We start from the raw sequence: 72,089 nt of genomic DNA, 5'->3' as shown, positions 1-72,089 counted from the left end.
AGGGAAGTCTGTTAGCTGGAAAAAAAAAAAGACAGGAGAGAGAGGCCTGGAGGAGTGCACAGAATTGAAGTGTACTAGTGAGGGTAACATAAAGGATAAAAAGAGAAAGAATATATAGATATGACAAATAAAATCCAAAAGATAAAGTGGTATATTCAAGAAATGCCTTTACAGTAATAACTTTGAATGTTAATGGACTAAACTTACCAATTAAAAGATACAGATTGGCAGAATGGATTAAAATACATAATCCAGCTATATGCTGCTTACAAGAGATTCATCCTAGACCCATGGATACAAACAGATTGAAGTCAAAGAATAGAAAAAGATGTTCACACAAGCTGTACCCAAAAGAAAGCAGGAGTAGCTATACCAATATCAAACAAAACATACTTTAAATGTACAGACATAATAAGAGACAAAGAGCGACACTATATATTAATAAAAGGAACAATTCACCAAGAAGAAATAAACAATCATAAATGTTTATGCTCCTAATGAAGGCACTCCAAAGTACATGAGACATTGGCAAAACTGAATGGAAAGATAGATGCTTCAACAATAATATTAGGAGACCTCAATACATCACTCTTCTCTATAGATAGAACAATCAGATTGAGGGATCAACAAGGGTATAGAGAACTTAACAATTTGATTAATGAATTAGACCTAACAGACATATATATAGGTCATTACACACCAAAACACCAGTATATATATTCTCCTCTAGTGCTCATAGAGTATTCTCCAGGATAGATCATATGCTGGGGCACAAAACAGGTCTTTAAAAATTTTTAAACATTGAGATTATTCAAGGCACTTTCTTTCTCTGACCACAATGAAATGAAGCTGGAAATCAATTACTACCAAAGAACAAGAACTTTCACAAATATATGGAGATTAAATAACAAACTCTTAAACAACTAGTAAGTCAAAGAAGAAATTGCTAGATAAATCAATAGCTATCTGGAAATGAATGAAAATGAGAATGTAGTTTATCAGAACTTATAGGAAGCAGCAAAGGCAGTGTTGAGAGGGGAATTTATTGCCCTAAGCGCTTATACTAAAAAATAAGAAAGAGCAAAAATCAAGGACTTAACTGTTCACTTGGAGGAACTAGAGAAAGAAAAGCAAACAGAAGGAGAGAAATAACAAAGATTAAAACAGAGTTAAATGAGTGGGAGAACAATAGAAAGAATCAATAAAACTAAAAGTTGGTTCTTTGAGAAAATCAATGGACCACTAGCAAAGCTGATGAAGGAAAAAAGAAAGAGGAGGCAAATAAATAAACTCAGAAATGAGAAGGGGTCATTACCATGGACCCTGAAGAAATCAAAAAACCATAAGTGGATACTATAAACAACTATATGCTAACAGCTAGACAACTTAGACAAAATGGACAAATTTCTGGAAACACACAAACAAGCTACACTGACTCAAGAAGAAACGGAAGACCTCAACAAACCAATCACAGGCAAAAATATCCAATCAGTCATCAAAAATCTTCCTGCAAAGACAGGGGAATTTCATAAAACATTCCAAAAAGAACTAATACCAATCCTACTCAAACTTTTCCCAAAAATTGAAGAAAAATGAACACTACCTAACTCATTTTATGAAGCTAACATCACTTTAATACTAAAACTAAGTAAAGATGCTATAAGAAAAGAAAATGACAGGCCAATCTCTCTAATGAACATGGATGTAAAAATTCTCATCAAAATATTAGCAAACTGAATCCAATAACACATTAAAAGAATTATACACCAAGACCAAGTAGAGTTTACACCAGGAATGCAAAGATGACTCATATAAGAAAATCGCTTAATGTAATACAGCACATTAAGAAATTGAAAGGGAAAAATCACATGATTATCTCAATTGATGCTGAAAAAGCATTTGACAAAATGCAACATTCTCTTCTGATAAAAACACTACAAAAGGTAGGAATCAAAGGTAACTTCCTCAATATGATAAAGGGCACATATGAAAAACCCATTGCAAGCATCATACTCAATGGTGAGAGATTGAAAGCTTTCTCCCTAAAATCAGGAATGAGGCAAGGAAGCTCTCTATTATCACTATTATTCAACATTGTATTAGAAATTTTAACTAGAACAATCAGGCAAGAAAAAGAAATAAAAGGCATCCAAATTAGAAAGAAGTAAAACTTTCATTGTTTGCAGATGACATGGTACAATATTTGGAAAATCCTTAGAAATCTACAGCAAAGTTACTTGAGCTAATAAACTCAGCAAGGTGGCAGGATACAAGATTAATGTGCAAAAATCAGTAATATTTCTATACACAAGCAATGACCTAACTAAGGAGTCAATTAAGGGAAAAAAATCCATTCAAAATAGCAACTGAAAGAATCAACTATCTAGGAAAGAACTTAACTAGGGACGTAATGACCTGTACAAAGAAAACCACATAACACTGCTAAAAGAAACCAAAGAAGATCTAAATAGGTGGAAAGACATTCCCTGCTTCTTGGATAAGAAGGTTAAATGTAGTTAAGATGTCAATTCTACCCACCTTGATCTACAGATTCAATGCAGTACCAATCAAATTCCAACAATGTACTTTGAAGACTTGGAAAAGCTATTTACCAAATTTATCTGAAAGGGAAAGAGATCCTGAATAGCTAAAAGCATCCTTTAAAAGAAGAATGAAGTAAGAGGATAAACACTATCAATTTTAAAGCTTACTATAAAGCCACAGTGGTCAAAACAGCATGGTACTAGCACAAAGACAGAAGTATTTATCAATGGAATTGAATCAAGAGTGCAGAAATAGACCACCAAATCTATGGTCAACTGATCTTCGACAAGGCCCCCAAACCCACTGAATGGGGACGAAGTAGTCTTTTCAATAAATGGGCATGGGAAAACTGGATATCAGTAGCCTAAAGAATGAAAAGGTATATACTTATACCCTATACAAAAATTAACTCAAAGTGGATCAAACAACTAAATATAAGAACCGGTATCATAAAACTCCTAGAAGAAAATGTAGGGAAGCATCTTCAAGACCTAATAATAGGAGATAGCTTCCTAAAGTTTATGCCTAAAGCACAAGCCACAAAAGAAAAAAATAGATACATGGGAACTTCTCAAAATCAAATGCTTTTGTACCTCAAAAGGCTTTGCCAAAAAGGTGAAGAGGCAGCCAACTCAATGGGAGAAGATATTTGGAAATCACATATCAAATAAAGGTTTGATATCCTGTATACAGAAATAAATCATAACTGAACGATAAAAGAACAAACAAACCAATTATAAAATGGGCTGAAGATATGAAAAGGCATTTTGCTAAAGAGCAAATACAGATGGCTAAAAAAGCACATGAAGAGATGGTCATTTTCATTAACTATAAGGGAAATGCAGGACAAGACTACAATGAGATATCTATAAGAATGGCTGCTATTAAACAAACAGGAAACTACAAATGTTGGCAAGAATATGGAGAAATTGGGACACTTACACACTGCTGGTGGGAATGTATAATGGTACAGCCACTCTGGAAGACAATCTGGCAGTTCCTCAGAAACCTAAATATCGAATTGCCCTATGACCCAGCAATACCACTACTCAAGATTTACCTAGAAGAGCTGAAAGCAGTAACACAAACAGATATTTGCACACTGTTGTTCATAGCAGCATTATTCACAATTGCCAAAAGATGGAAACAAACCAAATGCCCAGACAAATAGATTAACAAAATGTGGTATATACCTATGATGGAATATTATGCAGCAGTAAGATTAAATGATGTCCTGAAGCACATAACAAGATGGATGAGCCTTGAGAACATAATGTTGAGTGAAATAAGCCAGATACAAAAGGATAGATACTGTATGGTTCCACTTTTATGACAATGGTAAAGGTAAAGTCAAGGTTTATAGTACAGACTATAGGGGACCTAAAGATACACAGAAGCTAGACATGGGGGAATAGTTTGCTAATGAGGTTGAACTTAAATGTAAGGGAATAGATAGAAGTGAAGGTAGTTCACTAGTGCATCTATAAGTAATATAATCATATTGAAGGTGAACATGATTGAAAGGGGTTATATAGATCCATATGTCCTACTGATTCATACTACAAATATAAATAAGTTTTGCATGAACTACTGCAAAGGTATAAATCCTGTACAAAGAGTGTATAATTTGGGGGTATAGGAGGAAAACTATTATTGCATACTATGGCTATGTTTAACGGGAAAACATCGATAGTTCCACAGCAATACCAAGGATACATGATGGGGGGAGGAACGAGAGTTTAAGGGAGGTTTGGATTTTCTATTTGGGGTGTGTTTGTTGGTTATTTTTCTCTTGGGAACAATGAAATTATCTAAAATTGAGAATGTTTGTGGACTGTTGACTTTGAACATTATATTGGATGCCCAATGGATGGAAGCGGCTGAAGGATGCAGTGATTGAGAAGTAGATTGGTGAGCGATGGTGTATACATATGATCGAATGTTGTATAGCTACAAAAAGGAAAGAAGTTATGGGGCATGCAACCCTGTGAATGAACTTGTGGGACATTTGGTGAAGCAAGATAAACCAGAAACAAAAGAGCAAATATTGTATGGTCTCATTTAGAGAATTTTTATAAGAAAATTGGGACCTAGAGTTAAGCTCTTATAGCAGTCACATTTAGTCTGGAGCAGCAAATGTTATTTCTGGATTTTGAGAGACTGTTTTATATATTTATAGCCTGGTATTTAGAAATAAGAATGAAGCTGGTCAGGTTGGGATGAAGGTAATTCAGAATACAGGGTTAAGGAAGAAATTGTATTTTTGAACTTCACCTACTCTATGAAACCAAAGGAAAAAAGGTTTATTTTGCCCAGAACCTAAATTTTCTGTAACACACATAATCTTACTTAACCTGTCATCATAGCTCATTAAACAATCCAAGCACAGGGAGCCCAGAATAAGAATGAGAGGCTTTAATCCTGTATAGTTTAATGTAATGCCTGGATACACCCCAGAGTATATTAAGCAGATAATCAAAAAGTATTGGCAAAGTCCCTTGAGGAATGGGAGGAAAAAATATGGAATTATTCAACCTCACCATGGAAATCCCTCATACTGTGTCAAACATTAGGGACACCCAAATCAATAGGCCAAGCCATTGATTTTGAGGCTTGCTCTTGTGGAGCTTATTTATGTAGCAGAGAGACTTAGCCTTCCTATAGGATGCCTGAGAGTTACTTCCAGAGGCCCTCTTCCGTTGCTCAGATGCGGCCTCTCTATATATATAAACCCAACTCTGCAAGTGAAATCATTTCCCCCCCCCCACTACGTAAGACATGACATCTAGGGGTGAAAGTCTCCCTGGTGGTGTGGGACATGACTCCCAGGGACGAGCCTGGCTCTGGCACCATGGGATCGACAATGACATTTGACCAAAAGGGAGAAAAGAAATGTAGTAAATGAGGCATCAGTGGCTGAAAGAGTTCAAATAGAGTCGAGAGGCTACTCTGGAGGATACTCTTATGCAGGCTTCAGCTAGACATTGCTACCTATCATAGTTTGCCAAACCCCAACCAAAACCATTACTGCCAATACCAAAGAACACCTAGCGAATTATATGAGATTCTGCAAAGATTCTATGCACTAAGGTTACTTTTCAGAAGGCTACAACCTCCCGATAGTTTCCTAGGCCAGATAAGTCCTGAAACACAGAGGGGAGAGCCTCTTCAGAACATCAATTAGTTCCAACCCTCTATCCCATATTTCTGACAGCCCCTTCCAACAAGAAAAAGTTAGAATGGGCATAGCCCAAATACCCCTAAAGAGTGGGGAAAAGATCAAAAGTGATGGTGGAGTTATATCAAGAAGGTAGGGTTTAACAAATGAGTATGACTGCTGAATCATTATATTGATATTTCTTTTAGTCTCCAGTGTCTTGGAGCAGCTAGTAGTAAAAACCTAAAATTAGGGAGCTGTAACCCATACCAAACTCTGAAATCTGATCTACAACTAATTGCTGCAGCGTGCTTTGAAATTTATTGTTTTTTTGCATATATGTTATTTTTCACAAAAAGGAAAAGTCAATTGTGATAAATGTACAGCTATATGGTGATATTGTGAACCACTGATGGTACACTTTAGGTAATTACATGGTATGTGAATATATCATATATGTATATCAATTTTAAAATGCTAAGAAAAAACAATAGTACTGGCATAGCCTTAACCTAGCTAGGAATATTGTCTCTAAAAAAGGAAGATGCAGTAGAGTGGATCACTCTATCTGGCCTTTTCCATTATATTGAAGTCTTTTCCCTGCATCTCACTGAAAAGGCTCAGAAAAACTTGGCTAAATGAGGCAAACAAAACTCACTTGGCTGCTTTGCTGGTGAATGGAATTCTGAGAGTCTGCTGGGACCACAGAGGTATGTGGGCAGGTCCCTATCACCTCTTCCTCTCTTGGACCAGCTTGCAACAGAGACACAGCACTGAATTTTCAATCCTCTTGGGCACTGGATGCCTCTCAGAATTAATTACCTTCAATTTAATAGGTCTTGACAATGTTCCAACTTGCAGCTAAAAATAGCAGAACCCTCATTCCAAGGGTGCTGATGAAATTACAAGAACACATTTCTCATGAGTTCTGATGAGGCAGGGAAGCGGCAGATGTTAGCAGCAAGTTTTGAAGTAAGTAGAAAAGGGATGAGATGTGGTTGTTACTGGGCTCCATCTGGTGTTCTGTTCATTCAGCTTCCAAGGATACCAAACACTGGCATGATTCAGGTCCTGATCTGGAGCGCTTGTTCCCTTATTCTCAAGGTGGGCAAAATAAGGGGCTTCTCTTACACGGTGAGACCACAGGAGAAATTGGAACAGATGTAGCAACAACAATCATCATCCTTCCACGCATCCAAAGCATGAAGCAATTTTCCTTTTGGTACCTTTAACAGAAGTTCTCGACACCTTCTGACCATTCCCAGTTGGGAACGATGCATGTGAAACAGACAGGGAACTGCAAGTGACAGCTTCAGCTATTGGCAAGAAGAGTCAGGTAAGAACCAGGAAAGGGAGACACAAGCCTCCTTTTCACGTTTTACTTTTCCTGCCTATTCCAGCCTATGGTCAGTTGGGAGCTCATAACTCACACAGCCTTTCTGAAAACATTCTGTAGCAGCGATGATGATTCTGTGCTGCTTTGTGGTCAAAAGGGGGAAGAGACCCAAGTCCTTAGGATCAGACAGACAGTGAGAGACGTTCTGATAGAAAGAGAACCAAGCACAGGAACCAAGAGTGACTCCTCTCCAGATAATTCCATTATCTTCCCTGACATATAACCTAGCTACTGCAGGAGACACACACTCAGACACATACACAAACACATGGCCACACACAGCATTAAGGCTTTAAGAGGATGTGGCCAAACTAGCGCCTCTGCTACATATGGAATCTCTATTTAAAAAGAGGCTGCATTATCAGTGACAAAATTCTCACTTGCCATGCCAGAGACCTGGGTTTGATTGCCCAAAAAAAAAAAAAAAACAAGGCTGCATTATACTATACTGTCTCACATTTATACATGCTGTGAACCCATGGTTTGGTGGGTAAGGTTTCCTTAATTAATATTTAAAATAAGTACTGCATTCACATGGTTCAAACTTCAAAATATACCAAAGTTAGGCAGGACAATCTCTCCTATTCCTGTCTCTCATAACTCCAATTCCCGTTACTCTAACAAGTATCGGTTCCCTGGTCACTCTCCCAGAGATTTTTAATGAAAGTACTCATCAGTATAAATGCATGGTATTGGGGGGGATAATATATGGGGATAGGGGTTTGAAACACATCCTCATCACTCAAGTCCCATCCACCACGTTATTCTCTCTGCCTTTTAGCTTTACAACCTTCACATATTTCCTTCACAGATGCTACTCTCCATGTCAATGGATGACGCTCTAAATTTCATTTCAGTTTTCAAACCTGACAATGAGTCCAGATTTAATTTCACCAAATATTTCAAATCAACCACAGGAAATTGAGATCTGCTAGGAGAGCACTTAGCTATATTTTTTCAAGTTGTAGGCATTAGACTTCATGACATGTCTGGGCAATGCCCACTGACCCCATGTGAGAAGGAAGAAGGACAATATATTGAAAGTATTTTATATTTGGATGAGGTGCTGGGTGTTCTTGGGGCAAGAGATGAACAAGTAACTGAAGAAAAAATGAAGGAAGGACCCCTGGTCTGTGACTGGGGGAGTTAAGAGGGGAAATGTGGGAACTAAGGCTGAAGTTTCTGACCAGTGAGAGTTGGGCAAGAGACAAGAGCAAGGAAGGCTTCCGTGGGTGCAATTAGGGTTGATGCAGTCACAGGGCATGCTGAACTTTGGAAGAAAAAAATAGATCTAGTACCAAGGAAAACTGATTCTATGGGTGAATTCCTAAGCCAAAATGCTATTCCCTTAACAGAATTTTGTCTAGAAAGAGTTCATTTGTTTTGGCATTTTTATGTCTCTGTAACCATAATATTTCCTACATATTCCATTAGCTCAAAACTACACATGAAATAACTAACAAAAAAGCTCATGCTGTTCCCTCTGGCTAATATTGCTTTTATCCAATCTTCCCATCCACTCACATGGCAGATACTCACTGAGCACCTGAGTTGCACCACCTCGGTGCTAATGCAAGATTTCAAAGGTACTCAAGATAGCTGCCAATGCTCATGGGGGCCTACAGCACAATAGAGATGAGTACACAGGCAGTTACAATCCCGTGTGACATATGCTAGGGGTGGGGGCAAAGGACGGAGGGCAAGAGCATTGGGACATCCAAGGGAGGCTTGAACCTGGGTGTGTTGTGAGGGGGTCGCTAAGGGAAGGTTTTCTAGAAGTGACATCTACAGTGAGATTTGAAGATTGGTGTAAACTAATGAATGGGAAAGAGAAAACAATTCCAGGCAGAGAAAATGGTACAAGAAATTCGGGCAGTGAGAGAAAATCTGGATCTTTTACATAATTGAAAGTGGTTCAGCTGAATTGGAACAATGGGACCTTTGGGCCACATGGAGAAGTTTAAAGTTTATCCTGAAAGTAATGGGGAGCCTTGGAGGCTTTTTCAAGTGGAAATACAAAGTCAGATTTGATTTGGGGGAAGCTCATTCTTGCTGCTGGAAGGATACTAGAGAGCGGGTGAGCATGCCTGACAGCAGGCGAGCCATTGCCAAAATCTAAGTGAGAAATCATTATACCCTGAATGATGATACTGGCAGCTGGAATAGAGAGAAGCAGGGAAATTGGAGCTATATTGAAAAAGTAAATTTGCCAGAATTTGGATGTCATTTGGGTGCAGTTATTGGGTGGAAAGGAGGAAGAAAAAGAGATCAATTATGATGCTCAGATTTCTGGCAAGACCAACTGTATACATGGTGATGATAATATTTCAGTGTTAAATATGCTTTTTACCAATTCCTAAACCCCTTTTCCAGGAGCCTTGGTCTTTTGACGTATTGGAAAACTATGTTAAAGATGTATTCGATCTGTGAAATCTTAGCTTTTATAAATATCATAATTTTCCATGCAAAAGCCACCAAAGCTAGGACAGCAAATGCCTCCAAGCTAGCCCCAAAACATGAGTACTGGATAAAAACTTACTATTATAAGTGAAAACTTTCACTTATCTTCGCAAACAAATCTTTGATTTCCCAAGCGCAGGCCTTTGCAAATATTCAGTTGAGCCAGATGAAACTGTCATTTTTGTAGGTCCAAAACAGACATATATTGGAAATGTCATATGATTCAACCTACAAACAGATCTACAAAGGGCACTGCCTGATTCTCAGATGCACAAGCCAGGGCTCAGCAACTTCACTCAGTTAACCCAACTCTCTTCTTCCAGACAAATGGGATGGGAAAACATCTCCAGTGCCTCAGAATTTTTCCTCCTGGGGTTCTCCGAGCAGCCAGATCAGCAGGAGGTCCTCTTTGGGCTGTTCCTCACCATGTACCTGGTCACAGTGGTGGGCAACCTCCTCATCATTCTGGCCATCATCTCTGATGCGCAACTCCATACCCCCATGTACTTCTTCCTGGCCAACCTCTCCCTCACTGATGCCTGCTTTGTATCCACCACAGTCCCCAAGATGCTGGCAAACATATGGATCCAGAATCAGGTCATCTCTTATGCAGGGTGTCTGTCACAACTCTATTTTTTCATGTGGTTTGTGATGCTGGAAGCATTCCTCCTGGCTGTCATGGCTTATGACCGCTATGTGGCCATATGCCACCCACTCCATTACGTCATGGTCATGAGCCCTGGGCTCTGCGTCCTCCTCGTGTCCATCTCCTGGGTCACGAATGCCCTCCACTCCCTCCTACACACACTCCTGATGAACAGCCTGTCTTTCTGTGCAGACCACGAGATTCCACACTTCTTCTGTGACATCAACCCCCTCCTGAGTCTGTCCTGCTCAGACCCCTTCATCAATGAGCTCATGATCTTCATCGTCGGGGGGCTCGCAGGCCTGGTTTGCGTGCTCAGTCTGATCATCTCTTACACACGCATTCTCTCAACCATCCTGAAGATCCCGTCAGCTCAGGGAAAGCGGAAAGCCTTTTCCACCTGCAGTTCTCATCTCTCTGTAGTGTTTCTTTTCTTTGGTACTTCCTTTTGCATTTATTTCAGCCCTCCCTCAATCCGCTCAGCACAGAAGGGTCCAGTTGCATCCGTGATGTACACAGTGGTAGCCCCAATGCTGAACCCCTTTATCTATAGTTTGAGGAACCGAGATATCAAGTCTTCCTTGAAAAAGTTATTTTGAGTTAGGAACATACTTTCCCCTGAGTGGAAGTGACATGACACACAATGTGGGGGTTCCCACCTTCCGCATTCACCACCCTAAGCACAGAAGAATGGAAGAGCCAGAGAGATGGAAGACCTCACTTTCTGTCCCCATGATATGAAGTTGGAATATCTCATGTCTAAGCTACAGAACTGAATCAGAAAAAAAACCATCATCAGGTTAATGTCATTAGCTTAAATTCTTATCATCGAAATTTCTAAAGACATAGCCATCTAGATTTACAATATGATAAAGAATGTGCTTGAATACATTTGAAACAACATGGGCTAGTTGGTGATCAAAATAAAGGGCCGGGATGTTTAGAGGCTGAGAATAAACTCTGAGGAAAGACAACCTCCTTCCACCATACCCATGACCTTGTCAACCTCTATTCCTACCAGTAGTGTTTCTGCCACCATGAAGCCCCCATGCTGAATGACTTAAGAACTATGGCTTGAAAATTTGGTAAATATAGGGTCTTCAGGTAGATACACTGCAGCATTTTATCAGGCATTCCAGACCCAAAGTCTTCCTACCATCTTACATTTTACAAGGAAACTCACTTTTCTCCTTGGAGCATCTTTTTCCAAGTCTTTCTCATCTTTGTGGCCCCCTTGATTACCACCTGGCACAAGAGCTGGCACCAGTTAATGTGTGCTGAACCCACTGGATGGTGTAAAGTTAGGGCCAGGAAAGAACAGTACTTATGGATGCCTCATTATCTCTTTCCTGAATGATTGCGCCCCTCTTTATTGGTCTTGGGTCCCCAGTTTCTCCTCATTCCATCCATCTGGAACAGGACAATCAGATTACTCTTCCTAGAATATGGGGATGTCGCCATCACCACCACCACATCTGTACTCTCAGTGGCATCATACTGCCTACAGAATGAAGTTCAAACCATTTATCCATGCACTAAGACCCCCAATAGCCAATTCACACCTTCTATGGTCCAGAATACACACTATTCTGTATTTCCCCAAGATCAACTCATGTCAGTATTTTCATAATACATTGACTATCATTAATAGGTACAAAGAAGGACTAAGAAAGCTATTATCAGCAACCATTCTGGCAAAAATCTGTAGAAGGTATAGTCATAACCAGTAACTTTCTATAAGAAAATAAAATGCTACTATTGCATGCCATTTTTCATTCTTAATGTCTTTACTTCCTGTTAAGAATCTGACAAGACTGTGATTGAGGCAGATAATACCTTGTTCAGTGGAGGTCCATTGTGGATAGCCAGTTCACTACACCCTACCCCACCCCAAATTTGCTTTATATATGGAAAATCCACACCTAAATTCTACAATATAAGACAGCATAGCAAAGTGATAGGCAGCATGGGATCTAGAGTTACCTTATGTAAGTCCAAATCTTGCTTTTGCCACTTGTAAACTGTGTAACCTTGGGAAAATACTTAATATTTCAAAGCAAGTATAACCTACCTCATTGTACTATTGTGGAATTTGTTTATGATCACGTGTACAAAGAATTGATTGTGATCATTAAATGAGATATGCATGTCTGCATGTAAAAATTTAGTTCCCAATATATAACATAATTTCAATAAATGTTAGCTGTTGGGGTGGTTATCTTTGTTAAAATGAAAGCTGAGCAGCAGCTGTTAATGGGAATTTAGTCTCAGGAACTTTTGGTAAAGAATTGCCTATGGCTTACACTACAAAACTTAGTTAGAAGGAACACTAAGCTTAAAATTGCTGATTTGGAGAACATTGTAAGGTTTCACATGGGGATTGCACACTTACTACTGATAGTTATATGAAGAGAAAATTTCAGTCTACTTTTGAAACCACACTTACTGACGAACATGCATCTTTCATTGTTTAAATTAATGTGCACCAATATTTTTAGTTCTACTTGTAAACTTAAATAATCTTTTACTCTTTCATGTATATATTTTATATGTGAATTTCCATGTTACTGCCCAAGTTATATGTTTACCTTATGGTAGTTTGGGGGGATGCTCATATTACTTCACACCATAGTTTGCTCAAAAATCTCTCTCCTGTTCTATTTGGATATTAATTCAAATACTTGAATATTAAAAATATCATCTCCATAATAACGTTTTCATGTGATTTTTTTCTCCTAGCCTACATTCTTAAACATTAATATATCCACCTATCATTATGGATAGTTTAAAGTTCATATTTTATATTGCCAAACTGCTATCAAATTTAGTTGTTTCTAAGTAGCCCCATCAATAGTGACTTTCACTATATTTAGTTTGTTTAATAGATATATAAAACCATAATTTAATTATTGATAAGGATGACAATTTTTCAGTAACTATTGAAAACTGAAAGTTCTTCCTATCATCCAGGTTTCCAAAAAATTTTCAATTTTGCTACCCTCCAATATGATCATTTAAAAATAGAGAAATGTGTAAAAGGAGTACCACAGTGTCCTCATCACTATTTATTTCCATTGTTTAAGAATGAGAAAGCATTGTTAAACAATAGAAATAGATAAGTTGCTTCCTACAAGATAAACATGACCCCTATAACCACTATAATCTAATATTGTACTGAAGATATTAAACCAGACAATTAGAAGAGATAAATAAATTAAATGTATCAAAATGTCTAGTCATGAGGAAGTAACAGGGTCTGGACTTACACTGCCAAAGTAAATAATGAGAAGATTGGACACAATATAGGAAATATCTATTTTGAATTATCGGGCAGTAGACAACAAGGATTGTGATACCAAGAAGAAGAGAAACAAATGAGTGGAGCCTAATCATTGCACACATTTTCTACGGGAAGCAATTTCCAGACTGTGGCACCAAGAAGGGGAATCCAAACAGAGCCCAGCAATTTATTTGAGATGAAAAGACAGATATCAATGTTCAGGAAGTTTAGGATGGCAGGAATTTGCAGGGCAGAGTTATGGAGAGACGGGAACTATGCATAAAAAGAATAACATTTATCTGCATAGGGATCCCTTTGAGGTTTTGGTTGAATACCAATCTGTAAATACATCAATTGAAAACCCCATGAAAAAAGAGCAAACTGTAAAGGAGAGAAAATGCTAGAGACCTTAGGACAAAAATTTTCTGCATTTACACTCAAACAGGAATTGTTTGAGTTCTCACCAGCCAAAGTGGAGAGATCTGGAATAAACAAGTCATTTAACAGAGCCTGCAATCAGACCAGGTGCCAGGTTTAATGGCTAGTCCTAAATTGCCCTAAAATGAAGGTGATTCTAAACAAGACCTAAACGAATTTTACAAACAGCTTCAAAAAGAACAAACTAATTCACTTATAACTTAACTGTCAGCAACGAAAGCCCAGCATTTCTTAAATAATTACAAAGAAAACCCAACACTCACCTATGTAAAACTCACAATATCTGGCATACAATGGAATATTTTTAGACATATGAAAAGGCAGAAATGTTTAACCCATAGTTAGAAAAAATGTCAGTTGAAGAACAGATCCAGAAAGTATACAGATGATGGAACTATCAGAAAAGGGCATAAATAAGGATGCCCTTATTTTTATGGATGCATTTTATGGATATGCATTTTAAGGATGCACAGCAGCAACCACAGCACAGAACTATCCAGCCCAAAATGTCAATCAAGCCAGGATGGAGTATGGTGGCCAAGGACAGGGACATTGTTATACCTGTTATAGCTGTTATAAATATGTTCAACAGGAGAAGAATGTAAATAAAAACAAGAAATGAGCAGAGAAATGGAGAAAGAAAAGTATGGGAGTTCTAGAGATTAAAAAAAATAAAGGAAACAAACATTTTACTGGATGGGATTAACAGATTGGACACTGTGAGATAAATGATCAATGAACTTGAAAACATTACAATAAATCCATCCAAAAAGAAGCACAGAAAGGAAAAGGTGAGAAGGGAATGGACAAACCCTCAGTGATTTGTCTAACAAATATGAACTGAAGTCTCTGAGAGAGAAGGGGTGGGGGCTATAAAAATGTTTCTTAAAATGGCCCCAATTTTTCCAAATCAAATTTGTAGGAAAGCTATAAAACCATAGACAATAGAAGTTCAACAATTTTCAAGCAATTTAAACATCCAAGTTAAGGAAACATACAAAAGTACAGAATATTCAAGTTGCTGAAAATGAGTAATAAACTCTTAAACGTATCCAGATATAAAAGAGCAATTACATGCAGAGCAACAGAGACGAAAATGACAGCAGACTTCCCATGAGAAACTATGCAAACCAGAAACACTTGGATCACTGGTAAGTGATGAAAGAAACAACTGTTTGGCAGGCCACGGTGACTCAGCAGGTAAGGGTGCTTACCTGCCATGCCCAAGGACCCGGGTTCAATTCCCGGTGCCTGCCCATGTAAAAAAAAAAAAGAAACAACTGTTGTTGTAAAATTTCATATCCAACAAATACGCTCCCCAGGCATCCATCTTACCTGCCCAGCAAATCTCCAATTCTTGAGTACCCACACAGACCTCTTTTCTCTGTATCTACATTCAGGCAAATAAGGACCATTAGAGGAAATTCCATATTTAAGGAGAAGAATATGTGCCATGACAAATTCATCGTCTCCCACTTCACCAAGCCTCCCCAGAAATGCTCAAGATTAATTCTATTCATCCCTTGACCAGTTACCCCTTCCATTTTCAACTTCAACCTTTGCACGCTTTCATCTCACAACTTAGGACACCCTACATCTCTCCAAAGACAGGTGACTACATCATCTCATACTTTACATGTTGTCCAGTTTTTCTACATTTGGACATGTTTTTTTTTTCTTTAGTCAATTTTGGGCACTTAGGATTTTATATGATTGAAGTTTGGCAAAATAACAGAGACTGGAATTTAATTACTTTGCATGTATTGATGCTCTGATGATGGGCCAGCAATGTTAAGATAATTAATAATATGTACATACACATAATTCATAAATTATATACATATTTACTCCATAAATTTTATTTTCCTAGTTTTCACTTTTATTTCAGAAAATTTCTATGTTGTTATAGTCTAGAATTTTACATAATTATGTGTTTACATGATTTAAATTATTTTCTAATGATGGTGAGCTAAATGATTAAAAATCAAAATCTTATTGTATTCAAATCTGTAATTTCATCAAAATGTAAATTAAACTAAATGGAAAACATTGATAAATTATAAATATTTCTCATGTTTTCAAAATTTGTTTCTTCTAAACTGTTGAATTTATGTACTAAAGAAATGCAAACTATAAATATCAAATATTGCTTAACTGGTTAAATAAAGTTGACATTTTTAATTTCTTAAAATTTTTAATTAAATTTTATTAAATATTGTTAAAAACAAAACTAGTCTCAGTTCTATCACTCAAGGCTCATCTTTTTGTTAGTGTAAATGATCAGAATTCCATACATGTTATGGAATGATCATATTCCATACATGTTACATTGCTCTACATGTATCAAAATGTAAAGTAATGCAAATTATTTAATATTTCAAGCTGTCTGTCAGTGGCCATGGGAACTTTTAAGGATAGTGAACTGAGAGAAAAAAGGATGCTTATCACTTTGAGAGACAACTATTCATTTATGCGGAATATATTGTACATGTGCTATCTGAATGAGGAGGGGAATTCACAAGTTGTTTAATTTGTCTTCTAACTAAGAGCATCCAGTGCTCAAACTCCCCACACTTTGAAGAAGCCTTCATCACCAACATCTCGAGATGTTCAGAGCATTTAGATAGAGTTGCCTTTTGTTTCAAAGACCTTGGGCAAGAGAAGAGACATCTCCTCCTGGAGCCTGAACAATGGAAGTTACCAGAATGGTGCTTCACTTCATGGATCACATGGTATGCATGTACCTGTGATCATTGGATCCCACGGTATGCGTGTGCTTGTGATCATTGGAGCTCTCTGAAACAATGGTCCTCACCTGGGGTGACTTTTCACTGTCACCCCCTCCACAACAGCAGAGGACATCTGGAAATGTCAGGAGAAATTTCTGTTTGTCACAATTGGTGTGCAGGTATGGGGGTGTGCTATTGGCAGCCAGTGGATGGAAACCTGAAAATCCCAGAATGCTCAGGACAGCAATCACAGCACAGAACTATCCAGCCCAAAATGTCAATCAAGCCAGGATGGAGCATGGTGGCCAAGGACAGGGATATTTCTGGCCCAGGTGCAAATGCAGTCTGGTCAAAGGCTGCATCCAGACCTGCTTTATTTGACCTGAACAGAATTAAGTTTTACTTCTGTTAGTCATCCATATTCTGAAATTGACAGTCTCCTTAACAGACATGAGTAAAGGTCAGTAACTATTGCATAGAAAGAGAGGCACCACTGTGAGGTGCAGGAAGCAGTTCACACCTAGGACATGATGAGAAGAATGGACTGACAACAATAAGGCCTCCAGTGGAAAATGCCACCAGCCCATTAACTGTTGAGTCAGGGCAGGACATCTCCAACAAAGTAGATGTGTTGTAGAAAAAAGTGTGTGATCACGCTGTCAGCACAGAAGGACAACGTGGCCATAAGCGGGATATACATCAGGGCATGGACAGTGGTCAGCACCTAGGACAGCACCAACAAAGGCAGACAGAGCTGGAGGATCAAGATGGTGGTCTAGCACAGGGAAAAGAAGATGGTCATGTAGTGCTCATGGGCCATAGACCCAAAGTGGAAACTCTCTAGAGGAAAAAAAAATTTTAAACATATCTTGGCCAGACAAACTGCATAGGACACAGGAGATACATGGGACCTGGCTCTGCAGGTTCTGCAGCCATTCGGGCATGTGACACAGGAAGCAAAGGTCAGACAAGGACAAGTTGTTGAGAAATACATCCATGGTTATGTGGAGATGGAAATCACAGTGAATGATGATGATGATGAAGAGGTTCCCTAAGAACCATAGTAAGATTCATGACTAGGAACAAGGCATAAAAGAGGTTCAATTGCTTAATGGCAGGTCCAGGAGGAGGAACTCTGAGATGACAGTTTGGTTCCTCTTGGTCATGCTGTGGTTCTATTACCTTTATGAAGAATGAATGAAGAATGAATGCATGTTAAATATGTCTCTCTGGCATGTAGCCTTTTGTTAAATGTGGATAAGTGAGAATTAGACACAGCTGGCAGACCAGCTCTTGCACCCACCACTCTATCAACACTGCCTGACCAAAGTCATCAGTGACATCCATGTCTCTAAACCCAATAGCATTAAGGATCACTTCCTCCTTCATGAAACTGTCCTTTCTCTTGGCCATGGTGACAATTCACTTTCCTAGTTTTCTTCCCTCACAATGCCTTCACACTTTCCTTAGAGAGATCCCCTTGCTCCATCATGCTCTGATATCAGTGCTTCTCAAACATGCAGGTGAACCACAGATGCATTCTTTCAGCCCAGACCACTCCTCTGAGCTACAGACCTGGATGCTCCCTGATGACTATCTTATTTGCATGTTTCACAGGCACCCAAACTTCTTGATATTGTATTTGTGGTCTTCCCTGCCCCATTGGTGCTCTACTACCAGTGTTCTCTAGCTCAGCAAATGAGAGCAATATCTATAAACTATCTGATCCAAAAATTAGAAACTCCGTGCCCTTGACCCTTTTTCCTGCTTCATTTCCTTTAATCAATCACTCGAGCTTCTCAATGCCACTTTTTTAACATCTCTCATGTATGCCTTCTCTGCATCCCACAGCCAACATTCAAGGTACCTGGACAATTGCAAGAGATTTGGTTTCCTCTTGCTCTCTTTCAAGTCATTAGCTTTATCCAAAATCATTCTTTTTACAACTCAAACTTCTCATGTCACTATTTTAATTAAAGTTTCCCATTTTCATGAAGATACTCCAAAATGGTCAAAAGGCTCCACAAGACCCTGCTACCCCTCTCCCAGCTGCAGGAATGGGTTTCTCTCATTTTCTCAAAGGTGTCTTGCTCTCAACCACCATGGCACATCATGCTTCTTTCCCTGGGACATGCTGTCTCTACCCAACTGCAGACCTTCTCCTGGCAACTCATCCTCCAGGTCAATAAATGTGGGATTATTTGCTCTTTGCTAGACTTTTTTGGGGGTGCAGGGGGGGTTGCATGGTCCAGAAATCAAACCTGGGTCTCCCATATGGAAAGTGACCATTCTTCCACTGAACCCACCCGTGCACCCTGCTAGACTTTTAAGATAGAGAAAGGATATACTTTGCTCTGCTGAATTTCAACATATAGAACAATGTGTGATACAAGAAAAAATTGTGCTACCTAAAAAACTACTGCATTGTTTCAAAAGAAACCAAAAACATTGTTAGTGTTAGAATATCTACTGTCCCTGAGACTTTCTGGATCAAGAGCTCTGCTACTTAAATCGTTTGTTTTATGTTTCTAAATCTTGCACTATAGGTTGGCTAGAACTTCCTTCACAAGACCAAAATACGACATATCTCAAGTAACCCAGCTATATAGTTTACCATCAATCTAAACAGACAACAATGCTATCACTTTATTCCTTAAGATGCAGCCCACATGGTATCAAAGATATTGATGTGAGAGGAAATGAAACTGATGGGAAGCTCAGAGATCAAGAGAAAAGAATATGAATGAGGATAATTCTCAATCTCTTGAGCCTAGGTCCAGGTCTCTTCCAGAGAGCCCTCCTGTGATGTGTCTCATGACTGAGAATAATTTTAAGGAGCTATACAGGATGAGGAAAAATCTTGACCCTAAATGACAGAATAGACTCCTGTCTGCAAGATAGTCACAAGATCATGGGATTTAACTGGTTTTCTCCCTTGGGCAGAAGAAAGAAAGATGGGCTGCTAGGTTTCAGTGGGGACAAGGATCTGTATTTGATTTCTTAGAAATTTCCATCCTTGGAAACAGGTGGGATCCATCCCTTATGTAAAATGTCTGACTAAGAGGCCCAACTATCAGATATCAAATACAAATGCTGCCATTGATGAGGCATAGGAGCTTTCCCTACTTCTTTCATTTTTCTGCATCTCATTCTCTTCGGCCTCACAGGGTCAATTATGAGATGGTCCTACCTACCTGACAGAGATATTGTAAAGCTGAAATCTCTTTTGAGAAGTCCTTGCAAAGTATAGAGGACTCTGTTATGCAGTACTTATGAAAATACCATTTTCAATAAAGAGGTTTATTCTGACAGACACTAATCAAAATATTTTGAGAACTTGGAGCATTTAGTTGGGTTTCACCCTGCCTTGAAGAGCAATCCCACAGAATCACATAGACTCTTAGTAACCTGGACTCTGAGGTTGGAAGGCCCCTGAAGGATCCATCCTCCAGCCCAACTGGCCCAGTGTGCCTGACCCAGGACCCTGCTTCCCTTCACTCACTGCAGGCACATGGAGTCCCTGTATTCACCACCTGAATCTACACAATCCCTCTCATACCACCCGTTCTCAGTTTCCTTGAGCCTGAGGGACCCCAGATCCCTGAGGAGCACAGGTCCAGGAGAAACTCAATAAGAAACAAAATAATTACCTAGGGACTCCCTGGGACAAATCTCCTAGGAGATGTAGGGTAGGGACTTCTTAATTACTAGTCATCCTTGGGGTAGGGAAATGTACATCAGAGGAAGCAATCTCAGCCTTTAGCCCCACCAGAGATGCTGCTTTAGCTACTACAGTCCACAAAAGCTCTCCCTTCTCTGATGCCTCCACTGTTTCAATTCCCTCATCACTGACTGTTGAAATCTAATTTCAGCCTTTAACACAGAACAACTGCTACCTCCTCCAGTGACTTTCTGAAGACTCCCAGCGGATCAGATGACTACCACTTGGATCTCTGCGAGTTAACGGGATGAAGAGGATAAATGGAAGGACAATAGTGTCCCAAGCAGAGTGAGCAATATGTGTAAAGACTCACGGAATAGAGAGAACATGGCATTGTCAAGAACCAAAAGGAAATTCGGTGTGGCTGAAGCAAATTGTTTGAGGGAGAGAAGGCAGGGGACGGAGCTGGAAAGCCGGGCAGGGGTCGTTCACACAGACCATGTGAAACATGGTAAGGAGTGCCAGCTTCCTCCTAAGGGCAAAATCTTTAAATAGCTTTAATCAGGGGAAATAGATCCTTAGAGTTAATTTTTAGAAAGGTTATTCTTATTAAAGGTGAGGAGAGTGGACTAGCATTAACCAATCAGGAAGGTAAAGAAATCATTTCAAAGGCTTTTCAGAGACCCAAGGTGAGGGATGACAGTGAGCTGAATTAAGACAGGGCAACAGGGCTTCAAAGAAGACATATTAGAAAAAGATGAGCACCTATAAATATGCTTGATTAATCACATCTTACTATAAGTATAATTTTTTAAAATCCTATAATTCATCACATGAGATATGTAAGAGAAAGCTATCAACAAATAATAATTTCCAAAGAATAGCTTCTTGGAGGACAAGTGTAATGTATAACCAATTTAAATCTCTCTTATCTAGTGAGTGTTTTAAGCAAACTAAGATTTGACACCACTCTCTTTGAAAGGAAAAGATGCAGACCTCTGTGTTCACATAGGATATAAAGCTTTCACTATAATGGCAATTAGAGGAAATAACTCATATTTTAAAGTCACCAGAGAGCTGCATAAATAACAAGGATTGCATAAACTAAAATTTCAAAGGAAAAGAACTGTTCTGAGATGCGGCACCTACCACCAGCTATTGTTTTTGGGGGGGCTATACACTGAATCCAGGCATAAATGGAAGCAGAGGATTTCTGCAAAGAAAGGGAAAGCATCAAAACTTGGAGTAGTCATACGGAGCTAGAGTGACAAGTGGGAAATGCGAAGGGAGTCAGACATATAAATGGTTTCCTTATGAAACATCTGCCAAATCTGTTGGAAGTCTGGGGAGCTGGGCTTAAGGCTTCTAAAAGGCAAAGGAAAATCTCCTGCAGTCAGTCTTTCCGAACTGTGAGCAAAGATGCGCCAGGAGAAGAGGTCTTCCTCAAACACATGGCTGGCCTTCCCCTGGATATATCTGTCAAAGTTTGACAGTTTTTTGTCAAATTTTGCACGTAGCAAGAGGTTAAGGAACTAAGCTTGAACCTCTGAAGAGAATCTCCCATTATCTTCAAGACTGACAAGACCAAGACCCATTAGGCTCTCAATCAAAAGCCCAGGGGAACACATCCAAGGAACAGGGATAAACCAGGGTCAACTTAGTCTTCCTAACACTGCAATCAACCCTAAACCTAAATCAATCTTTGGTTGGGTTGAGGTGGTTAACCCACTCTCCATATACGCATAATAGAGGAAAGGAAGAACTATTTCTCGTAGATGATGACATCATCTGAACCCTATAATTCTACTATTCAAAATGTCCAAATTATAATAAAAAATGACTAGACATATTCAAGAGGCAAGATCACATGGCCAATAATGAAGAGTAAAAAAATAATAATAATATTGAAGATTCAAAGATGATCCTGATGTTGGAGATGACAAACAGGGAATTGAAAATAAAAATTGTTAAAATACGAAAGAAAAAAAGAGTAAAATACAGACAGAATAGAATAAAGAGCACAATAAGTATTTTAGAAATGAAAAACATAGTATCTGAAATTAAGAACTCAATGACTAAGTTTAGAAGCAGATTGGACACAGCAGGATGCAGGATTAATAAAATATCCAAACTGATGCAAAGATGAAAAAATTGAAAGAAATAAAAACAGATGAGGGTGGTGCAATGGTGGTTCAGTGGCAGATTTCTCAACTGCCTTGCCGGCGACCCAAGTTCGATTTCCAGTGCCTGCCCATGCACAAAAAAAACAAAAACAGATGAGATTTTAAGAAATGTATGGGACACAGAGAAGTCTAACATACATATCACTGGAGTCTCAGAGGGTAAGGAGAAAGAGAATGGAGCAGAAGCAGTATTTGAGAAGATACTGGCCAAGGATTTTCCAAGCCAATAAAAGACAACAAACTCCAGGCTGCAGGAGCTCATCAAACCCAATCTGTATAAATTCAAAAAAAATCAGATGTAGACCTATAAAAGTAAACCTGCTGAAAACCCAATACAAACAAAAAACTCTTAAAAGCAGCTGCGGGTAGGAAGGTATTCATTACCTTCTTTGGAGCAATGACAGGAAAAAGACTGTTAATTCTATAAAAAAAATTATGGAAGCCAAAATACAATATATTGACATCTTTAAATTGTTGAATAATTATCTGCCAATCTAAAATTCTATAAACAACAAAAACGTTCTTCAAAAATAAGTGGAATTCTAAGATAGACAAAACCAATGGAGTTTGTCACTTCAGTCTTCCAGTAAAAAAAAAATCTGTAGGCAAAATGAAAATTATCCCAAGCAGAAACATGGGATTGCAGGAATAAATAAAGAGCCCCAGAAGCAATAAAAATAATTTGAACAGTGAGTCAACAAAACAAAACCGTAATATCTTATGAAGTTTAAATTAGGTGTAGAAATGAATTTCATGACAATACTAATGTAAAGGTAAGAGTATAGTAAGTGGAGTTCAAGTGTTCTAAGGTTCTAGTGGCATCAAGGTAAAAATGATTATCTTTATTAGACTGTGATAGATCAAGAACGCATATGAAATACCTAGAAAGATCATTGAAAAGTGTACAACAATATATAATTAACATTACCTATAAGAAAAAAATCGATAACAAAAATATTTTATTAATTCTAAAGAAGACAAGGAAGAAGAAAAAAGGAACATAAAACAGATGGATCAAAATATAAAACAAAGAGTAGATGGTAGAAAGAAATCCAAACATATTGGCAATGACATTAAATTTAAAAGGTTAAACACTGCAAATAAAAGATGAAAATTTTCTAACAGGACAAAAATATCAACTATACACTGCTTATAAAGATGCACACTTTAAATATAAGGGCTTAGAAAGGCTGAAAAATGAAAGTGATATACCAGGCAGACAATAATCAAGAGAAAATGCAGATTTTTAAAAGGCAAGAAGTATTACTAGAAGTAACGAGAGCTATTTCATGATTATGAAGGGGTTAATCTACCAGGATAATATCATCATTCTAAATTTATGCAAACCCAACAAGATAGCTTAAATATGTATAAAGCAAAAATTGCCAGACCTTAAAAGTAAAAATAAACAATGCACAATAAACTTTAAATCACCTCTTTCAATAGCTGATAAAACAAGCATATGAAAAAATTAGTGAGGATATAGAAAATCTGAATGATACAATTAACAAAATTGACCTCAATGATATATCTAGGATACTATTTGCAACAATGACAAAATTTACACTCTTTTCAATACCACAAAGAACATTTATCAAAATCAGCCATATGCTAGGCCATAAAGAATGCATTAACAAATCTAAAAAGATTGAAATCACTCAGAAGCTACTGCCTGGCCACAATGGAATTAAGTTAGGAATCAATAAGAAAGAAATAACAGAAAGAGCCCAACTCTCATGAATTTGAATAATACACTTGTAGATAATCCAGAAGTCAAAGAAAAATGAAAATAGAAATTAGAAAATAATTTAAACTGAATTATGGGGACAATACAATGTCAAAATTTCTAGAAGACAGCTGAAGCAATACTTAGAAGAAATATTAATAATACTAAGTATTAATAATAATAATAAATATTTAAATTAATTTTAAAAAAACTTAATATAGAAGAAAATAAGAAAGCTTACATCTCAGGAAACTAGACATAGAAAAAGAACAAAAGTAATCATTCGTTAATTGTAAAAGAAAAAATCCCTTACAAGCTAAAAATAGAAAAGAATTTTCTTAATCTGATAAAAAATATTTTTAACAGATTTGGAGGATGAGTTGGCAAACTTTCCTGTAATAGGTCAGATAGAAAATATTTTAGGCTTCAAGGTTTCTGTCTCAACTCTGGCATTTTAACACAAATGTAGCCACAGACAAAACATAAAGACATGGCCTGGCTGTGTTCCAATACAATCGACAAAGCCAGATGGTCAATTGATCTGACTTGGGGGCTATGCTTTGCTGACCCTGATACAGAGTAAGCATTATATTCAGAACTGAAATATTTAAAGTTTTTCTCCATGATCAGAAATGAAATTAGGGTCATTTCTCACTACTTCTATTCAATAACAAATGGGAAGTCTGACCAATAGAGTAAGACAAGAAAAAGAAGTTAAAGACATAAGGATTGGAAAGGGAGGAAAACGTCAATATTCACAAATCACCCAATTGTAATTATAGACAATTCAAAATAATCTACAGAAAAATCAATGGAATGAATCAGTGTCCCCAGCAAAATCACCAGATAAACAAGGTCAGTATTTAAAAATCAACTGTATATGTGAAGCAAACAAATAGAAAACAAAATCTTTAAAATGATTTACCTTAGCATTTTAAAAACATTAAATACAAAAGCATAAATATAGCAAAAGATGTCATCTGAACTCTATAAATATTATTACAATGATACCAAGAAGACTAAAATAAGTGGAGAAATGTGCCACATACATGATTTAGTTGACTCAATACTGTAAAGATATTTATTCTTCTTTATAGAAATTAGCCATAGTTTCAATGCAATTTAAATAAAAATCCTAGCAGGTATTTTTGAGGAAATTCTTGAGCCTATTCTAAAATGTATATGGAATACAGAGCTGAGAATCAGCAAAGAAACACTGAAGAAGAAGAACAAAGTATTGAAACAGATATAGCGAGATATAGTAATGAACTCGGTGGGGTATTGATTCAAGGATAGACCAACTGACAAATGGAACAGAATAAAGAGCCCAGAAACAGATGCACTGATGACAAATGCCGCCTGACAATGATGAGGATTTATACCACGTGCTGTGGGGAAAGGATGGTCTTTTCAATAAATGGTGCTGGCCCAGCTGGACAGCAGACCTGGGCTCAGGGAGGGGGTCTTAAATCTTGACTTCTTCACCTGATAGACAAAGCCAATTCTGGATCGGTGTAGATCTAAATGTGAAAAGTAAATAATAAATTCTTAAGATGGAAAAACAGGCAAAGATTTAGCAAAGATATCTTAAGATATGAAAATCACTATAAAATGAAAATTGATCAACTATACTATTTTAAAATTAAAATATTCTTTTGCTCAAAAGCCACAATTCAACAAACAAAACTTCAACCCACAATATTGAAGATATTCTTACTACATACATCCAACAGAAGACTCTTCACTAAGAGGCACAACAAATTACAAACCAACATGAAAAAGACAGATAGCTCAATAAAAAAAATGAGCAGCATTATTTACAATTGCAAGGAGATGGAAACAGCCAAAATGTCCATCAACAGATGAGTGGCTAAACAAACTGTGGTATATACATACGATGGAATATTATGCAGCTTTAAGACAGACTAAACTTATGAAGTATGTAATAACATGGATGGACCTTGAGAACATTATGCTGAGTGAGTCTAGTCAAAACCTAAAGGACAAATACTGTATGGTCTCATTGATATGAACTGACATTTGTAAATAAACTTGGAATATTTTGTTCATAACAGAGCCCATCAGGAGATAGAAACAGGGTTAGATATTGGGTAATAAAAAAAAATTTTTTTTAATGAGCAAAAGACTTGCAAGATTGCACAGATAATTACACTATCTGGAGTCTCTGTGTGCCCATATCTCCTGCATCTTGCTTTGGGATCTTTTATCTTTGTGTGTCTGCTTAATTCTGGTTTTGTGCTAAATGTAGCATTTGATAAAGCTATTAACAGAATTAATTTCAGGTCCAGTGTGATGCTATTTTCCTCCAACTATAATTATCATTTGCTGTCACTCCACAGTCCACTTCATCTCTGGCCTGTTCTTACTCCTGGGGCACCTTTAGGATTGCTACCCAAGAAGGAGTTGGTGTTTTCCCTGGAAACAGACTCATTTCCCAAGACCCTAGCTCCTAAATATTAACATGAAGCAATTCCCCATGTTCATCTCAGGAAGCTGTCCAGGGATTGCTTCCCTGGGGTCTCCCCAAACCTGGTAAACAGGCCTGGGGGGGGCAGGTTCAGCCCCTTCCTGCAGGAACCTGGGGCTCAGGCACCGGGTCTCGGGGTCCCCAGCCTCGTGGGGCCCCCACATCCTTACTTTCTGTCTCCTCTGTTGCAGGAAGTGAAAACAGCACCAGTTCCCCTGCTTCCCAGCATTTTCTTATTTCAGCCACAAGTCCCACAGCCCTACTGATGGAGTGAGGTCTCACACTGTGGATTTCCATCGGATGGAGAATAAAAGCAGAACCTGTGAACTCAGACCAGCACAGGGCAGCTGTAAGGTCAGGACAGCTCAAGTGCTCTCTCACTCGCGCTCTCTCTCTCTCCTTGCTCCCTTTCTTGCCTTCCCTTGTCTCCATTTTCTCACTCACAGCATACATTCTGTGGACAGTCTTCAGAGACTCTAAGACCTTAGTGTTTAAAGGAAATGCAACCCCTCCACCTTTGTAGCACTCCGCCTTTCTCAGAGTGATGCCAGAGGCCCTGCTGCATGTGAGTCTCCCAACCTGCAGGAAAGGCTTTCCTGGTGTGATGAGGAAGCCCAAGGAGGCTGCACGGTCTGTTCAGCCTAGGTCACTTAGCTTGGGTGCCATAGGCAGTCCTAAAACCCAGTGCCCAGTGTCAAGTTTGGGGCCCCTTACATACCGCTCCCCACCTCCTCTCCCCTCTCTGCCCTCCCCCCGCCAGCACAGCAGTGGGAGTTTCTCTGAGGCCCTCTGACCACACAGGGGTTCAGAAACCACTGACTTACAGACTCATCGCAGTGTTTCCCTGAGAAGAGGACGAGAATCCCTACTTTGTGTAAAAAGGCTCTGGTCATCAGACCAGGGATTCTGGGTGTTTCAAGAGAAGAGGTCAGAAAAATCAGCTTTTTGTTTAAACAAGAATTTCAGGTGATTCTTATGCACACTTAAGTGTGGGAGACACTTGTCTTGAGCGTTAGAGAGCAGATCATCCTTTTCTGTGGCGTGTCTGCCTTCCCAGCCCTGTCATCTGCCTCCTACTCCCCACCCCACCCCCACCAGGCAGATGACCTTGTCACCACACCATTGAAGGAAGTAGTTTCTGATGGGGTCAGATAAGGTGGATGAAATCTGTCTCCATGGCAGAAACAGAGGCAGTGGCCAGGTGAGCTCAGGGTGGGGTCCCTGCAGGGAGTCAGTGACCTCTTTCTTCCTGAGGTCCCTCAGGGGGTCTTGAGTGATCGCTGGGAGGACCCCATCAGAACCCCCTTTCTTATTCCCACCCTGCTTTTCTAAGAGGCAAGCAGCTTCCCTGTTTCTGGCTTCCTTCTCCCAGTGCCAGACTAGCATAAAGCAAAGTCAGAGCCTGAAAGTCTTGGCCAAAGCCTTGTCCCTGCCACCAAATCACTCCATGACCTTGGACAGGGCTTAGGCTCAAAGCCTCACGTAAGCACCGTCAACATTGTTGTGGATCCACAGGAGAACCATGTGGGTAACAAATGGCAGATGCAGAGACATGGGAGTCCCTAGAGCATGTGTTAAAGGACACACGTGTGTTCACTCAAATGCCAAAGGAACCCCACACAATTTGGGGTCTTAGAGTTAAAAGAGACCTCAACCATCACCTACTCTAACTAAATGCTTGAATCTCCTAAGTAACAACCACCCAGCCCATGGGATCAGTCATCAGTTTGAATGCCTTCTGAGACAGGGAACTCACTTCCTCACAGACCCCTTTAGCTGACACAGCATTTCAGTCTTCTGGAAGCCAGCCTGGCTCATCTGTCTGTCTGTATTTCTGCCCCCAGGCTCCTGACCTGGACAATCCATAACTCTTTGTACGGAAAGCCCATAATGATACATCCCCTCATTCTTCTGTCTTCTGTGCAGATTGCACCAAGGGGCCAGCCACAAGTGGTCAACAACCACCTCGAAATCCTGGAGCAGTCCCTGCAGACACGCGTGGGCTGAGGCTACTCCTGTGAGTGGGGGGTGGACCGAGACCCCACATGGAGGTGAGACCGGGGCTGCTGACCCTTCTCTGGTCCTGGCAGCAGAGTTTCCTACCTGAGGGGCGGGGTGGTTTGCTCCAGGGCTGATGGGACTCCCCTTGTGATCCCGAGAACAGCACCTCCTCCATAGATCGGACTTTATGCAGAGAAAGGTTTCCTGGTACGGAATGCCAGTGCTTTCTCTAAACCTCCAGCGGGCTGGGCTTTGTGTCTCATGTAACGTGTGGCAGAGTGGGTAGGGCATGGACATTGGACACAGAGAGGGGTTTCAAGTCCTGGCTCCATCCCTAGAAAGGGCGAACTTGGGAAACACATTAACCTTCTAAGTCTCCATCGCCTCATCTATAAACGAGGATAATAGAACCAAGTAGTGCTGTTTGTTGCGCAAGCTAAATACAACATATGAATATGTACGTAATGCACTTAACACGTTGTCTGAGGAAGTGTTTGGTAAAGGGTAGCAGTTTACTGGGGGGAAAAAAGCTGTTTTCGACTGGGGCTTGGACCCAAACTTTTGATTCAAAATCTCCTTCCACTACACCATCAAAAGTAGAAATCTGGAAATTCAGCTCTGTGGACGGGGGTACTGAACCCACTCATATTCTGGTTCTGGGCCTTCCCCAACCTTGAAGCTCCAAATCACTTTAGTCTCCCATGGTGCTCATATTTCCTACATCTCTGTTCACTTATCCTGCTGCCACTTCACTTCATTATATTCCAGATTGAATGTGCTGCCCAGGCTCCATGCTGCCCTGGAACACTGGCTGTGTTTTTATCTGTCCTTAATTTATTGGGACTCCTTCACCATTCATTCATCTCCGGTGCATGGAATACCTAATATTCTAAACGGTTCAATTCAGCCCTCACTCACTGATCCCCACACTGTAGCTGGCGCTGCAGGAGGTCCTGGGGATACAGTCATGAGAAAGATGCTGTCCCTGCTCATGGGGTTCCCACAGTCTTACAGGGAAGACAGACATTTATACAAAAGAAGGGATGGAACCTCCATAAAAGAATGGATATTCAATAAGCAGTGCAGAGGCGGGAGGGTCAGCTCCGAGGTGGGGGCGATGCTGCCAGGAGAACACCCGGGTTGCAGCTGTAACAGACCTTGCCAGACTAATATTGTCTGGATGGGGTGGAGCAAGGGCAAGTGGTGAAAAGGAATGGCTGGTGCGGAGACAGAGGCAAGGTGTTCTGAGGCATTCTAGAAAATACGAGCAGCAAGACACTGTGGGAGTAGAGAGTGGAAGGTCAGGGGAGCGGGAGAGTCCACCTGGGGGAGGTGTCCTGGACTTCAGCGTCAGGCCTGTCTTTGTTCTGGAGGAAATGGGGGCTCAACTGCCAGAGGGAAGCCTGTGATCATACTGTAGTTTAGAAAGCACGTCTAAAGACAGACAGCATGGATGCAACTTCCACGCCTTCCTTCCCTTCAGCCTCACGATGGCACTAAGGGGCCAACCCTACTAGTATTCAGTAGGTAGAATCAGTAATATTTCTCTTTTACTATGTAAGGATAAATAAATCACATGTTAATTTAACAGTTATCATAAATACACATATATATCGGATGCACATGAATTTATAATGGCTTCATGCATACTATTAGTTATATGGCTTTAGCCCTTTATAATTCCAATGATGGTTAAGTAGTTGGATCCTTTTGCTATTTTTAACAAGGTTCCGAGAACCCTCTTACAGGTAAATTAAAATACCAGTCACGTGAACAATGAAAATTGTTTCATTAAAACTATATCATCTTGACAAGGAGTCAGGCTTCATAAGAAGGACACCAAAGGCAGAAAACATGATGAAAAATTATGCAACAATTTACTTAAAAATGAAATTCTTCCCTCACCAAAAACACCATAATACTACAACAAAATACAAACAATAAAGTCAAAAGAAGAAAAACACTAGCCACATTTATGGTTAACAACCAAATGCAGAAAGAGCTGTTGTAAATCAGTAATAAATGACCAACCCCTCCCCATTGGAAAACAGGAAAAGACATGAACATGCGATTCACAGAAGTTCAAAGCCAACAAACCCGTGAAAAAACATATAGCTTCATTACTTATCATTGGATGGAATGAACAGGTAGTTTTATATACCAGTTTCCAGCAGGCAACTGAAAGGCCATTAGAAATAAAAGAGAAGTCTGTAGAGTGGTCAATTACAAAATATTTTGTAATTGTGATCTACTTGCCATTGAGATCATGAACTAATTTTGGAAAGTTTTCTCCTTTTACACAAAGAAAGAGAGGGCCATTGAAGGGATCATTTGTCTGATTATATGGAGTGATACTCTTCTTAAACTGCCAGGCCGGTTCAGGTGACTGGCGTTTTAATCCATTTGTTCATTTTCAGAGTTGGGTTGGAATTTAATATGGGCTTTTTTAGGGATGATGGGGCAGAGTCCCCAAAATAAAATGTTAATTATGTATCCAGTAAAGTTATAGTACCAATTCCAAAGGATGTAAGAGAAATGAAATCATGAAAAAAATGAAAGAAAATTCTCCTTCCTAAGTTGAAGGAGACATAATTTTTAGGTTGAAGAAGACACTCTAGGTCAGGTAAATCAATGAAGGGAGAAAAACCATTGAGTCAAGCTTGGGAAATTTTTAATGTTTATGATTAAAGAAAAAAAGTCATGCAGGCAGAAAAATGAAGTTATTACAAGAAAACAACAAATAATAAATGACAACATTGACTAGAAAAAGTTCCCCAACACACTGTTGTATAAATAAAAATGAGTAAAAAAAAAACTGGCAGAATTTGGAATGATTTTTATTTTCATGAAATTTAAATTTTTTCTATATTGCTGGAATTATTCACATTGGATTTTTTTTATTTATAACCAGTAGATTGTAATATAGTAGAAAGCTATTTTTACTTGGAAAAATAAAATTATGGAAGACTTTTTATTATATCTTTGCTATTGAAAACATTTTAATAAATTCCAGATGCCAAAAATTAACAAAAGATTAGTAAAAGTGTAACAGGAGATATATCCAAACCAAATTACATGGTGGATTAAATATAATCTATTTATCTTTTCTTTTTTTAAGTTTTGAATATTTAAAATTTTTCTTCAGAAAGAAAAAGACATAAAGATATAACAATCTTTAGTATATGTGAAATGTCTTTAGTGAGATACAAAATGTTTTAACTTTTTTCCTTCCAGTAATTTGACAGTTGTCCCAACGCCATTTATTGAATAGTGCAAACTTTACCTACCAATTTGAAGTACCACCAAAATCATCCCACACTAAATCTCACATGTACGTGTGCCTGTGTCTGAAGTTGCCATCCAGTTTTAATGATCTGTTCTGGAACCAGTGCCTTGCTGGTTTAGAGTCCTTGGTGTTTGGCAGAACAAGTGTCTCCTTTATTACTCTTTTTTCCTAACTTACTTGCATGCTTATTTTCAGATGACATTAAGCATAGTTTTGTTTTCCAAAAATCTTGTTCAGATTTTGGCATCATGTAGGTTAAATTCTAGACTAATTCAGGAGAGTATGCATCTTTGTGATATTTAATCTTGCTATCTAGAATCTTGATATGCCTATCCATTTATTACACTTTTATTGTATGCCCCTATGAAGAATTAGAAGGTCCTGCCCAATTCTTGCTAACATTTTAATGCATTGATTGGACTGTTGGTGATGTGGAAGGGATTGTTTAACATTGTATTTTAATCAGACTATTGTTTACATATAGTAATAACAGGACATATTGAGTGCTCACCGCATGCCAGCTCTATGTGCTAAGCACTTTATTGCTTAATTTTATCTTCATCCCAGTTCATTTGGCACACAAAGAAAGCATGTCTTAGAGAGCTTAAAGACAGGTAACCTGTCGAGGTGTCACAAACAGTAAGTGAAAGAACACAATTTGAATCCAAGGGCTCTGACAGCACAGTCTTAATTAGCACTGCAATATGGCTTACTGGGAAGATGATTAGGTTTAGGTCTATTTATTTTGTAATTTGCCACTTTACTGACGTCTCTTTTTATTTCTAATATCATTTCAGATAATTCTCTTGTATTTTCTGGACAGATCATCGTATCAGAAAGTAATGATCAATTTTCCTTCTCCTTTCCAATATTTTTACTCCCCCCTCCCCGTGCCCAATTGTACAATATCCACTTATTAGGATACATAGACCAGGTTGAAATATCATTTGAAAACCTATATGCTCTCATAGCAAGTAAACAAAATGTGTAATCTTTAAACTCTTCAAGGGTATTTTAAGATGATAGGATTTTTTAAAAGATGTAGATGGGGGTGCAAGGGCAGTTCAGGTGTAGAATTCTCGCCTGCCATGCAGGAGACCCAGGATCGATTCCTGGCCCATGCACTTCCCAAAACAAAACAACAACAAAAAAATTCAACAATTGGTGCTGCAATAACAGGCTACTCACATGGAAAAAGAATGAAATGTGACCCCCGCCATCCAGCATACCAAAAAACAACATAGACATTGATCCTATAATTATGAACCAGCCAGATTAGAATTTGATGGAATGACTACATTGCATTAAGACTTTCCATGTTCTATTTTTTGTGTGTTTGTTATTACTTTTGTTAGTTGTGTGAAAAATTATGAAGTTTAGTCTAAGATATTTTTTTCCCTGAGAAAGTTGATTTTGCTCATAAGAATGTCCTCACTTAATTGAGGGCACGCGGTAAACATCTGCTGGTGTGAATGTTGTGGTCTGCTGGGGAAATGGATGGGGTTAACCAGACAGGGGCTTCTGAGTTCCAGCTCCTGGGGCTCTCAGAAGATCCCAAGCAGCAGCAGATCCTGTTTTGGACGTTCCTGTCCATGTACCTGGTCACTGTGGTGGGCAATGTGCTCATTATCCTGGCCATCGGCTCGGACTCCCGCCTGCACACTCCCATGTACTTCTTCCTGGCCAACCTCTCCTTCACTGACCTCTTCTTTGTCACCAACACAATCCCCAAGATGCTGGTGAACCTTCAGGCTGAGAACAAAGCCATTTCTTATGCAGGGTGCCTGACGCAGCTCTATTTCCTGGTCTCCTTGGTGGCCCTGGACAACCTCATCCTGGCCGTCATGGCATATGACCGCTACGTGGCCATCTGCCGCCCTCTCCACTACACCACGGCCATGAGCCCTGGGCCCTGTGTCTCACTCCTGGCCTTGTGTTGGTTCTTCTCTGTCCTCTATGGGCTCATCCACACCCTCCTCATGACCAAGCTGACCTTCTGTGGGTCCCGGAAGATCCATTACATCTTCTGTGAGATGTATGTCTTGCTGAGGCTCGCATGTTCCAACACCCAGATCAACCACCTTGTGCTGATTGCCACAGGTTGCTTCATCTTCCTCATTCCCTTTGGGTTCATGCTTGGGTCCTACGTTTGCATTGTCAGTGCCATCCTCCGAATACCCTCAGCCTCTAAGAAGTACAAAGCCTTCTCCACCTGTGCCTCCCATCTGGCTGTGGTCTCCCTGTTCTATGGGACACTTTGTATGGTGTATCTGCAGCCCCTCCACACCTACTCCATGAAAGACTCTGTGGCCACAGTGATGTACGCTGTGGTGACCCCCATGATGAACCCTTTCATCTACAGCCTGAGGAACAAGGACATGCATGGAGCCCTGGGAAGGCTTCTCCTGGGGAAAGCCTTTCAGAGATCGACGTAAGAGTAATTTTGGAAACAGGGCATTGACGTAGAGACTGGGAATTTCCACCATCTGCAAGGCATTAGCCTGTGGGATCTAAAAAAACTGAGTAGGATGTAGATCCAGCTCAGAAGGAGCCTATAGATTTGGGGTGAAGAAAAGACATGTATGTGTACTCCAGTGTCCCTCAGAACTTTGCAGCTTGGAGTAGACTTTAAGGGAAAGGCAGAGTTGAATTGATTTGATGATCATTCGGTTATTTGTTAATTCATTCAACTGACAATGACTGAATGCTTACTAAGGGCCTGAAATTGGGTTACAAAAAGCAATAAGGAGCTTACAGTCTACTGAGGGAGGTTGACAATAATCACACAAAATGTAAATGAACCTAACTCATCAGTTAGAAGGTAATATTTAACAGATTGATTAAAAAATAAAATACAGATATATGCTATTTTAAAAGAGACACAGTGAAAGCATAAGAATACATAAAATTTGAAAACAAAAGAATAGAAACAGGCATATTGGGAAAATAATAATCAGAAGAATTTAGCTATATATTCTTCTGATTATATATATTATATATATATAATTTTTTTTTAATTCATGGGCTGGCACGAGGAAATGAATCCAGGCCCCCAGCATGGCAGGTGAGAACGCTGCCACTGAGCCACTGTGGCCCGCCCAGAATTTGGCTATATTAACATTAGTTAAAAGAAACCTAAATCAAAAACTTTATTAAGAAAGACAGGTGTTACAACCTGAGGAAAATTGGGAAAGTACGAAGACACTCCATGAAGCAAATGAAGTTTAAGCTTTACACCCCTCTGTTGAAAGGGCCTCAACAATAGTTTTTTATTTGTAATTTGTATTCTTTTTCTTACACAGGACCACCAAACTGTATAACTTCAGGTCCCAAAACCTTGCATAGGCCTGGTCATTGTTTAAATCACTAAGATAAAGCAATTTTAAGTGTTTATCCACCTAAAAGGGTATCTCAAAATATATAAAGTGAATTTGGTACAATTACAGGGAGATATTCACAAGATCACCATCAGGAAAAAATTTTTTGATAGTCCTCTCCTGATTATTGATGAGTTGGGTGGACAGAGGATTGGTGAAAATGTGGAAGATTTTAACAGCATGGCTAACAGGCTAAAACTGGACTTACCTGATGTACAGCCTCTAACAATTGAAATGTGAATGTTTTTCATGGGCACACATGGAACATTTTCAGGAACTAATCGTGTACTGGATCTTAAAGAATGCCTCAACAAATTTCAGGGACTAGACAGGCCAATTCAATTGGCTTGGAAGTAAATGATCAGAAACGGTGAATAGAGAGCTCCCAAATGACTGGACATTAGAAAACACACTGGTAAAATACTCAAGGTTAGAAAGAAATCAAAATGCAAATTTGGAAATAATTAAACTAAGTGATTATAAAGATATTACATGTCAAAACTTGAGGACATGACAAGCATTGTTCTTTGAGGACTTACAGCCTTAAGTGATTACATTAGGAAAAGAGAAGGCTTCATGTTTACTGAGCTAAGTATCTTAGGATTCTGCAAAAATGAACAATGATATAAGCCCAGGGATTATAGAAAGGAGATAAGGGAATAGGAAGTAGTAATCAATGAAATAGAAAACAAAAATATAATGGAAAGGATAAAAAATACCAAAGGTGTGTTCTCTTTTTTTGGCGGGGGGCGGTTGGTCATTCCATTTGTTATTTATTTATTTTTTAATTAGAGAATTTGTGGGTTTACAGAATAATCGTGCTAAAAGAAAAGATTCCCATATACCACCCTATTATTAACATTTGCTTTGGTGTGGTTCATTTGCTAGGACTGATGAAAGCACATTTTCATCACTTTAATCAAGCACATTATGACTGATGAAAATACTATAAACTATAATCCACAGTTTAACTTAGGGTTTACTGTTTGTGTTGTGAAGTTCCACGGAATTTTTTAAAAGGTTTTTATTCTAGTATCATATATACAGTCTAACATTTCCCTCCTTTTAAAACGCATTCAGATAACATTTCAATGTTTTCGGTGCTGTGCTACCATCACCACCACCCACCACCAAAACTTTCCCATTATCCCAAATAGAAACTCTGTACATTTTGAGCCTTAACCCCCTATTCCCTACTCCAAGCCTGTCCCCTGGTAGTCTATATTCTAAATTCTGACTTGATCAGTTTGCTTATTCTAGTTGTTTAATAGCAAAGAGGATGAACTTCTGGAACACTGATCAAGGGAAAGAAAGAAGGCGCAGATAAACACCACAATGGAAAAGAAAATAAGGATAAAATGAAAGATAACACTGAGATTAGAACAATTGAAAAAGAAAATTGTCAACATCTATAGGCCAATAATTTTGAACATTTGGACAAGATGAATGAATCAGGGAAAATGTGACTTACCAGAGCTGGCTCAAGAAGAAATGGAAAAATTTAATTGTCCTATAACTATTAGAAGAACTGACACAGTGGTTAAAGATATTCCCCCCCCAAAAAAAAAAATAATAAATAAAACCAGTGGTTTTACAGACAAGTTTTATCAAGTTATGGGTCATCCAATTTTTTTACAAATTCTTCCAGAAAACAGAAAAACAAGTTGAACTTCCCAACTTTTCTATGAAGTCCACGTCACTTGGTACCAAAGGAGAAAAAGAGTGCAAAAAAGGAAAAGGGCAAGGGCTAATTTTACTTAGAATACAGATACAGGATTCCTAAACAAATGCTTGCAAATTGAATTAGATGAGCATTTTAGTAATAATAATAATATACACAATGAATGACTTGGATTTATCACTGGGATATAAAAATAATTTGATATTTTTTAATCCATAAATGTTATTTACTATATAGGCAAATTGACAGAAACAATATAGCTCTCTCAATAGATGTGGAGAGAGCATTAGATAAAATCCTAAACCAAAGAATGTCCTTGATAAAACAGTAAAAACTCAACCATCTTTTTAATATTCTGTATGATGAAATAAAAGGACAGGGGGAGGTACAACAGTGGCTCAGTAGCAGAATTAAAATTTAAAAAAAAAGGACACATAAAACACATATGCATCCCAAAACAGAATTTTGTCTGGAGAGCATGTATTTGTATGATTGCTTAAATTTGAATGGAATTAGCCACTTCATGGAGCATCATTTCTATTTGAAAGGACACTTGACTGATAAACTACAGTAACTCAGACTTGGATATTTGGCAGATATTATCTCAATATGAATGTTTTCCTTTTCACCGTACAAAGAACAACCAAAAGTATTGTTATCAGTGATAATATTTGAGCTTTCAAGCCAATTTTGAAATTTTGGAAAAGTTGTATTCACTCTGGTCAGCTTGACAGCTTCTCAATACTTCAAGACTTTTCTAATGAGATCAGTAGTGATATTAACATATATCACTTTTAATATATATCATATAATGAAATGAGTCTATATTTGGAAAATCTGAATAACTCTGTGAGCCAATATTTTCCAAATGATCCATGTGTTAGGTGATGAAATCATGCATGGGCAAAAGATCAACTCAAAATGCAAGATAGGCCTATGGATTTTAATGTCGTAGAGGATTAAAAGTTCATTGTTATGGTATCAGATTCCACATTACTACCAACTTTTAAAAACTGTCACCTGTCAAATGATAATGTAGTACAAAGAATATCCACAATTAATTGGAAAACTTTCAAAACACCCTCTTGTCCAGTTACATATCTGTATAAGACTGAATTTTCCTCATATACTTCAATCAAAATAACATACCACAACAAAATAAACGCAGAAGAAGATATGAGAATCCCACTATCTTCTATTAGGCCAGACTTTTAAAAGTTCTGAAAAAAAACGTAAATCGATGCCAAATCTTCTCACCCAGCCCCATTCAGTTGGGACACACCTTAGCTTAAAACAGCATCTTCAAGAGATTCTATATACAGTGGGTTCACACCCACAGGAATGCAGATTGAGACCAAGAACCTATCTAAATTAGGTGCATAATTCAGTACACCACACTCTGTATGCCAAATTCCAAATGAAGCAAAGATTTGATTTGTTTATTTAAAAATTGAAACCATAAAATTACAAGAAGAATTCATGAGAAAGAACAAGATTTTATAAGCTTAGATTAAGGGAAACATTTATAAATTAGTCAAAAAATCATGAAACGCCAAAGTAAAGATTGATGTAGTTAACACTGTAGTTGCTGTCCTAATAGCCATTCTCTTATTCGTTTTTACTAATAAGCTCTGATTTTGATGGGGGGTGAGGTGTATGAGGTGAGATGTGCAAAAACAAAATCATTTCCTCCTCCCTAGATTTCCTTGCACCAACCTTCAGGTCGCTAAAACTGCTAGAATGTGGTATTCCAGAAATGAATAAGGCTGTGAAAATGTCCAAAATAAGGTACCAATGACAGGAAACCTTCTCTTCAGAAAGGCCAATCATGTCTGGGGCTTCTCTGTCACATAGGAGGCACATGGGTAAAAAGAGAGGAAAAAAAAATAAGTTAAGACCTAAAATCCAAAAGACAAAATGGGAGAAGAAAGTACTGCCTTTACTGTAATAACATTAAATGTTAATGGATTAAACTCTCCAATTAAAACATATGATTCCCATTTATTCAGAAGATCAATAAAGAAACAGAGATTTTGAGTAGTAGGATAATTGAACTAGATCTGACAGACATTTACAGAACATTACATCCCAAAATAGCAGAACACACATTTTTCCCAAGTGCTCATGGATCATTCTCTAGGATACAGCACATATTGGGTTGCAAAGCGAATCTCAATAAATTTTAAAAGATTGAAATTATACAAAACACTTTCTCAGATCATAGTAGAATGAAGTTGGAAATCATTAACAAGCAGAAGGTTGGAAAATTCACAAATATATGGAGACTAAACAACACACTCTTAAACAACCAATGAGTCAAGGAAGATATTACCAGAGAAATCAGTAAATATCCCAAGGCAAATAAAAATACAACATATCAAATCTTATGGGATGCAGCAAAGGCAGTGTTGTGCGGGAAATTTATTGCCCTAAATGCCTATATTAAGAAAAGAAGAAAGAGCAAAAAATGAGGAATTAAATGTTCACCTGGAAGAACTATAAAAAGAACAGAAAACTAAACCCAAAGCAAATAGAAAGAAAGAAATAATAAAGATTAGATCAGGGAATGCATGAAATAGAAAATATGAAAATGACAGAGAGAATGAAAAACACAGAAGTTGGGTCTTTGATAAAATCAGTGAAATCTTAGTAAGATGAAAAAAAACAAAATAAAAGAGAGAAAGAGGACACAAATAAAGAAAATCAGAAATGGTAGATGGGCATAAGTACTGACCCCATAGAAATTAAGATGGTAAGAAGAGGATACAATGAGCAATCATATGCTAATAAACTAGACCACACAGAAAAAAATGGACAACTTCCTAGAAAAGCATGAACAACCAATACTGACTCAAGAAGAAGCAACTACCTCAACAAACCAATCACAGGTAAAGAGATTGAATCAGGCATCAAGAAGATCCCAAAAAAGAATAGTCCAGAACCAGATGGTTTCACATGTGAATTCTAATACTGCTAAAACTCTTCCAAAAAACTGAAGAGGAAGGAAAGCTACCTATCTCATTCTATGAAGCCAACATCACCTTAATACCAAAGGCAGAAAAAGATACTACAGGAAAAGAAAATTACAGACCAATCTCTTTAATGAATGTAGATGCAAATATGCTCAATAAAATACTTGCAAATCAAATCCAGCAGCACAAAAAAAGAATTATACAACATGACCAAGTGGGATTTATTCCAGGTATGCAAGCCTGGTTCAACACAACACAATCAATTAATGTAATACACCATATCAACAAATCAAAGGGGGAAGAAACACATCATTTCGATTGATGCATAAAAGGCATTTGATTAAATTCAACATCCTCTCTTGATAAAAACACTTCAAAGGATACGAATAGAGGGCAACTTCCTCAACATGATAAAGGGAATATATGAAAAACTCAGAGTTATCTTCATATGCAATGGGGAAAGACCGAAAGCATTCCCTCTAAGATCAGGAACAAGACAAGGATGCCCACTGTCACCACTGTTAATTGGCATTGTGCTGGAAGTTCTAGCTAGAGCAATTTGACAAAATAAAAAGGTAAAAAGCATCCGAATTGGAAGAGAAGAAGTAAAACTCTTACTGTTTGCTGTGGGGGTCACCACAGCGTACATCACTGTGGCCACATATAAAAGTATATGTCAAAAATTCCAAAAAAAAAACACTACAGCAAAACGACTAGAGCTAATAAATGAGTACAGCAAAGTGGCATGTCGTATCAACACCAAAAATTTAGTAGGGTTTCTATACACCACTAATGAGCAATCTGAGGAGGAAATTGGAAAGAAAAAAATCCATTTACAATAGCAACTAAAAGAATCAAATATTTGGGAATAAATTAACCAAGGCCACAAATGACCTAGACACAAAAAACTACAAGAAATTACTAACTGAAATCAAAGAAGACCTAAATAAATTTAAGGACATACCACATTTATGGATTGGAAGACTGAATATAGTTAAGATCTCAATTCTACACAAACTGATTGATAGATTCAATGCAATACCAATTAAAATCCCAACTTTCCTGGCAGAAATAGAAAACACAATAACCAAATTTATTTGGAAGGGCAGAGTGTCCCAAATAGTAAAAAATATCTTGAGAAAGAGGAATGAAGTGGGAGGTCTTCTTGACTTTAAAGCATATTACAAAGCTACAGTGATCAAAACAGCATGGTACTGGTATAAAGATAGATATACTGACCAATGGAAATAGAATTGAGTTCAGAAATAGACCTTCTCATCTATGGCAGTCAAGCCAACTCAACCGGGACAGAGCAGTCTCTTCAATAAATGGTATTGGAGAACTGGATATTCATATCCAAAAGGATGAGAGAGGACCCATATCTCGTACCTTACACAAAATAATTAACTCAAAATGGTTCAAAGACTTAAAAATTAGAACTAAGGCCATAAATCTTAGATCTTACACCCAAAACACAAGCAATGAAAAAAAGAAGAGATGAATGGGATCCCCTCTAAATTAAACACTTTGTGCATCAAAGGACTTTATCAAGAAAGTAAACAGGCAGCCTGTGCAATGGGAGACAATATTTGGTAACCATATATGAGGTAAGGATTTAATATTCAGAATATATAAAGAGATTCTACAACTTAACAACAAAAGACAAACAACCCAATTTAAAAATGGGCAAAAGACATAGACAGACATTTATCAGAAAAGCAAATACAAAAGGCTCAAAAACATTTGAAAAGATGCCCAATCTCACTGGCTATTAGGGAAATGCAAATCAAAATTACAATGAGATGTTATCTCACACCTACTAGAATGGTCATTATCAAAAAAACAGAAAACTTTACAAATGCTGGAGTGGATGTGGGGAAAGAGACACACTTAGTCAGTTGTTGGTGGGAATGTAGAATGGTACAACCACTCTGGAAGGCAGTTTGGCTGTTCCTAGGAAATTAAGCATAGAATTGTCATATAATCCAGCAATTGCATTACTAGGTATATATTCACAGGAATTGAAGGCAATGACACAAACAGACATTTGCACACCAATGCATATAGCAGCATTATTCATGATTGCCAAGAGATGGAAATAGCTCAAATGTCCATCAACAGACAAGTGGCTAAACAAACTGGTGGTATATTCATAGTATGGAATATTATATAGCTTTAACAGACTAAAGTCATGAACCATGTAATAATGTGGATGAAACTTGAGGACGTTATGCTGAGTGAAATTAGCCAGAAAAAAAAAGGACAAATACTGTATGGTCTCAATAATATGAACTAACATTAATGAGTGAACTTTGAGAGTTAAAATTTGAGAACACAGGTTATCAGGAGATAGAAAGAGGGTGGATATTGGGTATTTGATGTTGAAGGATGTTCAACAGAACTTATTGTAAAGATCCAGAAATGGATAGCACAACACTATCTAATGGTAACACAATATTTTAAATTTACTGAACAAAGTTGAGTGTGAGTATGGTTGAGGTGGGGGCATATATGACACCAGAAAGAAAGATAGAGGATAAAGACTGAGACGGTACAGCTTAGGAATGCCTTGAGTGGTCAATGATGGAGATTAAATGTACAAATATAAGAATGTTTTTGCATGAAGAAGAACAAATGAATGTCAGCATTGCAAGGTGTTGAAGTGGGATGGCATTGAGGTAAAAATACAATCAATGCATACTAGGGTCTGCAGTTAACAGTAACATTGTAATACATAACAAAGGCAATTGGACACAGCTAAATGTCAATAAGCAGGGAATATGGGTGAGGAGTCTGGGATTCTTTGCAGAAGAATTGGAAATGTCTTCATATAGATTGTGTTGATGATGCATGGCTATATAATCATACTGGGAACCACTGATTTTTTTACTTAGGTTGGGTTATATGGTATATGAATATAACTGTTCAAAAATGAACAGAAATGTACAAGTGTTGGAGAAAATATTGAGAGAGAGAGAGAATCATGGATGGTAGGTAAGTAGAGTGGTGCAGCCCTTCTAGAGGGCAGTGTGGTGGCTTCACAGGACCTGCCATATGATCCTGCAATATGATCAATAGGATCCTGCAACCCCATAGTTAAGGGTATGCTTGGAGGAACTGAGAGCAGGGACTCAAATGGACATTTACACATTGGTGGTTATGGCAGTAGTGCTCACAGTTGCAATGGATGGAGGTGGAGGAAGGGTGCATTGACCAGGAAAGGAAGAAGGAACTGTGGTGTATACATACAATGGAGTATTGAGCAGCTGTAAGAAGGAATGAAGTTGTGAGGCATTCAACTACATGAACGAAACTTGAGGACAGTATGTCGAATGAAATAAGCCAGAAATGAAGAGAAAGATACTATAATGCCTCACTAATATGAACTAACTATAATGTGCAAAGTCTGAGAACTGAATTTGAGAGCATAGGCTATCAGGTTGAAGCCTATCGTAAAGGTTCCTAGATTGTAAGACCTTACAGCAGTCGCTTCTATTCTGGAGTTGTAACTGTTATTTCTAAATTTGAGGTTCTGAGTTCTTTGCATATAACCTGATCAGTCCCTGGAACTTTGGGTCATTTGTGTGACACCTGAGACTCAGAGCTAGAGTTCTGCAGCTATGAAAGTCAGCATTACTCCATGCAGCAACTGCTAAAAACACTGAAGAAGTGATCATACTTCAATTAGAGATATGAATGAAGCTGATCCAGGTAGAAATAAGGTAAAGGATGTTTAAAACTTCAACTTCTGCATGAGTCCAAAGGAAGAAATGCTTATTTGGTGCAAAATTTATATTTTTGCTAGCATACTATGTAATCTAACTTGTAGAGTCATCTTATTCAAGCACCACAATTACATGGAACTTTGATTAGGCAGGGAGATCTTGTTGGTTTGTACAGGTTTGTGTGATGCACATCCCAGAGTAATCTGGGCAGAAAATTTTTTTAAAAAATTGCCAAGTCTCCTTGAGGGACTGAGGAAAAAGGTGGAAATATTAAACTTCCCCAACCAAAGAAGACCTGATATTCTCACAATCATTGGGCACTGCAGTTTGATGGCCCAAATCCTCAACCTTGGGGCTTGCCCATATGAAACTCGTTCATGCAGAGGCAAAGCTAAGCCTACTTATGATTATGCCTAAGAGTCACCCTCAGAGAGCCCCTTTTGTTGCTCAGATGTGGCCTCTCTCTCTAAGCTGACTCTGCAGGTGAGCCCACTGCACTCCCCCACTATGTGGGACATAGCTCCCAGGGGTGTAAATCTCCCTGGCAATGTGGGACCTGGCTCGTGGGGACTAGCCTGGACCTGGCATTGAGGGAGTAAGAAAGCCTTCTTGACCAAAAGGAAGAGGAGAAATGAAACAAAATAAAGTTTCCAGTGGCTGAGAGATACCAAATAGAGCTGAGAGATCATTCTGGAGGTTAATCTTATACAGTATATAGATATCCCCTTTCGGTTTTTGGTGTATTGGAGAAGTTAGAGGGAATACCTGAAACTGTTTAACTGTAATCCAGTAGACTTGATTCTTGAAGATGACTGAATAACTATATAGCTTTTACGTATGACTGTGTGACTGTGAAAAACTTGTCACTGACACTCCCTTTATCCAGTGTATGGACAGATGAGTAAGAAAATAAAGATAAAAAATAAATAAATAATAGGGGGTGTATGGGGTGTGTGAGATGTTTTGGGTATTCTTTTTTTTATTTTTATTTTTATTTTTATTCTTAAATTTTTAGAGAATGAAAATGTTCAAAAATCTATAGCTATATGATTATACTGTGAACCATTAGTGTATACTTCAAATGATTATAAGGTATGTGAATATATAATATAGCTAGATAAAACTGCATTAAGACAAGAAATGCAAGGCATGGTCCTGCATGGGATCTCATAGAAGAAAAATATTGCCATAGTATAAAGGGCCTTATTAGGACAATTGACAAAACTGGAACAGATGGAAGGATTAGTTCAGTGTTAATCCTGAGTTTGATGACTGTACTATGTTATAAACAAGAATGTCCTTGTTCTTGGAAAATACATACTGAATAACTAAGGAGCTAAAGATAATATAATAGGTGATGTACTCTCAATTAGTTCAGAAAAAACCTAATGCGTATGTACATACATTTGAGTATGTGTGTGTAGATACATATATATTTACATATATATGTATTTATAACCAAGAACATCTATATGCCTCAATAAATACATAAATTTCATTTAAAAATTTTTAAATGTGCCCAAGAGGTTAGTATAATGAAGAGTTGAGGAGATGGAGATTCTTAGGGAAATTCAATTCTATTTTAGTTCTGAGTCAATCTCACACTATTCCTCACTGTAACTAAAATTAGAAATGGGGAGATGACATCTCCACTATGCTTTTGACAATACAAAGAACTTACGTATTTAAATCAAAAAGAATTTATAACATGAAAAGAATTTGTAGCTTTAACTGCAAAAAAAATTGCTTCTATATGTCAACTCAATCATCATTTGTCTTAACTATTTCCTTTTGATGCTGCCTAATACACCATCCTGAGTAATACTGAAAATGGTCATTTAATTTGCTTCATGGACTAGTATCCCAGGTTTGACTAAGTCTAGAAAAGACCAAGTAGTTGTATGTGAATTAGTTAGTGTTCTAGTGTTCTCTGGAGGAACAGAGTCAGCAGGAAATATCCACTGATATAAAATTAAGTGTCTCATGTAACTGTGGGAAGGTAGAGTCCAAGGTCTGTAGGGTAGGCCACAAACTGATAACTCCAATGAAGGTCAACAACAAACTCCACAGGAGAGACTCACAGGCTGAAGCAGGAAGGAAGACTTTCTCTTCTAAATTCTCCTTAAAAGCCTTCCAGTGATTAGATGAAACATCACTCATTGCAGAAGACACTCTCCTTAGCTGATTACAAATGCAATCAGCTGTGGATGCAGCTGATGTAATCATGATTTAAGTCCATGAAATGTCCTTATAGCAACGGACAGGCCAGCACTTGCCTGACCAGACAAACAGGAACCACCACCTAGCCAAGTTGACACATGAACCTGACCATGAGTCTGTCAGAGTCTGGCCAGGAAACAGAAATCCCACCAAGTATTTTTAAACAAAGATGATTTAATACGGAATTGTATACACAGATACTGAGACTGAAAGAGAAAGAAGACAGATGCTGAGGTAACCCAGAGGTGATAACTGCAGGAAGAAGTTGTTTCCACTAAGGCCGGAGAACAATTGGGAAAAGATGGTGACACCAGAACCAGCAAGGTGACCCAAAGGTTCATTGCTGAGAGGGTGGAATCCTCACTTGTGCCACCTCTTTTCTTTCTGGATGTCAAAGTACCTATTAATCTTTGCTTTTGGACATGGAAATGCCAAGAGTCACCCCAGAGGATCCCTGGAGATCCAGACATAGCTGTCCATGCCACCTCCACAGAACAACAATGCAATTTCCCTCAGTAACTGGGGTCACTCACTCTAGCCAGTAGACAAGTCCCTTTTCCCACACGACCTCTAGAGCTGCGCAACAATTTGGTTGAACCTTAACAAATAAATTAGGTTTAAAAATTTTAACCCCAAAGATTATTGTCGAAACCCTTTTTACAACATTATGAGCAAGTAAAAAAAATGCACATTGTGGTTATATTCATAGATGCAATTAAAAAATCCATAAAAACAAATGTACATTCTTTCACAGTCCTCAAATTCATTGTGATAACATATTGAAAGATTGGAAATACAGATTATTCACAATATATATATTTGTTTCAATAAATTTTTTTTTAAGAAATATTTTCAGGTTTTTCATTTAGTTGTTTGTTTGTTTTGCATGGGCAGACACCAAGAATCAAACCTGGGTCTCCAGCACAGCAGGTGAGAATTCTACCACTAAGCCACCATCGCACCGCCCACCATTTAGTTTTGTAAACATAGTTACAACATTAATGATCTAGCTGGTGTCAGACTTTTGAGTTCAGAAATTGAGTTCTTAAAACTGACAATTCTGCAATGTTTCTGACGTTTGGTGTTTTGTAGGGAGAACTATTGAAGCCAATGTGAACTTCTCTTTCTCTTGAGGTGACCTGTTATTCTCAATCATTAAAATGTTTTGTCTTAAATAATATCATTCCTATCATTAAAGTAATGAATATCACTAGGATACTATTTGGAATATTTTCATTAATAAATGCCACAGTACAGTAAGGCTTATACTTTGCAATCTCAGGGTTTTGATTATCTATAACATTATCTTTTTCTGTTGCTGTTCTCTGTTGTTACAATATTATCTTTTAAATTTTTGCTTTAGAGCTATCCTAGTTTTTCATTGTGGAATTACTATTATTTTTAAGTTAGATCCGCACATTCTCTCTACTATTTGACTTCTGTTTGTTTTAAATTCCATCCTTTGAATCTCCCTTCTAGAAGGAATTCTGAAGTCCATCATTAACATTACTAATTTATTTTCTGAAATACCAATTTTGCCTAAAATTCTAATTTAAATCTTTTTTCTGCTTTTTATTCATTTCTGTCTACTGTTTCCAGGTTCATTTCATTTTTTCCTAAATTTTTCTCTGAGTTTAGTGCCTCTTATTTTAATCTATTAAGAACATGAAAAAAGATATCTCTATAAAACTTCCTGTTCCCTTTTTAAATTGCTCTCAAGCATACGTTTTCTTCCAAGTACTTAAGGTGTTCTAACTTTCTCTTAATATGGAAATAGATTTCATAAGTCATTTTTTTTTAATGTCCTTAAATGAGAAGGGCAATAAACGGAATGGAATTTTCCAAAATACAATTAAATTTAACCTCTATCATTCAGAGTTATTCTCCTTTTAGGGAGGTGGGGTCCGCGATTCTTGCACAAGTTAATAAACACTGTAGTCACTCTGTACATGGACTGTATTTGCAGTTTTTTTTGAGAGCTAAAGCATCATTTTCATCATAGTTGTCTTCTATACCCTCATAGGATTCCTTACATCTAAATTGTATGCAATAAATAAGCATGACAGTAGTAAGAAATTCTGAGTAAGAAAATATCTTTCATGGGCTGAAATCTCTCTGTGTCTGGACAGAGCTGTCCTGGTGTGATGGCTTGGAGGTGTTATGGACCCCAGAAAAGACCATGTTCCTAAAAAGATCATGTTCCATTCCTAAAGGTGTGGGCCCATTGTAACTTGGGTCTTTGCTGTATAAGAGCTTAAGTTAAAATGCGACCCACCTCATTCATAGGGGTTCGTATAGCTCTTACTAGAGACTGTTATAAGAGAATGAAACACAGAGAAGCTGAGAGAAGGACACACACAGAAGCTGAGAGAGAAACAGAGAGGAAAACACTGGAGCCAGAAGCTAGAAACAACGAAACCCAGAAGAGAAGGGAGAGACCAGCAGACCCATGTGCCTAGCCATCTGACAGAGGATGTCGTCTGATGGTGCCTTGATTTGGACATTTTCATGACTTCAGAAATTCAAGATTGTAAGTTTGCAAATCCCCACTGAAGAAGCCAACGCATTTCTGGTATATTGCATTTCAGCAACTTTAGCAAACTAAAACACCCAGGAACTGGACAGTGCTCAGAGCATAGGGCAGGTAACAACAGGGGCCATAGGCCTGACCTGGAACTTAACCAGAGGAAAGTGCAAGTTAACAAAGGCTCCAAAGCCTACCGGGTGCTTAGTCTCCTAGAACATTTAGGAGACTAGGTCAACAATTACAGGACGAGAGTAAGAGGAAGTGAGATAACAATTGACATTTACTGAGTGACATTCAAAACAAAGCAAATTACGCTCCAGACTATGGTTTAAGAACTATTCGGATCTCATCTCAACTGATCTGCGTTATAACTTTATAAGGAGCTTTATTATTGTTGCTGTTTTTGTTGTTATGCCCATTTAAAAGGAGAGTAAGTAAAATAACAGTTTAAATTGCTAATATCAGAGCATGGTTCACACCCACCATGGTCCTCTACAAAATGTCATGACCTTTCTCTGGCAGGAGGCACTAAATTATAGGAAAAAATGGCCATTATTCTAGGCTGGTATAAAAGGGACACCTACAAGAAGTTGAGCACGTAACATGTAGACCCTTTTATTTCTAAGAATCTAAAAATTTAGTAGTCCTAATATCAGCATGGAAGTTAAAAGAAAGTATAACTCCCACCCTATGCCACACTTTAAAAAAAAAAGCTTCCAACATGGGCAGGAGGAAGTTCAGGAGCTCAGCTGGAGGATAATCCCTGCAGCTCCAAAGAGTAGTTTGAAGTTTCTGCTGAACAGCGGAAGAGAGGAGCCAACACTCCATCAAAGATCCTAGAAAGGCCACCCCAAACTTGGACACTGGGGACACACTCTCCTGGAAACTTTCTAGCCCATTCTTGCTCTGGAAAAACTTGGGGAATGTTTACTCCTGCCAGGCACTGCATGCCCTGAGGGCACAGCTGGAGAAGAGTGAAAATGAGTCCGAGCAATTACTTTGACTTGGTCTGCAATGAAGACCTGGGGGAGCTGGGTTTGGAGAGACTTTATAACCTGTTGAATATTTCCAAATTACTCTAATCACTGGCCACCCTGCTCCTGGAGGAGGAATCTAGGCTCCTCGACTCCACCTCCGAGAACTACACGAGCACGCCAGCCTTCACTGTGCATCCATCCGCTCCTCTGCAGGACTGGGAATATCAACCCTCATCATTCCCGACCATCCCAGTCCTGTCTCCTCGACATCAAGAAGAAAAGACTAGGATCCACTCTCCAAGCCAACAACTGACCCTTCATCCAGCATATATACCCGTAAAGGTACTGCTACCAGGTGCTAGACCAGCAGGCAATCAATTCCCTACCTGTGAAGAGGAGTGAAAGCCACAGGCTTAGAAGCTCTTTGGCCTCACCTGAGCTCTGCAGAAATTCATCTGGTAAGGATTGTGGATATTGGAGAAAACAATCTTTATGAAAATGATACCAAAATGTTGCTATCTTGTGAATAGCACTTTCTATGTGCCAGCAATGGCATGACAGACGTTATCTCCTTTCACTCGGTCAAAACCTCCAGGAGGTAAGTAGAACTATTTTGCTGTTGTATCAGTTGAAAAGCAAAGTGTAATGAATTGGCTGAGGTCACCAAGACAGGTAATGACAAAACCAAGACTCAAATCTAAGCAGAACCCAAGTTCTCAACATTGGAAGACAAGGGGATAAACACAAGTAGGGTGGGGAGAGAACTTCCCTCTTTCATTCCTCTCCTCTCACAGACCACGCCGAGTTCCCTCCTTCTTACATAATCTAGGACCAGGAACCAAAATAATGAAGCAAGGAACACAGAAAGCAAGGCTCTAGATCTTATCAGACAATTCTTCTCCTTGAACTCTTGTTTATGAAATCAGGATCATAAAGGGATAGTTCTGGCTACATTATTTCATTTCTAAGCTCTAGCTCCTGTGATATACTGTCTGTATGTGTCTGTAGGCACACTTGTGTGTGTGTGTATGTATCTAGTTCTGTGTCTCCTTAGAGAGGCGCTACAAAGCCACCTTGCACTCCACATTCAATTGGGGCCTCTTGATGGGCACGTCAGAAAATATGTTAATACATCATCAATCCACTGATGCGTTGACCTATCACAGAGGTCTCCAGTGACTCAGAGGTCAGGTTCTTGGCCTTGTTTACTGCCCCCACGTGTCAAGGGGAAACCCTTGGCCTCTTCTGTCCCTGCACAGCTGTCATCTGTACCATCACACTCATGTGAGGGGTAACAACACAAATGCTATCCACGAAGGAGAATTTTAGTGGCCAAGCACCACTAGGGATGTTAACTCCCATCCCATGAACTCCAGGCTCTCACTCTGCCTCTAGCATCACGTGGAGGTGGCCCCTTGCTCCTCTCCCTCGTGGTCTAAGGTTCTTTTGCAGACTCTGAACAGAAATCACACCTGCCCATGAGAAACCCTGACATGGGCACTGCGGATCTCTATCCCATGTCCCTGTGATCAGAATCCCTCCTTCACTGAGACCTTTTCTGTTTCTTCACTTCCCATGCTGATTACATCAAACACTTCATTTTAGATTATGCTTTGTCTTACATTCTTTAACTATCTTTTTTCATTTCAATCAGCTTGTGATTGTCCGTGGACCAGAGTATCACTCCAGAATGTTGTCCTAATATCACTAATTTATGTTAGGTGTCTATTTATGTCAATTTATATTAAACAAAAAATTTCATCTCTCTATTACTAGAAATCATTTGTGCAACTCATCTCCACTATATCAATTCTTAGTACCTAAAGAAAACATATACTAGGTCCTTGCTATGATTCAAAACTCACCTGAATTTCTTTTCCAGGCTGCCTTCCATTGCTCCCCTGGCCTGCCTCCTCAGCTCTCAACAAACATATATAACATCTTTTACCTAAACTTACTCTCCATTTGCCGAACTGTTTGTCCTTGAGTTTTTCTTGTGATAAGGAATTTGGACTTCAACTATCAGCTGGGATGGGCAGATGGTGGGTGAGTCACTTTAAGAGACGGTCATAATCCCATTTGGGTTTTATAAATAAAGTTAAGGAGCAGTAAGCAGCCAGTGCCAAGAAGAAGCCTGCCTGTAAAGGGCAGGACACAGAGAGGATGCGCAGTTTTAGCTAGAAAGGGTTATAAGATTAAGGAAGATACATTTAAAGACTGACAGTCTATACTATGTTGCTCTGTTAATGGGAAGGAAAAGGAGTTGAGGTAGATATTGGAGAGAGAGAAAATGCAACCGCGGAGGGAATGGATGAGGCAAAATGGGGAGGGGGGAAATAAACAAAGGAAAGGGAATGAGAGAATATTGGGTAGACTTGCACTTTTCTTCTGAAGGAATTAGGTGTGTGGAAATTATATGCAGCTGAGCATGTAAAGGAAATGTTCCCTTGTTGCAGTGATTTTTTTCAGTGACGAGGGAAGCAACACCCAGGATTCTACCCTCCTGGTAGAGGGTTGCGGTAAGTCTCAGGAGAGTGGCAAAGGCTTCCATGCACAGCAGTGGATAATGGGGAGAAGGAGGACTGCAGAGGAAATTTCTGGACCCACATGGAACTGAGGATCATGAATTCTAGCCCCAACTTTGGGTGATTTTCTGCCAACCCTCAGCTACCCTGGAATAGGGAAGTGAAGGTATACACAGATTGTCTATGTTAGGCTCTATAGGAAGGTGGGTGACCAGACAGGGAGAGACAGAACTACCAGGACTGGGCTGACTACCTGAGTTGCAACCCAGAGGTTGAGAGGCTGGAGAGCAAGGTTGGGTCAAAGAGAGGGATTCTCAAAATAGTGAGCTGGGAGGTGTGGCCCTGGACAATTAACCAATGGTGGAAAAAGATTGTAAATACTCTGCCAACTTCCATCCACTTACTATCTTGATTCCTCTAATCTGAGTCCTTCGTCCACTGGATTCTTCTCTCAGCGTGATATAACGGCCCCTGGATCCCTCCTCCCGGTGTAAACACACTCCCATTTATTCTGACCCTGTTTACAAGCCACCTTCTATCTCCTTCCTCAGTGTGGCATGATTGAGCCTCTGGCTCCTCGATCACACCCCAGACACAGTTATCACCAAAACATGTGAAATATTTATGTTCACTTCAGTTTCTTTTTTAAGTTTCTTTGTTAAAACATCATGAAGACAATTTCATTATGTTAATATTTCTTTTAGTCTCCAGTGTCTTGGAGCAGAAAAAAACTAAAATTGTGAAATCGTAACCCATCCCAAACTCTGAAATCTGTTCTACAACTATTTGTTGCAGTGGCCTTTCAAATTTATTGGGGTTTTGTATATATGTTATTTTTTTCACAATAAAAAAAATCACCAAGACAAACAGGATAACATAAGAACTCATCATCGAGATTTACTATATGACATTTTATTTTTTTAAAAAAAAGATTTTTTAAAATAAATACTGAAGATATAGTTGAGACCCATTTGTTCCTTTTCAAATCTTCATTTTCTTTTCTCAGTCCAGTGACAATTCCTGTCCTGAAGATGGTAGTATATATCCATTCAAGATTTATGCTTATACTACAAATATGTGTATAATTTAAATATTATGTGATGCAGTATTTCTCTTCCAGCAACTTGCTTTATTTACATAGTTTCATGTTTTTTAACCAATCCATGTGAATTAATTCATTTTACCCCTCTTCAGAATTCATTCCTAAGAAAATGATAAAATTTATTTATCCATTCCTCATTTGTTAAATGATTTGTAACAATTCTATACAACAATGCACAGCTTTATGAAAATCTTCCTGAGCAAATGTGCAAGAGTTTCTCTAGGGTCTACTCTAGAAGTGAAATTGCTGGGTCAGAGATGTATGAATTTTCAGGTTTATGACAGATTGCCTAATTGTTTTCAGAGTGGTTCTAGTAATTTAGAGGCCCATTAGTAAGCCATACTATTGTCCATTTTCCCACTTCCTACCAGTGGAATTTTCCAGACTTTTACCCATTTTACAAGATGAAGGATTTTAAATTGAATTTATTTAATCTGCATTTCCCCATATCGAATGAGGTTGAACAGCTATTCATTTGCTTATCTGCCATACCAGTTTCTTCTGCAGTTACTTGCCTCTTCAAATTTCTGCTCATTATTTCCTACTGGATTTTTGGTCTTTTTCTTATTCATGTGTAAAATTCTTATGTGTTATCGATATAAATCCTTTAATGGCTGTATGGATAGCAAATACCTCCTACAGTCTATACTTTTTCTTTCCACCTTCCTTGCAGTGTCATTTTCATGTAAAAGTTTTAAATTTTAAAGTAGTCAAATTTTACAATAATTTCTCTTGAGGTTTGGGCATTTATGTCAGGGCTAAGAAATCAATACTTACGTTGACATCAGAAACCCTTTTCCTCTAAAATTGTTGAAATGATTCTTTTCATGATTAATCCTTTAGAAATTGTTTTCTGTATTTATTTATGTACAGCTACCTAATTATCCCAGCACAATTTACTATCCTTTCCTTGCCTATTACAAAACCAACCCATGCCATATACTAACTTATGCTATATGTTTGGTCTGTAGTGGGCTCTCTACTCTGTTACATGGGGCAGTGTCAGTCCCTACACCCAACCTATACCGCTGTTTAAATTATCAGAGCTTAAGTCCTAGGAAAACACTTCAATACCTGAGAGGGAAGTTTGCCCTCTTTATTCTTTCTCCTCAAATTGTCTGCTCATTTATTGGCTCTCTATTCTCCCACATGAATTTTAGGATCAGTTTTTTGAGTTCCATGTTTAAAAGACAACATTGGTCTTTTGATTAGGATTGCATCAAATCCATAGATTAATTGGAGGAGAATTCACATTTTTACCACATTGAATCTTTCTATCCATTAAGAGTTCATATCTCCCAATCATTTAGGTAATCTCTTTTCACCTTCAGTAAAGTTTTATAATGCTTTGATAATTTTTTTGTAATTTTTTCTTCTTAGAAATATTTGTATATGCCTTTAAATTTCCATTGTTATTGTGAATGGGTATCTTTCCTTAAAATATATTTTCTAACTATTGCTCTTAATACGGAGATGGTATTTTTTTAAATATTGACTTATATCCTCAAATCCTGCCGAACTCTCTTAGTTTATCTACATATTCCCTTGGATCTGTTTTTGCAAGCAACCATATGTTGTGTGAATTGTATCCATTCTGAACTTTTCTTTCCAATGCCTGTGTGGCAAAAATATGTGTGGAGAGTGTTTCTTTGTAAAAATTAAATAAAGAAATAAAAAATAAAATAAAAAGGTTAATGATCTCTCCTTTGTAATATACCAAGTGAGGATCTTGGTAGGAGGTGACACTCCAAGTATGTAGGGAGATTCACACAGACTCATTCCACCATTGACTCCTTCCTACTTCAATCCAGCTGTCAGAAAGGAAAAAAGAATATGGTGGAAGCTCAAAACAGGGGCATATCAATGCTATTGGTAGGCTCGGTCAACATGACCACACCTCACTGCAAGGGTACCTAGGTGATGAAGGGTAGTGAGTGTCCAGGAAGAAGAGAACAAAAAGCATTTGGGTGAGCAGCTACTAGTCTCTGCCACAACTGTTATGGATTGAGATTACAAAATGGATAAAAAAGGAGGAAATACGTAGTCAAACATTTAAGGGAGCAATGCAATATTTTGGGTAGAAAATGATGATGGTCTAAGATAAAGTAGTGAGATAGTAAATAGCAATGTTGAGTTATACAAGATTTCTTTTAAATGAAGAATCAACAAGATCAGATGTAGAGCTGAGGGATAAATTGGGCAAATGCCTGTGAGCATCCCACAAATGGGATGAAAATATACATGGATTCAACTCAAGAAATATTAACTGCTATCCTCTTGGTCAACTCTGTATTTTCTGCTTGACTTTTCTGTAAACCTATAGCTTCTCTAATAAAAAACACATTAATTTTAAAACTCATTGGCTCATATCATGAATAACAGTTCACCTAATTTTTCCACAAGTGGTAAAAACAAATAGGATATATGTTTAGTCTTCTGAAAAACTTGTTCAGGTTAAATGTACAAAGAATGGGGTTGGCCAAACAGCCAGACAGGATGACTGAACATGGAGATATGGGAAAGACGCAAGCCTAAAGACAGACCTGAGAGTCACTGGCAAAGCAGGAGCTGAAGCCACTATGGAGTTAGATGAGTCACCAAAAGAGGTAAAAATAGACCAAAGAGAACAACTTTTGTGATTAAAGCTTTGGAGAAGAGATAGAGCCTATCAAAGGAGATGGTAAAAGTCCACTTTGAAACTGGGACTCATGGGGAGGACACTCACTGACCTGCTTTTACTGGGAGCTAAATAAGTCAATGGTTTTGTTGATTTACAATCTCATGGTGCCAGTGTGGACATCTGTTTCCTCCTGAGCTCTGGTTCAATCTGAGTTTGGTCACTGGACTGATTGCTAATTTTCTGGGCTGGTCCCTCCACTAACACATTCTTTGCACAGGAACATTTGATCAAAGAATCCCAAAGCTGTCTTTTCTTTGTTAAGTATAATGAATTTAGTGTCTGATTTCATCTCCTCTATTAAGTTATAAGGTAATTGACAGTTGAGACTATATCTTTGTATTATAGTTGAATATATGGATAAATTAACTGTATTTGTCACTCATTTTTATTTTTCCATGAGCCAAAGTGTCTTGCACATGGAACACAGAAAGTTAAATATTTTTTAAATGATTAATACCTAGGTGTTTAAGTGGTACTGCTGGGGTACCAGATAACGGACAACTCTGATGCACAGACTTGCTCATTTCCCTCACATTAATATCCAGGGGTGACTGACATTAGTCCCCCTGACCAACAGGGAAGTATTCCCCATATACGGTCTCCACCTGGATTTAGTAAACCCAGTGAGAGAGAAGGCTGATCACTGGAGTCAAACTTTGTGAATAACAGATTGGCTATACACAGTAACTTCACTAATAATTCTGGATTTCCCTCCCTTTCATGCTGAAGAAACCATGAAGAAGGACAACGTTTCCTCTTCCCTGTACTTCATCCTCCTTGGAGTTAGCAGTCAGCAGGCACAAGAAGATTTCTTCTTCATCCTCTTTCTCTTCATCTACCCCACCACATTGCTGGGAAACTTGCTCATCATCTTGGCCATTCACTCCGATGTTCACCTCCACAACCCCATGTACTTTTTCCTTGCCAACCTGTCCTTTGTGGATATCTTTTTCTCATCTGTAACCATCCCTAACCATCTCTTGGGCAGCAGAGTCATCTCCTTTGAGGGATGCCTCACGCAAATGTATTTCATGCTTTTCTTGGCTAACACTGACAGCTATACCTTAGCTGTGATGGCTTATGATCGGGCAGTGGCTATCAGCCGTCCTCTTCATTATAGAACAATTATGAACCTGAGGTCTTGTTTCCTGCTTGTTGTTGGGTCTTGGATGCTTGGAATTGCCAATTCCCTCCCCCACACACTGCTCACAGCTGGTGTGTCGTTCTGTGACAAGGAAGTGGCCAACTTCTACTGTGACCTTAGCTCTTTGCTCAAGTTGTCCTGTTCTGACATCCACTTTAATGTAAAGATGATGTACCTAGGGGCTGGTGTTTTCTCCGTGCCATTAATATGCATCATTATCTCCTATACTTGGGTCTTCTCCACTGTCCTACGGGTTCCATCCACCAAGGGTGTGCTCAAAGCCTTCTCCACCTGCGGCTCCCACCTCACAGTTGTGTCTTTGTATTATGGGACAGTGATGGGCATGTATTTCCGCCCTCTGACCAGTCACAGCCTGAAGGATGCAGTGATAACTGTGATGTACGTGGCAGTGACCCCGATGTTAAATCCTTTCATCTATAGTCTGAGAAACCGGGACATGAAGGCTGCCTTGGGGAAGCTCTTCAGCAAGAAAAGGTTCTCATAATGAATGTGAAGTCATGCATGCATTAGACACTGCAGTCTCTAATTAGATGCACTTGAGTCCAGGTCCAGTGTCGCCCCACTCCATGAAGCCAGCCTTGATCTTTCTAGCCAGAATATCCTACATCTCAGGAATCCGTAACAGTTTGATGAGACTGCAGTCTTACTGAAACGACCAATCTGTATGCATCATTGTCCCTTTGACAGAGCGGTAGCAAAAGAACATTAGCTTCATGTCCCAGCTGTGCTACTGAGGAGCAGAGTTGAGTTTGGAAAGTCTCAGCCTTGTCTTCCACATTTACATGTTGTGAACAAAAAGATCTGCCCTGCTTCCATCAACCATTATAGGACCACATCAGTTTGAGTCTTGAAGGATGTAAATTACCATTTGAATGTCAATTTTTACCATTTGTTTTGCTTCCTAGGCTGCTTAAGTAAATACCATGGAATGCATCAGCCTAAACATGCAAATGTGTTAGCTTATGGTTTTGACGCCAGAAGAAAATGTCCAAATGAAGGAATCCTCAAGGTGATGCTTTCTCCTCAAACTGTGGTATTCTGGGGCTGGCCTCTGACCACCTTTGGTCCTTAGGCTGTCACATGGAAAGGCACATGGTGCTGTCTCCTGGTCTTTCTCGTCTCTTTCAGGTTCCATTGATTTCAGCTTCAGGCTCTTCCATCTGTGACTCTCTGTCTCTCTCACTGACTGAATTCCCCTCATGTATATATTTCTGCAGTAATAGGATTAATGTCCATCCTGGTGGAGGTGGCTCACCATTTAACTAAAATAAGTCATGAATATATTCTACTTGTATTGGGACACACCCACAGCAATGGATTAAATTTAAGAATGTGTTTTTCTGGAGTACTTGCAGATTCAAACCACCACACCATTTGAGATTTGATCACCACTTCTATGCTTTTAAGAGGTTGAGGATAGGAGCTGTCTTAACGCATCTGTATTACTCTCATATTGCTGGTCACAGAAAGTACATCCATTCATAATTGGTGGAAAGTTGGATAAAGGAATGAAAATATCAAACTCTGAAATAAAATCTGATAGTAATTAGACATAATTACACGCAAGGTTATTTATCCATCCATTGACATCATTAAAGAAACTGACTTTGGGGGACATTTTTCTTATTACATACTTGTTATACTATCTCCAAACATCCTAAGGCTCTTTTTAAAATCTTATCAGAATAACACACACCAATAGATGGGTTGCATTTAAAGTAATAAAGAAATGGCGTATTCTGCATTAATTAACATGAAATAAACCTGAGTCGCCAGAAAAGGTGCATACCGAATAATAAAAAAAAAAAAAGAGCGAGAGCTTTATTGAAAATAATGTATACCTGTTTCCCTAGCATGACCCAGGGGAGAAGCAGCTTAATTATGCATGACCAGCCCTGATTATGTAGATAATATTTCCCAAACATAGACAATTAATTAAACAGCCCCTAAAGGAACTCCACTCCCAACAATCTGATTCTATTTATTGATAGTTAAAAGTGTTTTCCAAAATATTTATAATATGTGATTGATTGTTCATAAATCTCTTCTTTCCAAAGAGAATAGTGATTTAAAAATTGAATTGAATGCATCTTAGAACAGTGTTCAAGTTTTTTCCATTACCTATCATTTTTAATTGCCAGTAAAAATACAAAATTACTATTTTTTATCAATAATACACACTGCTAAGAGTTTGTTCATGGATGTTGAAAGATGGTTCTATTTATCTTTCAATGCTTTCTGAGACACTAAAACACCAAAGATGAGAGCAATTTAATGAAGAAAAGATTTGATTAGAAACGCCCTCGAATCTTGTGGATATATGATCAAATGACGAAGCAAATAAAGGTATTTTATTTATGTATGCCAAGGATGGCCAAAGAAAATGTGACTTAAATCTATCTATTGTCTGCCAGTCCCCATGAGGATGTGAAGTTTGAGATCTGTTTTATTCACTGCTTCCAACACTTAACAAGTGCTGGCACACAAAGTCAATAAATTTGCTTTAAACAAATAAGTGAATCCTGCACAGTATGCACAAATAATGAATAAACAAAGATTTATTTCGCTGTTGTGGGTGAACTCAAGAAGGACAAATGATATATTTCCAGCAGAGAAAAATAAGTGCCAAAGAGGATAGTATTAAAGAAGAGCTGAGGAAATATAGCTTCTTAGGGGAGCGCAATACCACATAACTTCTGAATCCATCTCACACCATTCCTCTGTGAACCTTAGGCAAGAGGAATTGACTTCCCTAATGTACTTCCTACAATACTAAGAACCTGTGTGTATGTTTGTAGCTTTAACTGCAAATAAATATCATTGCACCCTTATCTTAAGTCAATCATTGTCTCAGATATCTTCCTTTGAATTTAACACACCAATCTGAAGTAATTTTTAACACTTTTTAATTTAATTGACTTCATGTACCAATGCCCAGGTTTGGGATTTTTTTCAGTTTTACTGAATTATTGGTATACACTTTTTTTTTTTTTTTTTTTTAAGAAAGGGAGGAAGGGAAGGAAAGACAGAGAAGGAAGGAAGGGAGGAAGAAAGGGAAACATCTTTAAACATTTTCTTGTTTTATTATATTTTGTTTGTTTGTTTGTTTTTTACATGGGCTGGGGCCGGGAATCGAACCGAGGTCCTCCGGCATAGCAGGCAAGCACTCTTGCCCGCTGAGCCACCGCGGCCCGCCCTACACTTTTTATATATAATTTTTATTAGGTAATTTGTAGGTTTAAAGAAAATCATGCAGGAAATACAAAGTTCTCATATATCCCCCACTATTATTATCACTTATCCTTAGTGGGGGACATTTTTACAGCTGATGAAATGACATTTCTATAATTGCACTATTAAATATAATCCATAGTTTACATGATGGTTCCTTGTATGCGTTGTATAGTCCTACATTGTTGTCACTGTTGTTAATTCTATTCTAGCAACAACTATACATAACTTAAAATGCCTCCGTTCAACCACATTCATAATTCAGTGCTGTTATTTTGTTCACAGTGCTGTGCTACCATCCCCCCAAATAGAAATTTTGTGCAATTTAAGCACCAGGTATTTTAAACAAGAATATTTAATATAAGAAATTGGACGCAGGTGGTGAAGTCTGAAAGAGGATGACTCTGGCTCTCCATCCCACGTCCCTGTGCTCAGAAACCCCCTTTCTGAGCCCCTTTCTGTTTCTTCACTTCCCACCCTGATTATATAGAACACTTTTCCTAGCATGGTGCTGCTGCTTCTTACATGCTTTAGCTGTCTTTTTTTTAATCAGGTTGTGATTGCCCTTGCATCAAAGTATCACTTCCAAATGTTGGTCTAACACCACCTGTCTTAGCTCTTCTGGGATCTCTATTCTCCAACACGAATTTTAGGATCAGTTTGTTAGTTTCATGTTTAAAAGATACCTGTGGCATTCTGACTGGGATTGCATCAAATTCATAAAGCAACAGTAGGAGAATTAACATTTTTAACCACGTTGAGCCTTTCTATTCATTAACATTATTTATCTCCCATTTATTTAGGCACTCTTTTATCTTTCAGAGAAGTTTTGCAATTTTTTGATGCTAGTCTTGGACTTCTTTTCTTAGAATTATTTTTAGATGCCTCGAAATTTCCACCATTGTCAGTAGCGTTCTTTCTTAAAACTATATTTTCTAACTAACTATCCCTACTATAGTAACATTATGGATTTTTTTAATATTAATTTGTACCACAAATCTTCTTGAACTCTTAGTTTATCTAAGATTCCATTGGATTTTCCTTGCAGACAACCATATTTTCTGTGGATTTTATCCATTTTGTGCTTTCCTTTTAAGTTCTTATGTGGAAAAAATATTGAAGGGGAAGTGGTCGTTAGCATTAAAAATAAAATTGAAAAAGCAAGTAAATAAAAAATGAAAAAAAGCAAGTAAATAAAAAATAAAATAAAATACTTATTTCTCCCCTATGTGACAGCTCACCCCAAGTGGTTAATCTTGGTGGTGGGTGACACTCCAAATTATGGAGAACCAGGGATACAAGCTCATTCCACTATGTGAATATGACTCCTTACCATATTCATTCAGCTTGCAGAAAGAGAGAACATGGAAGAAGCCCAGAACTGGATGACATCAATTAGCAACTCCAAGCATGCCTGGGGAATGCAATGTAGTATCCAGGAAGAAGAGAATAACCAGCATTTGTGTAACCAGCTGCTAGTCTCTGCCAAAATTAGTATAGACTAGGATTACAGGATGGATCCAAAAAGAGGGAATCTGGAGTCAAGGTGTTAAGGCAATATTATAATATTTCAAGTATAGAATGATTATAGTCACTGAAACAGAAATAGAAATGTTGGATTATAAAAGATTTCTTTTAAATGAAGATTCAACAAGATCAGATGTAGAGATGAGGGATAGATGGGGATAGTCACTGTGAGAATCCCACATGTGGGGAACCCATGAAATCCATGTGGATTCAACTCAAGAAATACTGAGTGCTCATTTCTACTGCACTCTATATTTTCTGTACGATTTTTCTGTTAACCTACAACCTTCCTAACAAAGGTTGTAGGTTAAAAATTATTTAAATTTATTAAAAATTAATAAATTAATTAATTTTTAAAATGCCTTGATGTGTACAATAAACAATATTACCCAGTAATTAGATTCTAGAGGTGATTAAACAAAAAATATACTGTTTTCTGTTTAAGAAAAAGCTTGCTAAGATGAATGTGCCGAGCAAGGGTTTCATGAGACATGCTGGCAGAATGACTGAATATGGAAATATAAGAAAGACAGATCAACCCTGAAGACATAGACCTAAGAGTCATTAACAAAGTTGAAACCACCCTGGAGTCAGATGAAACACTGAAGAAAGTAATCAAAGACAAAAAACAGACCAAAGAGAAAAGCCTGGTGATTAAGCATTTGGAAAAGATACAAAGCCTATCAGATAAGATGGTGAAGGTCTGCTTTGAAACTGGGAATCACGGGAGGACACTCATTGGGCTGGTTTACTGGGACCTAAAAAGAAAAACCAATGGTTCTTGTGATTTATAATCTCCCAATGCCAGGGTAGACACCTGATACCTCCTTGGCTCTGGTTCCATTTCAGTTTGATCAGTGGACCAGTTCCTAGCTGTCCAGGCTGGTCCCTACACTGACACATTCTTTACATAAAAGTGTGCAGTCAAAGAATCCCAAGGATATATTTTCATGATCATGTATAATAAGATTAGTACGTGGTTCTAGCTTGCACATTAAGTTGTAAGTTACTTGACTATTGAGACTGTATCTTTATAGGTTGAATTAATTGATGAATAAATTCACACATTTGTAGAGTTTTCCATGAAGCTTAACAAGTGTCTAGCTCTGGAATATAAGCATTTAATTATATATTAAATGACTAAATCCTAGGTGTTTTGGTGGGGGGGTGCCGGGTCAGCAGATAACGGGCAACTCTGGTGTACAGATTGCTCACTTCCTATACATGAATTTTCAAGGGAGACTGACAGTGCCATTGGTGAAGAGGGATTATTCCCTCACATATTATATCCATCTGGATTTAGTAAGCCCAAGGAGAGAGAAAACTGATCACTGGAATCAAAAGTGGTAGGGAAGGAAGTCACAAACACAGTAACTTAACAATTCTGGATTCTCCTCCACATTCATGCTGAAGGAGCCATGAGGAGAGAGAAACAAGTCCTCTACCCTATATTCGTCCTCCTGGGAGTTAGCGGTCAACAGGCCCAGGAAGATTTCTTCTTTGACCTCTTCCTCTACCCCATCACATTGATAGGAAACCTGCTCATCATCTTGGCCATTTGCTCTGATGTTCACCTCCACAACCCTTTGTACTTTTTCCTTGCCAATCTTTCCCTTGTTGACATCTTTTTCTCATCTGTAACCATCCCTAAGATGCTCACAAACCATCTCTTGGGCAGCAGAGACATTTCCTTTGGGGCATGCATAACACAAATGTATTTCTTGATTTCTTTGGGTAATATTGACAGTTATTATCTTAGCTGTAATAGCATATGATCGGGCTGTGGCTGTCAGCCGCCCTCTTCATTACACAATTATGAACCTGAGGTCTTGTTTCCTGCTTATTGCTGGGTCTTGATGATTGGAATTGCCAATTCCCTCCCCTATATTTTCCTCATAGTTGGTCTGTCCTTCTGCGACAATAAGGAAATGGCCAACTTCCACTGTGACATTAGCACTTTGCTCAAGTTGTCCTGTTCTGACATCCACTTTAATATGAAGATGATGTGCCTTGGAGCTGGTGTTTTCTCCATGTCATTAATATGCATCATTATCTCCTATGTTCGGGTCTTCTCCACTGTCTTAAGGGTTCCATCCACAGCCTTCTCCACCTGCGGCTCTCACCTCAGGTTGTTTCTTTGTATTATATGACAGTGGTAGGCATGTATTTGTGCCCTCTGACCAGTTACAGCCTGAAGGATGCAGTGATAACGGTGATGTACATGGCAGTGACCCCGATGTTAAAACTTTTCATCTGCAGTCTGAGAAACCGGGACATGAAGGTTGCCTGGGGGAAGCTCTTGAGCAAGAGAAGGTTCTCATAATGAATGTGAAGTCATGCATGCGTTAGGCACTGTCGTCCCTAATTAAGATGTAATTGAGAGTTCAGCCCCTGCCTCATCCCATTCCATTATGCCAGCCTTGATCTTTCCAGCCAGAAAACCCTACTTCTCAGAAATCTAACAGTTTGATGAGACTTCAGTCTTACCGAAATGACCAGTTTGTAAGCATCATTGCTCATTTCGCAGAGCAGCAGCTTCATGTCCCAGCTGTGCTACCCGCTACTGACTAGCAGAAGAGAGTACGGGAAATCTCAGTCTCATCTTCCACATTGACATATTAGGAATATAAATATCTACCTGCGTCTTTCAGAGGGTTGAACCGATCACATCAGCTGTGCATTGAATGGTATAAATGACTATTTAGATGTCTTTTGTACTGGACTATGAGGTTTACTCATCCTTCTATACTTGGGAGACCTTGAAGGCAGGAACACTTTTAAAGCATCTCTGTACCTCTTGCAATGCTGGTCACAAAAAGTGCATCAGTAAATACCAGTGGAAAGTGGGATGAATAGAAGCAAATATCAGACCCTGAAATCTAAACTGTTAGTGAGCAGATGTAGTTAAACTTGATGTTATTTTCCCATCCATTGAAATCTGTAAAGGAACTGGCCTTGGAAGATAATTTTTTCTTACTGCTAATTGTTTAAACGACAATGTTGAACCTATAAACATCAATGATTCACTCTAGTCTCACTATAATGATATTCATTAATAGTTCTATTGCATTTTAAAGTAATAAAAAATGTGTCATATTTTGCCTTAATTATAATACAAGATACATAGTTGATAGAAAATTTGGGTACCAAATTATAACTAAAAAAAAAAAGAGCTTTATTGAAAATGATTAGACCATATTTCTCCAGTACAGCCCTTGGGTTAAAAGGATTTGATTCTTAATAAGGTTATCAGTGGCTGAGAGAGTTCAAATAGAGTTGAGAGGCTGCTCCGGAGGTTACTCTTAGGCAAGCTTCAGTTAGACATTGCTGTTCATCATTTGCCAAACCCCATCCAAACCATTCCAGCCAATCCTAAAGAACACCTAGGGCGTTATATAAGATTCTACGAAGTTTCCATGCACTGGGGTAACTTTTCAGAAACCTACAAACTCCAAATGGTTCCCTGGACCAGATAAGTCCTGAAATACAGAGGGGTCAGCTTTTCGAGAACATCAGGTAGTTCTGTCCCCCTGCACCATATCATCGACAGCCCCTCCCAACATGAAAAAGTTAGAATGGGCATAGCATTCTCCCCTAAAGAGTGGGAGAAAGATCAAAGGTGATGGTGGAGTTATATAGAGAAGGTCGGTTTAGCAAATGAGTGTGACTGCTGAATCATTATATTGATATTTCTTTTCATCTCCATGTTCTAGTTTGCTAGCTGCTGGAATGCAAAATACCAGAAACAGAATGGCTTTCAACAAGAGGTAATTTAATAATTTGCTAGTTTACAGTTCTAAGGCTGAGAAAATGCCCCAGTTACAACAAGTCTATAGAAATGTCCAATCTACAGCATCCAGGGAAAGATACCTTGGTTCAAGAAGGCCGATGAAGTTCAGGGTTTCTCTCTCAAGTGAGATGGCAAATGGTGAACACAGTCAGAGCTTCTCTCTCAGCTGGAAGGGCACATGGTGAACATGGCATCATCTGCTAGCTTTCTCTCCTGGCTTCCTGTTTCATGAAGCTCCCTGGGAGGCGTTTTCCTTCTTCATCTCCAAAGGTCACTGGCCGATGGACTCTCTGCTTCGTGGTGCTGCAGCATTCTCTGCTCTCTCTGAATCTCTCATTCTCCAAAATGTTTCCCCTTTTATAGGACTTCAGAAACTAATCAAGACCCACTCAAATGGGTGGAGACATGTCATCCCCTAATCCAGTTTAACAACCATACTTGACTAAATCACATCAACCAGGGAGATGATCCAATCACAGTTTCAAACATATAGCATTGAATAGAGATTATTCTACATTTATGAAATGGGATTAATATTAAAACATGGCTTTTCTTAAGGGGCATACTTCCTTTCAAACTGGCACACTCCAGTACCTTAAAGCAGGTGGAAGTAAAAACCTAAAATTGTGGAGCTGTGGCCCATGCCAAATTATGAAATCTGTTCTGCTGTTAATCGTTGCAATGTACTTTGAAATTTATAGCTTTTTTGTATATATGTTATTTTTCACAAAAAAAAGAAGAAGAAAAGAGAAGTATAACAGAGAGAGAGAGAGGATTTAACAAATGAGTATGACTGCTGAACCATTATATTGATATTTCTTTTGGTCTCCAGTGTCTTAGAGCAGCTAGAAGAAAAATCGTGGAACTGTAACCCATACCAAACTTTAAAATCCGTTCTTTATCTACTTGTTAAAATGTACTTGGAAATTTATTCCTTTTTTGTATATATGTTACATTTCACAATTTAAAAAAATCATTTAAAAAAACTAAAAATAAAAAAGTCTTTGAATCTTAGTACCATCCTGATTATGCATATAATATTCTGGAAAATACGGTATATACAGGAAATCATTAAGCACCCCCTAGAGGAACTCACACAATCAGTGATCTGATCTATTCATGAAAAAGTTATAAATGTGCTTCAACATATTAATAATATTTTAATGCTTGCTCATTGCTCATCTTTCCAAACAGAAAATACTTGTATATGGTGAACTGACTGCATCTTAGAGCAGAAGCAGAGTACATGTTGTTCCATTCTCTCCTATTTCTAATTGCCAGTAGGAATATAAAATTGTCATATTCTATATATAATCCACACTGCTAAGAGTTTGTCCATGATGTTGAAAGATGACTGGATTCATTATTAGTGCTTTCTGAGACCTTAAAACACCAAGGATGAAAACAATCTAATTTTTTTTTTTTTTGGATAAAACGCATTTGATTACGAAAAGAAAAAATAAATAAATAAATGATAAACAAAAGAATTTTATTACAGGTGGATATGAATCTGTGTGAGTGGATGATGAAATGATGGATGGAATTAAGGCATTTCACCTAGGGAATTATGTAAGAACATGTTACATAACAATCAATTATCTGTCCTAGTAAGACTATGAGGTTTGAGGGCTGTTTTTTCACTGCTGCACACCCAGCCCTTAGAGCAGTGCTGGCATGTAGTAGTTACTTATAAATTTTCTGTTAAACACATAAATACATCCTGCAATACTATTTCTAAAAAATTAATAAACTACGGTTCATTATATTGTTGAACTCACAAAGGCAAAATGAAAAGAGATCCTTCCCATAGTGAAATAATAAATGCAAAAAAGGACATTATAAAAGAAAAGCTAAGGAAATATTGATTCTTCAGAAAACGCCATACCACTTAACTGCTGAAACAACCTCTATGCTATTTTTCTGTCTAATTTACAGTTAGGCAAGAAGAGTTGACTCCTACAATATTAAGATTGTTACTTAATAACAATAACTAGTTAATACAATATTAAGATTCTTACTTCCTAAAATAATGAGAATCTATGAGTGTGTATGTAGTTTTAACTGCAAATAGAAATCGTTACAACCATATGCCAACGCAATCATTTTTCTTACCTATCTCCCTTTGATTCTGCCAAATGTACTTCCTGAAGTCACTTTTAACACTGTAACTTCATTTACTCCATGTAACAATTCCCTGGTGGTGACAAAGTCTAGAAAAGACTGTGCAGCTTATAGGTCAGTGAGTGTGCAGTCAGGAAACAGAACCCACACCAGGCATTTCAAACCAAGATTTAATGTAGGTAAATGGATGTAGGCAATGAAAGACTGGAAGAGAAAAAAGACAGGTGCTGAGGTAACCCAGAGATCACTTAGTATCTACAGGAGGATGTCAGTTCAACTAAGACTGGGGAGCAAGAGGGAAAAGATGGTGATACCAGAACCCACAAGGTGACTTAAATATTCATTCCTGAGGGCTTAGGGTCCTCCATGGTTCTGCTTTTTCTCATTTGGATGTGGAAGGAAAGGATCCGTTAATTTTGATGCTGGACATGGAAATGCCAAGAGTCACCCCAGAGAATCCCGTGGTTTCCACACATCATCCTCCAAGCCCCCACTGTGTAGCAACAACGCCTTTCACCTTGGTAACTGGGATCAATCACTTTAACCAGCAAAGAAATCTCTTTTCTTTGAATAACCTAAATTTTTTTGTTCAAGGAAATGTAGTTATTTTGCATTAAAAATGTATTATTTTAGTACGAGTGACATGTGTGGCATGGAATGGGTTAGTGACATGGAATGTGTTTATTTTTGCTATTTTTAAATGAATTTAAAATAGTTGCATTTTTCAGTTTTAATTTCTTATATAGCAAATATTGATAGATAGAACCCACATAAACAAAAGCTCTGGGGTCCCCATCAGTTTTATAAGAGTGTAAAGCAGTTAAAAGACCAAAAAGAATGAGAAGCCAACTTATACTATCAATTCCTTGGAAACTTGAGGACAGTGACTTGTATCTTTCATGTTTGAATTCCCAGAGCCAAATAGGCACCTGAAGATGCTCAAGTAACATCTGAATAAATGAATGAACAAAATGGAAATCTAGTGTGCCAAGTTCACACAGTTGGATTAAAACTATAACTGTTACATAATGCAGCACAAGATGAACTATGGTTTCCATGTGCTCCACCTGAAGAAGTTTGAGAACTTGCCTTTATCAGCTTAGATTTTTAATGCAAGCAACAGAAACTGACTTTGGTTAATTATACCGTAAGATACATTTATTAAAAAGATATTGGACGGAGGTAGGGAAGCAGTTGGTCCAGTTTGGGGCCACGCCCCCGAACCTCTTGCGCAACGATCTGAGCAAAAAGAAAAAAAAGGCCGCTGGAGTTTTTTTATGTGAAAACTCCACCATAGGAGAAATGGGGTTAACAAACAAGAGTGAAGGAGAAGAACAGCTCAAGTCCAACAACTCGGATTTGCCCAATTAAGATCAAGAAGAAGAAATCTAACAGCTAGAAGAGCTGAACAGAGAGGGAATCCACCTTCCCTTGCAATGCTGTTGCTTCAGCAGTGCCTTTCTTTATCGAGAGACCTTGTCAGCATAGAAGATTGGTGTTTGAAACAACCTCTGTGTTCTAGAAAGCTCTGAGTCTCTTCTTTGACTTCAAGAAGTAAGCAATCTGGAGGGACTTCCTGGAAGATGGCGGCTTAGTAAGACGCGCGGATCTTAGTTTCTTCTCCAGGACACCTACTAGGGGAGTAGAAACGATACAGAAAGCACCCAAAGCCACAACAGAGATAAAAAAGACAGCGTACCCCATCCTGGAACGGCTGGCTGGCTGAGAGAAGCAGCTCGGGTGAGATCGCCGAGGCGCGCGGGCCTTACCGGGCGGGGTGGCAAGCGGCCGGAGTTACTCCCTTCCCCCTTCCCGGGCCGGCTGGGAGAATTGGAGAGGTGGTCCCCTGAAACCAAGGCGACTGGCGCCCACACCACGCGCAGCCCCCGGACCAACTGAGAGAATTGGATCGGAAACCCCCAGGCCGCGGAGAACGGTGACCCCGTGACTCACGGGGAACGTGCACTCTCTCGGGCAGGCCGCTGCCGCTGGCGCCCTCCCGCCACGCTTGTTGCCCAGGGCCGACTAGGAAATTCGGACGGGCTCTTTCCCTGGCTGCGGTGACCAGCAACCCTCCCTGCGTTCGGACACCCTCCCTGCGTTCGGACCCCGGGCCGGCTCAAGCCGCTTCGGCTAGCGAACCCCCAGGACGGCGAGAGTTTTCCAAAGTTAAAGGTCCCACAGCACCTTTTACTGGTGGGACCCGCAGACAAACGTGTGCCACGAGCGCCACCTACTGGGCAGGATAAGAAAAACAGAACCCAGAGATTTCACAGAAAAATATTACAACCTTGCTGGGTCCAACACCAAGAGAAATCTGAATAAATGCCCAGACGCCAGCAGCAGAAGATAACTGTCCACGCTCAAAAGATTGAGAATATGGCTCAGTCAAAGGAACAAACCAATAGCTCAAATGAGACACAAGAGCTGAGACAACTAATGCTGAATATACGAACAGAAATGGAAAACCTCTTCAAAAATGAAATCGATAAATTGAGGGAGGACATGAAGAGGACATGGGCTGAACATAAAGAAGAAATAGAAAAACTGAAAAAACAAATCGCAGAACTTATGGAAGTGAAGGATAAAGTAGCAAACATAGAAAAAATAATGGATAGCTACAATGATAGATTTAAAGAGACAGAAGATAGAATTAGTGATTTGGAGGATGGAACATCTGAATTCCAAAAAGAAACAGAAACTATAGGGAAAAGAATGGAAAAATTTGAACAGGGTATCAGGGAACTCAAGGACAATATGAACCGCACAAATATACGTGTTGTGGGTGTCCCAGAAGGAGAAGAGAAGGGAAAAGGAGGAGAAAAACTAATGGAAGAAATTATCACTGAAAATTTCCCAACTCTTATGAAAGACCTAAAATTACAGATCCAAGAAGTGCAGCGCACCCCAAAGAGATTAGACCCAAATAGGCGTTCTCCAAGACACTTACTAGTTAGAATGTCAGAGGTCAAAGAGAAAGAGAAGATCTTGAAAGCAGCAAGAGAAAAACAATCCATTACATACAAGGGAAACCCAATAAGACTTTGTGTAGATTTCTCAGCAGAAACCATGGAAGCTAGAAGACAGTGGGATGATATATTTAAAATACTAAAAGAGAAAAACTGCCAACCAAGACTTCTATATCCAGCAAAATTATCCTTCAAAAATGAGGGAGAAATTAAAACATTCTCAGACAAAAAGTCACTGAAAGAATTTGTGACCAAGAGACCAGCTCTGCAAGAAATACTAAAGGGAGCACTAGAGTCAGATACAAAAAGACAGAAGAGAGAGATATGGAAAAGAGTGTAGAAAGAAGGAAAATCAGATATGATATATATAATACAAAAGGCAAAATGTTGGAGGAAAATATTATCCAAACAGTAATAACACTAAATGTCAATGGACTGAATTCCCCAATCAAAAGACATAGATTGGCAGAATGGATTAAAAAACAGGATCCTTCTATATGCTGTCTACAGGAAACACATCTTAGACCCAAAGATAAACATAGGTTGAAAGTGAAAGGTTGGGAAAAGATATTTCATGCAAATAACAACCAGAAAAGAGCAGGAGTGGCTATACTAATATCCAACAAATTAGACTTCAAATGTAAAACAGTTAAAAGAGACAAAGAAGGACACTATATACTAATAAAAGGAACAATTAAACAAGAAGACATAACAATCATAAATATTTATGCACCGAATCAGAATGCCCCAAAATACGTGAGGAATATACTGCAAACACTGAAAAGGGAAATAGACTCATATACCATAATAGTTGGAGACTTCAACTCACCACTCTCATCAAGGGACAGAACATCTAGACAGAGGATCAACAAAGAAATAGAGAATCTGAATATTACTATAAATGAACTAGACTTAATAGACATTTATAGGACATTACATCCCACAACAGCAGGATACACCTTTTTCTCAAGTGCTCATGGATCATTCTCAAAGATAGACCATATGCTGGGTCACAAAGCAAGTCTTAACAAATTTAAAAAGATTGAAATCTTACACAACACTTTCTCGGACCATAAAGGAATGATGTTGAAAATCAATAATAGGCAGAGTGCCAGAAAATTCACAAATACGTGGAGGCTCAACAACACACTCCTAAACAACGACTGGGTCAAAGAAGAAATTGCAAGAGAAATTAGCAAATACCTCGAGGCGAATGAAAATGAAAACACAACATATCAAAACTTATGGGATGCAGCAAAGGCAGTGCTAAGAGGGAAATTTATTGCTCTAAATGCCTATATCAGAAAAGAAGAAAAGGCAAAAATTCAGGAATTAACTATCCATTTGGAAGAACTGGAGAAAGAACAGCAAGCTAACCCAAAGCAAGCAAAAGGAAAGAAATAACAAAGATTAGAGCACAAATAAATGAAATTGAAAACATGAAAACAATAGAGAAAATCAATAAGGCCAGAAGTTGGTTCTATGAGAAAATCAATAAGATTGAT

The 72,089-nt window shown here is 38.4% G+C and overlaps 3 protein-coding genes and 1 pseudogene across 3 annotated transcripts; all 4 read left to right on the top strand.

Annotated features, from left to right (window-relative positions):
* The first annotated feature begins 9,824 nt into the window (after positions 1-9,824).
* On the top strand, positions 9,825-10,802 carry OR1G1 (olfactory receptor family 1 subfamily G member 1). Its single transcript, XM_077163096.1, has one exon. It carries the CDS (start codon positions 9,825-9,827, stop codon positions 10,800-10,802), a length of 978 nt encoding a protein of 325 aa, XP_077019211.1.
* Positions 10,803-33,488: 22,686 nt separating this feature from the next.
* Positions 33,489-34,430, top strand: OR1D2 (olfactory receptor family 1 subfamily D member 2). The gene has a single exon (XM_077163095.1). It carries the CDS (start codon positions 33,489-33,491, stop codon positions 34,428-34,430), a length of 942 nt encoding a protein of 313 aa, XP_077019210.1.
* A 22,085-nt stretch (positions 34,431-56,515) lies between these two features.
* On the top strand, positions 56,516-57,430 carry LOC143686043 (olfactory receptor 1A1-like). The gene has a single exon (XM_077163094.1). It carries the CDS (start codon positions 56,516-56,518, stop codon positions 57,428-57,430), a length of 915 nt encoding a protein of 304 aa, XP_077019209.1.
* A 5,692-nt stretch (positions 57,431-63,122) lies between these two features.
* On the top strand, positions 63,123-64,027 carry LOC143686042 (olfactory receptor 1A1-like; annotated as a pseudogene).
* Positions 64,028-72,089: the final 8,062 nt, after the last annotated feature.

This window comes from Tamandua tetradactyla, chromosome 6 (genome assembly GCF_023851605.1).
Source record: "Tamandua tetradactyla isolate mTamTet1 chromosome 6, mTamTet1.pri, whole genome shotgun sequence".
Lineage (NCBI taxonomy): Eukaryota > Metazoa > Chordata > Mammalia > Pilosa > Myrmecophagidae > Tamandua > Tamandua tetradactyla.
This window is presented reverse-complemented; position numbering and strand designations above follow the sequence as displayed.

What these genes read in the sequence shown, in the direction of transcription:
- OR1G1 (XM_077163096.1), top strand. Translation starts at nt 9,825, where the DNA reads ATGCACAAGCCAGGGCTCAGCAACTTCACTCAGTTAACCCAACTCTCT.
- OR1D2 (XM_077163095.1), top strand. Translation starts at nt 33,489, where the DNA reads ATGGATGGGGTTAACCAGACAGGGGCTTCTGAGTTCCAGCTCCTGGGG.
- LOC143686043 (XM_077163094.1), top strand. Translation starts at nt 56,516, where the DNA reads ATGAAGAAGGACAACGTTTCCTCTTCCCTGTACTTCATCCTCCTTGGA.